Here is a 72,089-nt window from a genome sequence, read left to right on the forward strand (position 1 = left end):
CCCTCTGGTAACCACCAATCCAATCTCTGTCCCTATGTATTTGTTTATTGTTGTTATTATCTACTACTTAATGAAGGAAATCATACGGTATTTGACCTTCTCCCTCTGACTTATTTCACTTTGCATTATACCCTCAATGGCCATACATGATGTCACAAATGGCTGGATTTCATCATTTCTTATGGCTGAGTATTATTCCATTGTGTACATATACCACAGCTTCTTTATCCATTCGTCCCTTGATGGGCACTTAGGTTGCTTCCAAGTCTTGGCTATTGTGAATAACGCTGCAATGAACACATGGGTGCATGTACCTTTACAAATTGGTGTTTTCAAGTTCTTTGGGTAAATACCCAGCAGTGGGATGGCTGGATCATATGGTAGTTCTATCCTTGATTTTGTGAGGAATCTCCATACTGTTTTCCATAGTGGCTGCACCAGTTTGCACTCCCACCAGCAGTGTATGAGAGTTCCCTTCTCTCCACATCCTCTCCAACACATGTTGTTTGCTGTCTTGTTAATTATAGCCATTCTGACGGGCGTCAGGTGATATCTCATCGTAGTTTTGATTTGCATTTCCCTGATAGTTAATGATTCTGAACATCTTTTCATGTGTCTGTTGGCCATCTGTATATCTTCTTTGGAGAAATGTCTGTTCAGGTCTTTTGCCAATATTTTAATTGGGTTGGTAGTTTTTTTGTTGGTAAGATGCATGAGTTCTTTACATATTTTGGAGATTAAGCCCTTATCAGAAGTATGGTTTGCAAATATCTTCTCCCAATTGTTAGGTTGTCTTTTCGTTTTGTTGATGGTTTCCTTTGCTGTGCAGAAGATTTTTAGTTTGATGTAGTCCCAGTTGTTTATTTTTTCTATTGTTTCTCTTGCCCGGTCAGACGTGGTGTTTGAGAAGATGTTGCTAAGACTGATGTCGAAGAGCGTACTGCCTATGTTTTCTTCTAGAAGTTTCACAGTTTCAGGTCTTACATTCAAGTCTTTAATCCATTTGGAGTTAATTTTTGTGTATGGTGTAAGGTAAGGGTCTACTTTCATTTTTTTGCATGTGGCTATCCAGTTTTCCCAACACCATTTGTTGAAGAGACTTTCTTTTCCCCATTGTATGTGCTTGGCTCCTTTGTCAAAGATTAGCTGTCCAGAGATGTGTGGGTTTATTTCTGGGCTTTCGATTCTATTCCATTGATCTCTGTGTCTGTTTTTGTGCCAGTACCATGCTGTTTTGGTTACTACAGCTTTGTAGTATATTTTGAAATCAGGGAGTGTGATACCTCCAGCTTTGTTCTTTTTTCTTAGGATTCCTTTAGCTATTCGAGGTCTTTTGTTGTTCCATATAAATTTTAGGATTCTTTGTTCTATTTCTGTGAAAAACGTTGTTAGAACTTTGATAGGGATTGCATTGAATCTATAGATGGCTTTAGGAAGTATGGACATCTTAACTATGTTAATTCTTCCAATCCAAGAGCACGGAATATCTTTCCATTTCTTTGTGTCTTCTTCAATTTCTTTCAGAAATGTTTTATAGTTTTCAGTGTACAGATCTTTCACCTCTTTGGTTAAGTTTATTCCTAGGTATTTTATTCTTTTTGTTGCAATTGTAAATGGGATGGTATTCTTAATTTCTCTTTCTGCTACTTCGTTGTTAGTGTACAGAAATGCAACTGATTTTTGTATGTTGATTTTGTATCCTGCAACTTTACCATATTCGTTTATTACTTCTAAAAGTTTTCTGGTAGATTCTTTGGGGTTTTCTATATATAAAATCATGTCATCTGCAAATAGTGACAGTTTCACTTCTTCCTTTCCAATTTGGATCCCTTTTATTTCTTTCTCTTGCCTGATTGCTCTGGCTAGGACTTCCAGTACTATGTTAAATAGGAGTGGTGACAGTGGGCATCCTTGTCTGGTTCCTGTTCTTAGAGGGATGGCTTTCAGTTTTTCACCATTGAGGATGATATTAGCTGTGGGTTTCTCATATATGGTCTTTATTATGTTGAGGTACTTTCCTTCTATACCCATTTTATTCAGAGTTTTTATCATAAATGGATGCTGTGTCTTGTCAAATGCTTTCTCTGCATCTATTGAGATGATCATGTGATTTTTATTCTTCATTTTATTAATGTGGTGTATTACGTTGATTGATTTGCGAATGTTAAACCATCCCTGCATCCCTGGAATAAATCCCACTTGATCATGGTGTATAATCTTTTTAACGTATTGTTGTATGCGATTTGCTAGTATTTTGTTGAGGATTTTTGCATCGATGTTCATCAGTGATATTGGCCTGTAATTTTCTTTTTTTGTGTTGTCCTTGTCTGGTTTTGGTATCAGGGTAATGTCAGCTTCGTAGAATGAGTTAGGAGCTTCCCCCACTCCTCAGTTTTTTGGAAGAGTTTGAGAAGGATAGGTATTAAGTCTTCTTTGAATGTTTGGTAGAATTCACCAGGGAAGCCGTCTGGTCCTGGACTTTTATTTTTGGGGAGGTTTGTGATTACTGTTTCAATCTCCTTACTGGTGATTGGTCTATTCAAATTCTCTACTTCTTCTTGATCCAGTTTTGGAAGGTTGTATGATTCTAAGAATTTATCCATTTCTTCCAGATTGTCGAATTGGTTGGCATATAGCTTTTCATAGTATTCTCTTATAATCTTTTGTATTTCTGAGGTGTCTGTTGTAACCTCTCCTCTTTCATTTCTGATTTTACTTATTTGTGCCTTCTCTCTTTTTTTCTTGGTGAGTCTAGCTAAAGGTTTGTCAATTTTGTTGATCTTTTCAAAGAACCGGCTCTTGGTTTTATTAATTTTTTCTATTTTTTTTTGGTCTCTATTTCATTTATTTCTGCTCTGACTTTTATGATTTCCCTTCTTCTACTGATTTTGGGCTTTGTTTGTTCTTCTTTTTCCAGTTCCTTTAGGTGCCTTGTTAGATTGTTTATTTGAGATTTTTCTTGTTTGTTGAGATAGGTCTGTATCGCTATAAACTTCCCTCTTAGAACTGCTTTTGCTGTATCCCATAAATTCTGGCATGTCGTATTTTCATTTTCATTTGTCTCCAGGTATTTTTTGATTTCTTCTTTGATTTCTTTGTTAACCCACTCGTTGTTCAGTAGCATTTTGTTTAATCTCCATGTATTTGTGGCTTTTCTGATTTTCTTCCTATAGTTGATTTCTAGTTTCATACCGTTGTGGTCAGAAAAGATGCTTGGTATTATTTCAATCTTCTTAAATTTATGGAGACTTGTTTTGTGGCCTAATATGTGATCAATCCTGGAGAATGTTCCATGTGCGTTTGAAAAGAACGTGTATTCTTCGGTTTTTGGATGGAATGCTCTGTATATATCTACTAGGTCCATCTGTTCTAGTGTGTCATTTAAGGCCAATGTTTCCTTATTGATCTTCTGTTTGGATGATCTATCCGTTGGTGTAAGTGGAGTGTTAAAGTCCCCTACTATTATTGTGTTACTGTCTATTTCTGTTTTTATGTCTGTTAATAATTGCTTTATATATTTAGGTGCACCTACATTGGGTGTGTAGATATTTACAAGTGTTATATCCTCTTGTTGGATTGTTCCCTTGATCACTATGTAATGCCCTTCTTTGTCTCTTTTTACAGTTTTTGTTTTAAAGTCTATTTTGTCTGATATGAGTACTGCTACCCCAGCTTTCTTTTCATTGTCATTTGCGTGGAGTATCTTTTTCCATCCCTTCACTTTCAGTCTGTGAGTGTCTTTAGGTCTGAAGTGTGTCTCTTATATGCAGCATATATATGGGTCTTGTTTTTTTATCCCGTCAGCCACCCTATGCCTTTTAATTGGAGCATTTAGTCCATTGACGTTTAAAGTAGCTATTGATAAGTATGTACTTACTGCCATTTTTTAACTTTTTTTTTTTTCTCAGTGTTTTAGTAGTCCTTCTCTGTTCCTTTCTTCTTCTACACAGAATTGATGGTCACTTTAGCTTGACCTCTGTCTGAAAGCTGTACTCTTTAACTCCCCTCCTCCCTCATGTTTTTGATATCATATCTAACCTCTTTGTTGTGCATTTGTATCCATTACGTTCTAATCATGGAAATAGATAATTTTTCCTATTTGTGGTCTTTTCTTTTCCCCTTAAATCAGTCCCTTTAACATTTCTTGTAGCACTGGTTTCTTGGTGACAAACTCCTTTAATTTTGGCTTATCTGGGAAAATTTTGATCTCTCCTTCCATTTTGAATGATAACCTTGCTGGGTAGAGTATTCTTGGCTGTAAGTTTTTTCCTTTTAGCACTTTAAATATATCGTGCCATTCTCTTCTAGCCTGTAAGGTTTCTGCAGAGAAGTCAGCTGATAGCCTTATGGGGTTTCCTTTGTACGTAACTTGACATTCTCTTGCGGCTTTTAGAATTCTCTCTTTATCTTTAATTCTGGACATTTTGATTATGATGTGTCTTGGTGTGGGCCTCTTTGGGTTTATCTTGTTTGGGGCTCTCTGTGCTTCCTGTACCTGGATGTCTGTTTCCTTCCTTAGGTTAGGGAAGTTTTCATCTATTATTTCTTGAAATAGATTCTCTGACCCCTTGTCTCGCTCTTCTCCTTCCGGGACACCTATAACACGGATGTTAGTGCGCTTGATGTTGTCCCAGAGGTCCCTTAGACTGTCCTCAGTCTTTTTAATTCTTTTCTCTTTTACCTGTTCACCTCGGGTAATTTCTTCTAGTCTTTCGTCCAGCTCACAGATCCGTTCTTCTGTATCCTCTACTCTGCTTTTGAGTCCCTCTAATGAATTTTTCATTTCCAGTATTGTATTCTTCATTTCTGATTCGTTCTTTTTTATATCTTCCATTTCTTTGTTGACATTCTCACTGAGTTCATCTATTCTTCTCCCCAGATCAGTGAGCATCCTTAACACTCTTAGTTTGAACTCTCTGTCAAGTAGGTTGCTCATTTCTGTTTCACTTAGTTCCTTTTCTGGGGTTTTGTCCTGTTCCCTTACTTGTAATGTATTCTTTTGCCTCTTCATTTTGCCTCTTTCCCTGTGCTTGTGTCTATGTATTAGGTAGGTCAGCTACGTCTCCTGCTCTTGGATAGGTGACTTTATGTAACTGATGGCTTAGGAGGCTTCCAGTGTGCTTCCCTCAGTTCTCAAATTTCCAGGGGTGACCCCTATGTGGGCTACGTGTATCCTTCTGTTGTGGCCTGTTTGCTCTCCCTGTAGGCGCCCAGGGAGGCTGAGTTATGCTCCTGGCCAGCTGTTGTAATGCTCAGCTGCTTGTAGTTGTTGTGGGCCCTTCAGTCTCTTTATCAGGTGTGGGGAGCCCCAGCACAGTTGGCTGCAAGTTCTAATACCACATTTGTGTTGCAGTATTTCTTTTAAGTGAGTAGGCCCCCACCGTGGCAGGTTGTTAGGCTCAGGGCCTTACAATTGCTGTAAGCCTCTACCTATTAGGTCTCTTGTCAGCTCTCTGAGGATTGCAGCTGTGTGGGGCTGGCCTCAGGCACAGGAGCACCCAATTGTTTCAGGTTTTGGAAGGTGGAGCAAACCTCCTATGTGGGTCTTTGAGAAGTACAAGTCTTCTGCGGCTGAGAGGCCCTGCCGCCCACAGGTCCACACACACAGTCAACACAGTCCTGCCCAGTGTGAGTGCCCCGACCTCCTCAAGCAGACCCAGTCTCTCCACGGCGGGAGCCCCACACACTCTGCCACCACCCCACACTCTCCACCCGCTCCTTGTGCCCACCCTGCCCTGCTCAAGTCGGCTCAGTTGCCAGGCTGCAGAGAATCCAGTCACCAATCTATGCAGGCCCACAAGTTGCCTGAGGGCTTGTTGTTGGGTGGGGCCAGTCTCTAGGGTGGGCTGCCTGCCCTGGCTGAGCTGGATTAAATCGGTGCTCTAGCGGGTGGGGCAGACCCTGGGCTAGCAGGCCTCAGGGAGAACTCCAATGGTGTCTGTGTCAGCATGCCCACACCAGGCCACAACAATGGCCGCTGCCAATGTCCCAGTCCCTGGAGAGGTCTCACCCCTCACCGAGATGCACTCAGGGCCTATTAGGTGAGTCTCTTGTCACCGAAGCACTGTGCACCTTTCTTTCTGGTGATTTTAGGGTGCTTCCTGAAACGGGTGAGTTTGCGCGCGGGCCCTTTAAGAGCCAGTTTTAGTTTCTTTGTGAACCGGGTTTTCTGGGGGTGCTCCCTAGTGTTTTAGTAGCAGGCACAGTCAGATATTATGCCGCTGGTCTTGATTGTGCTGGGTCCACAATATGCCCACAGCGGGGGCGCTCCCCGGCTCAGGGCCCCGCGCCTCCAGGGAGGCTGCGTACCTGTGAGCTGCTCCCGGCGGCCGTGAAGCTGGCGGCTTGTGAAGGCGGCGTTTTCCTGTCCAGAAGGGACTCTCTGCCTCTTCCACCTCAGTTAGGATTGTCTGTTGTTGCAGGAGTTCCTCTCATCCAGTTTTCAGTTCTGTCAAAAATATGGAACGCTTCACGAATTTGCGTGTCATCCTTGCGCAGGGGCCATGCTAATCTTCTCTGTATCGTTCCAATTTTAGTATATGTGCTGCCAAAGCGAGCACAAGACTGTCCATTTTCAATAGCAGCTTATCCTGAAGTGAGCATGATAATTACAGTTATGACTGAGTACATTCTGAGAGGAAATGACCAAATGGAACCAGACAGTAAAATGACTGGAGGCGTTGTTGCAGGAAGGTCATCTGCTGACGATAGGCTTTTTGAACCCATAAATTCTGAGCAATGTTCCTGGTATCTGGCTCCAGCCTAGTTAAAAGGGGCCCCACAAAGAACAGGATGAGATGCCCCTGAACAACCTGTGAATTCTTCTGTCAGATCAAAACAGGTGACTTCTCTGTGGGAATGAGCAGAGTTCCCGAACTCCTCAGGGACTGGGTGGAACAAATGCTTGGAGTGACTTGTTTATGGTCAGCCTCGCATTCTGTTAAGGAAGCTTGGGGGAAATGGATGGTGTTTCCTCTGTGAAGCTTAATTTGCCTCTATATCCTGATGACTACTATGTTTATTTTTTATTCCTTGTCCTCTATTGAGTGTTTTACACAAAAATATTTTTGTGTTTTGAATCTCAAGCAGAAATTACCTAAAACTAATTATCTCCTGTCACCCCAAACTTGCTTCTCTCTGATGTTCTGTATCCCAATGAGGCACCATCATTCAATCAATTTGTTGATTCAGAAACCTGAGAGAATTTGTTTGTTTCCCCCCCTCCATATGCCTACATTCAATCACAAAGTCTTGTACATTCTGAGTCCAATATTTATCTCCTATTTCTCTTCATTTTCATTGTCAGTACTTCTGTTTCAAGCTACTAACTCATACATTTATTTTACAATAGTACTCCTGTGATAGCTAATTTTGTGTGTCATCTTGGCAAGGGAATGGTGATCAGTTGTTTGGTCAAACAGCAGTCTAGATGTTTCTGTAAAGGTATTTTTTAGATGTGATTAACATTTAAATTAGTAGACTTTGAGCAAAGTAGATTACCCTCCATAATGTGTGTGGCCCTTGTTCAATTTCATAAGTTGAAAACCTTAAGAGAAAAAAATGAGGTCTCCTGAAAAAGAGACATTCTTTCTCCAGGATGCCTTTGGATCAAGACGGTGACATCAAGTCTAATCTTCCACTCACATGCATATAAATTACCTTTGAGTCTTTTGTTCCAACTATGGCAGGCTTGGTAATTTTAATCAATCCCATGGTGAGCACAACTAAAATAAGTGATAAAATGGAATTTCCAGTCTGTTGGAGTGCCCTGTGGAGTTTGGAAATGCCACCACCCACTATTGTGTGAGCCAATTCCATAAAATAAAAGAAAAAATATATACTGTATTTCCTAATGGTTCTGTTTCTCTGGAGAATCTTGACTAATACAACCCTAATCAGCTTTCCTCTTCCCTCTTTTACTCTCTTCTAATTCTTTCTCTATCCGCCAACCATTGCCATAAATCTAAATAGTCTAGTCCTTCATTAATGTGCCCCAAGGATCTTAGAGCAAAGGCAACAATTCTTAATATGGCTTACAAATTCCTGAATATGACTTCTCTTTTATTTCTCTCTCTGACCATTCTTCCATCAGTCCTCAATAACCAAACTCTTGGAATCAATCATGGGTCTTCTTTTAAATCCTTAAACATGTCCATATTCTTTGCCACCTCAGGATCCTCTCACACGCAGTACCTCAACTGAATACATTTTGCCCTCACCTGGGTTACACTTCTTGTGCTATAGGTGCCAACCTAAATGTTGTTTCCAATCCTCTTGGAAGCCTTCTTGATGCTCTAGACCAAATTAAGGACAGCTGTTATCTCCCCATAGAATCCTGCGTATTTTCTTTGGAATATTCAGTGCATTTGTAGTTACAGAATCAGTATTTGTTTTCTCCACAATGTTGAAAGCTTCGTAGAGACTACAATATCTTTTGTCTTTCCCCATGCATCTAATTTTCACACAGTTTCTGGAACATAGTAAGCATAAACACATATTTGGAATGAATGATTGAGAAATTAATAAATTAATGGATGGCTGAATGAAGTTTTTGCTCTGGCACGAACCACTGACTGTGCTGTCTTTGAATCTGTTGAGTGTCAGCCTGATTCAAGTGATTGAAAGTTTGTGTCAGACCCTGCTACAACTGTGACAGGCTTTTACACAAACCCATGCTCTCCACAATTAAGCCACTGCCTCGACACTGTTTAACTCATATTGTCAACTAGAATCCCAGCCTAATTCAGTAAGTTTTGTGATCATCTTCTTCTGAATAATGTCTCCCTTATATATTTGGGTGGTTGGAAAGTTAGAAGAGCTAGAAGCCAAATGTTAGAAACAGTAGTAGTAAGAGCATTAGCAATAGGAGATATAATATGAGATTGCTCACTACATTCCTGGTACTGTTCCCAGTAATTTACAAGTATTGACCCAATGAATCCTCAGCATAACCCTATAAAGTTTGTTTTTAATCCATATTTTTAGAGGATGTAATTGAGGCACATACACATTAAACAAAAGCTTAAGGTCACAAATATCCTCTTCATACTTTGACATCTTTTAGGAGATATACTCTCTGTGAAGGGGCGGAGTGAGGAGCTTTTTGAGAATACTTCACCATTAGAGGACTTTAATTTGTCTCTGACACATTCCATCCTAACCAACCCTTTCTTTTCAAAGTAAACATGGAGACTTCTACAACTGGATATGTCAGGCTAATTTGTATTAGACTAAGTTTCTGGCACAAAATAAGTTGGAAGCTGGATAAATATCTTTAAATGTTTGAAGACGTAGACTTCTGGTTCCATTGAAGATGAAATAGCTCCGTTCCTCTAGGTCCTCCCTCTTATTACTAAAATAGCCGCTAGATGTGACAAAACAAAGAAGCATAGGAAGACTCTGAAAGGAGGAAGAAGGAGGCAGACTCCTAGAGACTTCAGGACCTGAGGAACCACAGAGTGGTGGGTCCTTGTGTTTCCCTGTTGCTTCCATATATCCTGGACAGGGTGATGCAGAAACCTCCAACCCAGAACCTCCAAGAGACACAGACAAAAAGAACTCTAAGAAAAGCCTGTTCCTTCTAGCCAAAGAACTGAGAAAAGGTTGGCCTTAACAGAACAGACAACCTTTTGACCACACCTGCCCTACTCTAGACAAACATCAATGGAAAAATCGTACCTGCTTCTTACCCCCAGGTTTCAGTGGGGCCAAGCAGGGAGCTGATCTTCACCCCACCCACTCTCCAATTCCCCAGCCAGGGTAGTGTCAGTGGGTTCCAGAAGGAAAACGAGCCTCCACTGTCATCTGGCAGCAATGAGACTTAATGAGGGAGTGTGAGGTGGGGCTAATGGTACTCTGCTCCCCTGAAATCCCCCTCCCTCTACTGAGTGGGGGCCCAGTGGGAGGCTGAGCTTCCACCTCCACCTGCAACAGCACAGCACTGTGAAACAGTTCTCCACTTCCCCCTTCCCTAGTGGCATTGGGGCCCACCCAACAAGGAGCTGAGCTTTATTAGAGGCAAGGAGGCATGCAAGTCATGGTCAGGCTGTTGCTGGGAAGAAGACAACAGGGCAGGGAGGGAGCTGATCTTCCATCTCACTCATCTGCAAGGAGGCAGTGTGAGTCAGCACTCCCTTTTCGCAGAGTTGTGTCAATAGTGCTGAGCAGGAAGCTGAACACGCACACTCACTGGTGGGTGCAATGACACCTCAACAGGGGGACTTCCTTCTAAAAAAAAATGATTGAATATGATCCAGAGTCTCATAATATAATATCCTAAATGTCTATGATACAATCACAAATCACTGTCATACCAAGAACCAGAAAAATCACAATTTCAATGAGAAAAGACAACATATGCCAACACCGAGATGAATACGATGTTGAAATTTCTGAAAAAGATATTAAAGCAACCATCAATCAAATGTTTCAACAAGGAATCAATTTTCTTGACACGAATGAACAAATAGAAAATTTCAGCAAATAAATAGAAGTTATAAAAAATAACCACATGAAAATCATAGAACTGAAAAATACAATAACTGAAGTTAAATAATAAAACAACATGTGAGTGGGCTCAATAGAGTGGAGATGACAGAGGATAGAATCAGTGAAGTTGAATAAAGATGAATAGCAATACTTGATATAAACAGCAACAAAAAAATAGATTGGAAAAAATGGAACAGAGCTATAGGGATCTCTGGAACAGTAAACAATGAGTTAATATTCACATTTTGGAAGTTGCAGAATGAGAAGATAAAGAAAGGGAGCCTGAATAAATACTAAAACTTCCCAAATTTTGTGAAAGACATAGAACTACAGATTCAGGAGGCCGAGCAAACATCAAACAAGATAAACCCAAAGAAATCCATACCAAGACACATATAATTAAAGTTCTGACAATTAAAAACAAAGAAAAATATTGAAAGTACTCAGAAAGAAAGGACTCATTGTTTATTCAAAAAAGCAATATGAAAGATAAGTTTCTCATCTGAAACCATGAAGGACAGAAGGAAGTGGCAATATTTTTCAAGTACTAAAAGAAAAAAAATTTTAAATGTAAATTCTGTATCCGGCAAAAGAGACTTCAAGTATGAAAGAGAAGGAAATTTCAGATATAGGAAAGCTAAAAGAATTTGTTTTCAGCAAATCTATCTTTAAGTAATGGCAAAAGGAAGTTCTCTAAACAGAAAGTAAATGATAAAAAGAATACTTGCAACTTCAATATTTAAAAAATACTTAGAATAGAATGAAAATTTTAAAAGACAGCACAAGAAAACATGTGATATGCAGGTAAAGCAGTGCTGAGAGGAGAATTTACAGCACTAACTGCTTACACTACTAAAGAGGGAAGGTCCTAGAATATATAAAAGACTCCTGGAAGAGAAGAATGATGTGGGAGGAATCACTCTACCTGATTTCAAGGCTTACTATATAGCTACAGTCAGCAGGACAGTGTGGTGCTTGTGGAAGACAGACACACAGATCAATGAAGCTCACTGGAGAACCCAGAGAAAGACCTACACTAGTATGCCCAACAGATTTTTCCAAAAGGTACAAAAACAATCGACTGAAAGAAGGAAGGCTTTTCAACTAACAGTGCTGGAGCAATTGGACATCCATGGAGGGCAGATGGTTAAGTTGGTTAAGATGGTTAACTCAACCTTAACCTCACACCTCATATAAGAATTAACTCAAAATAGATCATAGACCTAAATGTAAAATGTGGAACTAAAGACTATAAATTTTTAGAAAAATATAGGATAAAATTGTTAAGATATAGGGTCAGTCAAAAGTTCTTAGAATTGACACTAAAAATACAATCCATAAAGAGAAAGATTGATCCAACTACTATCATGAAAATGCTGTGTTCCAAAACGTGTTTTGATTCATTTACTGCATGCATATATGTAGATATAAATGCATATATGCATGCACACATACATACACACACATACTAAAAGTATTTTAAAACTGTGTCCTGTTTGTACTAGAAAAATAGTGATGCCAGGACATAGCAGGTAATTATATAATACTTTAATTACTTTGTACTCAAAGTGATGATTTTTATTGAAAATACTCCATGTAAATTTTTTAGATGTTCAGAGTTCTTTTATTTACCATCTGATGGATAAATCTATTTACATTGTCTAGTACCTTCCTTAAGGCTATCTGCATTTCTTTGTTTCTTAGACTGTAAACGATGGGATTAAGCAGAGGTGTCAGCACTGTATATGTCACAGCCATCAGCATATCTTCACGGAATGAGTCACTGTCCTTGGGCCTCAAATAAACAAAGCAAGCAAATCCATAGTGGATGCACACTACAGTGAGGTGAGAGGAGCAAGTTGAGAAGGCCTTATGCTTCCCCTTTGCAGAAGGCATCTTCATAAGTATGGACCCAATGAAGACATAGGAAATCATAATTAAAATAAAGCTGCCCACCAACACAAAGGCAGAGAGCACAAAAATAGCCATCTGATGATACAAAGTGTAATCACAAGCAAGGGAGACCACAGGCGAGATGTCACAGAAGAAGTGCTGGATGGTGTTGGAGTCACAGAAAGACAAGTTGAATACAATGATAACAATACACAGGGAAACCAGGAACCCAACCATCCAAGATGCCATCATGAGCTGAAAGCAGATCTTGTGGGTCATCTGGATGGCATAATGTAGTGGGTTGCAAATGGCAGTGTAGCGGTCATAGGACATGGCAGCCATGGTGAAGCAGTTATTGCCTCCTAAGCCAAAGAAGATAAACATCTGTGTGGCACACTCAGGAAGAGAAATACTCTTGCTGTCTGATAGCAAGTCCACTAACATGCGAGGGAGGATTATTATAGTGGTACAAGTTTCTGAAAAGGACAGGCCACAGAGGAAAAAATACATGGGGGTGTGAAGGTTGTGACTGAGTTTGATGGCCACCATTATGGACACATTTGCAGCTAGGATGGTCACGTGGGAGAAGAAAATCACCACAAAGAGGGGACTCTGCAGGTCTGGGAAACTGCAAAATCCCCACAGAAGGAATGTGCTCACTGTGGTATGATTGCCCATCCTCCTAGTGGGCACAGCAACTTTGCAGCAAAGGTGCAGAGGTTCTTGAGGTTAATACTGGATGATTGTAAAAAGATCCTTATGCACTGATGTCACCTAGGCTTAAATCAAGGACACCAAGGCAAGTTTCAGGCAACTCTAATGGGCCTGAGAAAGGGACGTTTAATGCAGCCACTGAAGTCACGTTCAGGAGTCAGAGCAATGAGAATGATCCTAGTATGAGAATCTGCATAAATGACACAGAGTGGGCCCAAATATCTTCTTGAATTCTACTCACAAATGCACTCTTTATCTCACTCTTTTCCAAGCAGGATCTGCATGTAAGAGGAAAAATATGAATAAAATTGCTTTATTCTGACCCACTGGATTTTGTGATGCCACATTTTTCAAATACATTTTATGATCTAATGGTACCTTGGTACTCTGGAGTGTTTAATAAGCTACTGTTTGAATGAATAAAATAATTCAATCAGTTTAATCATTTAAAATGAATATGCATTTTAAAAAATTTAGGTAGATCAGTGAAACTTTCCAAATGAACTTTGACTTTTCTTTCAATGTAATCCTCTTTTCATCAGTGAACCACCATGAAGCGGATCCAAATGTGATAATTGTGACAATGACTAGACCACATAAATGAATTTAATATGTTGCAACTTCTGCTGTGTTGCCATCCATGGTAGTATTTGAAGCTTGAGATACATAATATCATCAGTTATTAATACATATCAATAATTTTTAAGTTTTTAAGAGCTTCTCATTGAAGTTCTTTTCCAGATGCCTGATATAATATAATAGACTTACTTGGAGTCAAAATGATTTTGGAGGTACTGTCTCATTCTGGAATGACATATTCTGGTCAACTATGTTCTAATCAACTTTTTAGCTTTTAGCTAAACCTCCAGGACATTTTCGAGCAGGTATACGTGTTATGTGGTTTGCTTTGAAGTACAGAGGTGAATAGAATCAAGCCACATTCCTCAGATAAATTTGGCAAATCATATTTCCATTTTGATTGTTCATAAAACATCTAATCTTGTAGGAGGTGAGGGAAGAAAAGTAATATGAAGACACTTCATAGAATTTTTATTTCAATTTCAGTCTGTTAAAGGAAAGAGAAAAAATAGCAAGGAATCAGCAGTGGAAAATGAAGGAGTGTGCAAGAGAAAGAGAAAATAAACATTGTAAATTATTCTGTAGTATTCACAAATATTAAAAACAAAAGAAGACAAAAACAAAATAAATATATTGTTAGTGAAGAGTTGGTATTTTCTATTTGCATTCTACTTATGGGCAAAGAATACCAGAGGAGTCAGGCCAGATAACCAGCACCTACATAATACCCGTAATGTGCCAGATCATATGCTGGGGTTAGACAGAGCTGTCTCATGTATTCCTCACAAGTCTGTGTGGCAGGAATTTTCATTCTGATTTTATAAAAGATAAAGCGAGGTACAGAGTGGTCAAGTGACTATCAAAGTTGTGAGATTATTCAACACATATTGACTAAACGCATGTGATGTGCCAGGCTTTTTCTACATGGGAAACACAACACAGAGCCAGACACGTAGGATCTCTGTGATGTGGGAGAGTGACCACTTTTGTTTGTGGAGTCGGGGAGGCCCTCTCTGAGGAGGTGACATACTTAAGTGGAGAATAGAATGGCAATGAGCAACCAACAGGTAAAGATCAGGAGAGAGAACATCACAGGCACAGTTCACAGTGAATACAAAGGCCCTAAGGTGGGAAACTCATCTACTCAAGAAATTCAACCAAGACCCATATGGCTTGTATTGGAGACCCCTCCACTCTCTTTCCTCTGAAGCTATCCCAGTCTATTTACCTCTAAAGGAAATGTTTTTCCATTCTTATTGCTTCAGCTACCACTTACCTTGTGTGACTCTCCAATTCCTCCTCTACCAAAAAGGAACCTCCAATTTCCTTTGGCACATCTCCACTGCTGGAATGACCTCCAATAATTGGATGTAATATTTTCAGAATAGAACTGGCCATGTTTCCCCACATGTCAGAATTTCCTCCTGTTCTTCCTATTTGAGTTAGTTAAAGTCATCAGAGAGCCATCTCTCCATTTTTTACTCTTCCCTCATCTTTTTATGCAATAGTCACTTCCAAAATTCCAGATGTCTGTTTGACAACATCCTTGTCCTTTTTTGGTATTCCCTCTGCTATTGTCATCAACCTATCCCACAGGGTAAATATGGTGCCTCCTTCATAGTTGTCTCCTGTATTTTTATTTTATTCACCACATTGTGACCAGGTGTTAGATTTCTAAAAACAGCATGTATTCAGTCACTGATAGTGTCAGAAATAGTGAATGACTACCCACCGCTTATAGGAGGAAACCCAAACACCCCAGCGTGATATTCGGTGCTCATCACAAACTGATCCCTAGACACTGCTCCTGGCTCAGTCTCCACCACATCTCTCTCCCTACCCTACACTCAAACAATAGTACCCTCTGTTTTCCAAGCACATCATGATCCTTCATGCTGCTGTGCCTTTGCATGTGATATTCCCTCTGCCTCAGTTTCCTCTCCTACATTTTTTTCTTTCTTTTTTTTTTACTTCTTTTCTTTTTTACTTGTTTTTGAGACCCTCACTTGGATTTGACTCTTCATCCTCTGTTTGTCCACATTTTACAGATTCCAGGATCCTAACAAAAAATGTCTCCTGCATTCTTCTCTATTGCTTATCCGGAGATTGCAACAGCCTTGTCTTTCCCTCTTGCTGTCCTATCCTTCACCTACTACCAGCTTTTCTATGTTTAATCTACAATCATGCTACACGTCTTCATTATAGATTTTTAGATACCCTTTGCTTACACACTAGATAATTCTAAAATTTATTGCATGCTTCAGTTATATTATCTCACATATTGTCATAGCTATCCTCAGAGATAAGTGCTATTATTATGACCATGCTTGTAGTGAGGAAACTATGGCTTAGAGAGTTACTTAATTTGCCAAATGTGATACAGCTGCTCAGTGTACATGCACAGTATATCTACAGCAAGGCAATGAGAGTCTGGAGACCTGCTTGCTTGCCTGGTTGATTATAAGGCCTCCCTCGGTGCAAGTGCCCTAGCATGGCATTCAAGGTCTTACCTGTCTAGCCTCATCTCCTGCTGTCAATTTCCTGTATATGGGGAACATCCCACTGTTTCCAAAAAAATGGTATATCCTTCATGACTCCTTTATTTTGCACATGTTGTTTTCTATAACCTGTAGTGTTCTTCTTGCCTTTCTCTGCTTGATAAAAACTTAGCTCTCTTGAATGGACAATTCACATTTCACTTCCCTCAGAAGCCTCCTCAAACCTCCCTGGTCGTGTGAATCATTTCTTCTTCTAGATTCATCTCCCATTTTATTGTGTTGAGATGTGGGTTTTTAAAAATTTGTTTAGCTTGACTCACGTACTAGACAGACCAGAGATTTGTTTTAAAATTTTGTATCCCCCAACTAGCAGCCTGAGCCTAATGAATGTACCATTTTTACTAAGACTAGTTCAAAGTCTGTAGGAAAAAATGGAATCCCATAGTCTCCAGAAAGCCTCCATGGTTATTACTTCAGTATATTTATTAATTACTCTTCAATACATTACTTGCTCGATTTAGTATTTATTTTATTTAGACACGTACTGAAGATAGTTGGTTGCTCTCTAAGTAGATTTTAAGAGTAATGTCACCTAGCAATGTGAAAGCATGGATAGATTCTTTCTACATTCTTGCCTAATTTAATTTACAAAAGATGAACAAACAAATAAAAAATTTTTCAAAACTCCAGCAGTGGTTGCTTAGAGCCTAGGAGAAAGAAATTATCATTTCTGAATTCTAGACATGATCCCTATTTACTGTTGTATTCAGTCACATTTACTAAATATTAGTGGTTGAAAGGGGGAGGAAGAGTATCCTCTACTCACTCTGTGTCCTTTCTGGATGGGCTACAAATTAAATTGACATGAGACTGAATACCAGGAGAAAAATCAAACAAAATTTAATAACGTGTATACATGAGAGAAACTCATAAAACAGAAACTGAGCAACTCATCATTCTGACTAAGCTGCTTGCTTAAGTATTTTAAACTAAAGGCGAGAAGGGTGTTGGGGGCGGTTAGTGATTTGGGATTTTAGAGGGGAAGAAGACAATTCACATGGAGATGGAATGCAAATGTTTGTCTGTCAGCTCTTTACAGGGCCACCTAGAGAATGTGGCCCGGGAGAGACAGAATTTTTGATAAGATGGGCTTGTTGGTGCCTTTCCTATTGCAACATCTATTTTACATTATACCACAGCCATCATTTGGTGGTGGCTCTTTCCTGTAACAGGCCTTCTACGTTAAATTCTTTAGGCAGTTTGGGAGGGGAAGCTCAAATGTTATTCAGAGAAAATAATCAAGATAAAGAGCCATGTTTTGGGGTGGCCAATTTTGATCTCCCACACAGTCCTCTACTAAGGGACATATCACGATGTTCAGGCAAACTTTTTATGAAAATAATACATCTTCACACATATTTACCACAAGTTCTTGGCAAGCCTCTCCAAGAAGAGAAATATCCAGGATATGAGGGTATGTGTACTTTGAGGGTATGTACAAACTTTCTCACTAATTTTTGTTGAGAACTTTTGACTTTTATGATCCTTTTCTTTTCATATATTTGATGGTAAACTCTGTTTTTTTCATACTATTCTAGTGCAGTAGTGATAGAAGATTATGTCAGTATGGCATTCTTTCCACTCCTCTCAATGACCATGGCAGGCACTGGAGAACAAGATGCCTATAAGATTTTTTCAGCCCTCTGTTTGTTTTCCCCAGGCCTTCCCCTCTTTATTCACCTCACTTTTGCCTTGAATTTGCCATCCTATTCTCTTTTTGCAGTTCTTCAAAGCTTCACCCCTATTTTTTTTCTGGACTCCATCACTATCGGGAGTAGGGAATTGACAACATTTCTTAATTTCCAGCTTATGTGTGTCCATAGTTTCTTTAATACCTAATAACAAACTATTAACACCTACAATACTTGATTATTAGAAGATATAGAATAGTGTTCATTGTAAAGAGTAAAACTACTCTAAAATTGCCACCTTCCACAGAAGAAAAATCAACGTCAAGTTGCTTAAAATCATAAAGTAATTAAGCTGGAGGAGGAACTTACAATCTCACATCTCAGGTGTGGCTTTCTCCAGTTCTTCCTGTGATTTCATGGATCTCATAATTCAGGGACAAGTTTTAAGGCAATTTTTCCCTTTAAATGCCTGTGATGAGTCCCCTCTGACATTAGAGTCTCCCTTAATATAAAAGGTTGTGTCTTCTCCATTCCTTAGGATGGAGATCAGTAATATGAAGATTTTAATGAGAGTCCCTGGGCCACTGGAGACTATTATCTTGAGACTACCGCTTTAGAAACCGGCACTCTTGTGCTCTGTGCGTCTATCGCCCAATGTGATGTCCACAAAAATGTTTTAAAACCCTGATACGCCACAGAGACTTTTTAGTGATATTTGCACTTATTCTCTGAATAACAACTGAAATAATGGAAATTCAACTTGTTAAAAATATCTTGGGATATAGATGATTCCCTCAGGGGTATATTACTTCCTGTACAATATCATTTATTTTATAGTTCTGAAAATTTCAAGTCCCTCAAGATTTCTCTTCCCTATACACAAGGCAAAGGAATGACGTGTCATGAGAATCTATTGCCTGGGGAAACTCTCAGAAGAATGTGAGTAGGAAGAAGATTAACACACAGTATGAGCACTGTGATTTCTTTCTCATGAGACACCTCTGCTGTGGAGGGCCTTACTGAAAAAGAAAATCCTCAATTACTGCACTGCCATTCATGATATCCACAAATGGCTCCTAATTGCCTCTCTCATCAGCTTGGCCTTCAAAGTCTTCCACCATCTGTACTGTCTTCCACCTAATGTGCTATCAAGTCTCATCTCCAATATCTGCTTTCAAAATCTCAATACTTGTGGCAAACCAGTCAATACACTGTCTCCTGATTACATTTTGCACTTTCTCCTTCTGTAGTCTGTTCTGTCTGTCTGAAAATCCCTTTTCTTGAGCTTACCCATCCAAACTCTTGCTGATTCTTCAATTTTTGGGACAAATGCCACCTATCCAAGAAAACCCTTTCTTGAATAATGTATAAAAACCAAAGGAGAAATTACAGTCATTAAGAAGGGATTCTATAAGGAGAGGCATTTACTTTGGATAGCCTCAGCTGGATTCCAGAACCTCTATGCTAACAGGTGTAGTGTCACAATCTAGGTAGCTGTACATGACAGTAAATTGAGACTTTGAAAGCTAGGTAAATATTTTTGTGCCTTTCCTAGATCTCTCTTACCAGGCATTGAACACATCGTCAAGCATCTTTGAGAGCTGGCTGCTAATGTTCACAGCCGTACGTTTTTGAGAATTACTCTTCGCTGAAAGGAACATAATTGACTGGAAATATCTGGGCATGCATGCTGTCACTCCCAGGGTGGCCCATGGCCAAAAACTGAATGAAACAGTGGTTTAGAGACAACAATGACCAAAACACCCTATTGCTGCAAGGTGGGACAACATCATGCTCTAGTGCTCCCTGTGGGACCAGACTAAAGTTACACTTCAGCAGAGCCCACATCTTTATCTAACTTTTCCCCATGCTTTATCCTGCTTCTCTCTCATCCTTACAGTTTGCCCTGAGATCACTTCTTACTAAAGCACTTGCTAAATAATTGCTGTCTAAGGCTCTGCTTTTGGAGAATTTGTCATAAGACGGAGTCTCAGTGCATACACGAGAATGAGAGCTACATAAACTTTATTATGCACAATCAAAATTAAAAAAAGCAATGGAGTATAAACATCAGGTTCTGATTTCTTGGCCAGATTCCTTCGCCCTGAGGGACTAGTTATAATCCTTAACCATCATTACCAGTCATATAGTCAAATAGACTGAATATCTGTCTGAGAGTCTTATTGCATTTGTTCCTTATGGCACTAGGTTTTCTGCTTCCTGCTAACTGGCCTTAATTACTAGATATTGGTATTTTCTTCTTAGGCATCTATTCAGAGGACAGGTAGTGAATACTGAGTTCATATCATTGATTTTCTATGGATGCCTGTGATACGATCTGCAAAGACAGACGGGGCGTATGGTGCTGCTGCTCTGTGTCTCTCTACCCTAAATCATCAGTCTATCTTTGCTATTATCTTCATCCACTGCTCTTCCAAATGCAATGTTAAGTCAGTTACAGGGAGGGTAATGGAAATAACAGTTTCATTTCCTGCTATAAAGTGGAGCTTCAGACACTACCACCCCTCCCCTCAATTATGAAGAAATTTATGCACGTTACATCTTCTTCATAATACTGTTAACCATCTTCCTGGAAATGCCAACATCCAACATTAATCAATTCATTCATTCAAAAAATTATACTGACTGTCTCTTATATCCAGACACTCTCCTAGGCTATGGGAAATATGGGTAACAGCCAAAGATGTCTGCCCTCATGGAATTTATCTTCTAGCATCTCCAAAACAGAATGAGAAGAAACTATGGTCTAGCATTAACTTAATGTGTCTAAAAATTAAAAGAGGAAAGAGTATTTCAATACTCTTTTTCTTAATATGTCTAAAAATTAAAAGAGGAAAGAGTATTTCAAGCAGAGTAGTCACCAATTAACCTCTAATCATTTAAACTTCCTCTACTAGCTTTTAGAGAGGGACAGAGAGAGGAAGATGAAAAATAGAGATGTGGAAAACAAGTACAGAGACAAAACATAAGTAAATATGGTAGGAGTAGGAATTATTTGTTTGATTTTAAGGCCCATTTTCTTGAATGAAATAATAATTCATATGATTGATGAAGTTGTTCTGGAAGATAAAAAAATAATCTTAACTGACAGTAATGGTCCTTGTTATTCATTTAGACAACTTAAAAAAAAATTTCCATCACCATTTAAAGATTCCTCATGTCTATTTTCAGTCAATACTTCCCTATGCCTCTGGCCCAGGTAACTGTATTTCTACTTTTTGACAATGTAGACTAATTTGCTTTTTCTACAGTTTTATAATTTACAAACACATAAAATGTACTCCATTATATGTGGTATTTTTATATGAACATAATTATTTTGAGATTCATTCATGTTCTGTGTATCACTGATTTGTTTATTTTTATTGCTGAGTAGTAGTATTCTATTATATGGATATACCACTTTTTCATCCATTCACTTATTAGTGGGTTTCGAGGTTACTTCCAGTTTGAGGCTTTTGTGAATAACGCTGTCATCTATGAACGTTCAAGTAGTCTGGGCATGGATGTATGTTTTTACTTGTCTTAGGTAAATACAAAAAAGTGGAGCACGCTGGGTCGTATGGTAGGTGCATGTTTACATTTTTAAGAAACTGCGGATACTTTCCCAAAATGGTTGTATGGTTTTATATTCCCATGTGTGATGTTGAGAATTCCACTTGCTCCAAAACCTTGCTAACATTTGGTATTGTTTTTTAATTTTAGCTATTCTAATGGTTGTATAATGGCATTTTTGGTCATTTTAATTTGTGTTTCTCCAGTGACTCATTGTGTCAAGCATCTTGTCGTGTGTTTATTCATCATTTGTATATCTCTTTTTTTAGTGAAGTATAATTGACATATAATATCCTGTTAGTTTCAGGTGTACATCATAGTGATTCAATATTTATATACATTGTGAAATGATCACCACAGTAAGTCTAGTTACTAGCTGTCACCCTACAAAGTTATTACAATATTGACACATTCCCTATGCTGTACGTTACATCCCCATCACTTATTTGTTTTATTACTGAAAGTTTGTACCTCTTGATCCCCTTCATCTATTTTGCTGGCCCCCTCACCACTCTTCCCGCTGGTAACCACTAGTTTCCTGTATCTATGAGTCTGTTTTCTTTTTGTTTTGTTTGTTTGTTTTGTCTTTTAGATTCTACATATAAGTGAAATCATACAGTGTTTTTCTTTCTCTGTTTGACTGATTTCACTTAGCATAATACCCTCTAGGTCCATTCATGTTGTTCCAAATGACAAAATTTCATTCTTTTTTATGGCTGGGTAACATTCCATTGTATATGTATATATGCAACATCTTCTTTATCCATTCCTCTATTGATGGATACTTAGGTTATTTCCATATCTTGGCTATTGTAAATAATGCCACAATGAAAATAAAGGTGTATATATCTCCCTAAATTAATGGGTTACTTTTTCAGATAAATATCCAGAAGTGAAATTGCTAGATTGTATCATAGTTCTATTTTTAATTTTTTGAGGAACCTCCATACTATTGTCCATAGTGGCTGCGTCAATTTACATTCCCAACAACAGTGTATGAGGGTTCCCTTTTCTCCACATCCTCAACAACACTTGTTATTTTTTGTCTTTTTGATAATGGCTCTTCTAACAGGTGTAAGGTGATATTTCACTGTGGTTTTGATTTCCATTTACCTGATGGTTAGTGATGATGAACATCTTTTCATGTGCCTGTTGACCATCCGTATGTCTTCTTTGAAAAAATGTCTATCCAAGTCCTCTGCCCAGTTTTTAATTGGGTTGTTTGTTCGATATCTCCTTTTTGAAGTACGTGTTCAAAACTTTTCCTCATTTAACAAATTAGGCTTGTTGTCTTCTTCTTATTCAATTCTAAGAGTTCTTTATGTATTCTATGTACTAGCCCTTTGTCATGTATTTCTGCTGCAAATATTTTCTCCTTTTTAGTCTTCTAGATTTTTTGTTTGAAGAGCAAACATTTTAAATTTTAATGAAGTCCAATATGTCATTTTTATTTGTTATTGTTTGTGTTTATGTGCCCTATTTAAAAAAATGTTTGACTACTCTAAAGTTACAAAGATTTTATCATACATTTAGCTCTAGAAATGTTATAATTTTGTCTTTTGCATTTATATTTATCATAGGTTTTGAGTTAATTTTTGTGTAGGGTATGAAATAAAAGTTATTGCTCATTTTCTTCATAGAATGTGAAGTTTTTCAAGTAATATATGCTGAGAACTCTTTTCCCATTGAATCGCATTTAACATTAGTCCAAAATAAATTGACCAGTATATATGTGGATGTATTGAATACAATAGTGGATCTATTTTTGGTCTATATTTTCTCTTCCTTTGATAGATATGTCTATGATTTTACCACTGCCAAACTGCCTTAATTACTTTAGTTTTATGATAATTCTTGAAGTCATTTACTGTTAATTCTACAAATTTTTTGTTTTTGTTTTTTTAAAAAACTTTGACTATTTTGTCTAGTTTGCAAATCCACATATAAATCAGCTTGTCTATTTATATAAAAGTCCTTTTAGAATTTTTATCCATATTGCTTTGAATCTATAGATCACTTTTTGGAGAACTGGTCCTTTAATGATGATGGGTCTTCCAACTCATGTACATGGTATATCTCACTTCATTTATTTATGTCTTTATTTCTCTCAGCAGTGTTCTATAATTTTTAATGAAGTATTACATAAATTTCCATAACTTTACTCCTAAATATTTATATTTTTTGGCATATTATAAGTGCTTTTTTCTGTTTTACTCTTTCCATTGTTTGCTGCTATATTTATATGTAAATATAAAACTGTTTTGTATATTATCTTTTTATCCTGCAATCTTACTAAATAAGTTATAGTATATGTTTTGTAGATTTCTTAGAATTTTCTACATGAATACACTTATCTATGGGTGGAGACAGTTTTACTTCTTCTTGTTTCAACTTCATTATTTTTATTACTTTTGCTTGCCTTATTTCAATACCTGGAACATCCAATATAATGTAACTTCCATAGAAGTGGTGATGATGGCCCACTTTGCCTTTTTAAGATCTTTAGATGAAAGTCATTTAATATTTTACCATTAAGAATGATGTTAGCTAAAAGTTTTTCATTGATGATCTCCATCAGTTTCTGTTGTTTGTGTTGTTCCTCTCTTCCTCTTTTCTGCTACTTTTAGATGATTTGAATTTTAAAAATCCCATTAAAATTTTTCCATTGGCGGAATACTACTCAGCCATAAGAAACGACGAAATCCAGCTATTTGTGACAACATGGATGGACATTGAGGGTATAATGCAAAGTGAAATAAGTCAGAGGGAGAAGGTCAAATACCGTATGATTTCCTTCATTAAGTAGTAGATAATAACAACAATAAACAAATACATAGGGACAGAGATTGGATTGGTGGTTACCAGAGGGGAAGGGGGGAGGGAGGAGGGTGAAAGGGATAATTTGGTACATGTGTGTGGTGATGGGTTGTAATTAGTATTTTGGTGGTGAACATGATGTAGTCCATGCAGAAATAGAAGTACAATGATGTACACCTGAAATTTTTACAATGTTATAAACCAATGTTACTGCAATAAACAAAAAATTAAAAAAAAAAAAATTTTTCCATTGGCATTTTAGGCATACCTCTTTGCATTACTTTTTTTACTGATTGTTCTCATGAAAGGAATATATCTTCCTAAATTTTCAGTTTACTTAGAGTTAATAATGTAGTAATTTAAAGATAATATAGAGACCCTGAGACCTTAAATGTTTATTTTTCTCCTTCCATCTTTATTTTATAGTTGTCATATGTCTTACATACCTATCTATAAAGATTCCAGAAGACAATATTATAATTTTTATTTGGAGAGTTTTATGCTTTAAAGGAATCGCAAGAAATACTATTTTTTTAATTAAACCAGGTATTTACCATTTTAGATTCTTTTCATTCATTCCTGTAAATCAGAGATTTCCATTTTCCCCACTGATGTCCTTCTTCTTGGTTGTATGACCAAGGTCACTGTTATAGTAACAGTGGCTTGATTCTACTAAGACATGCGAGAAGCCCAGAGATTGCCTTCTAGAATTGTCCAACTGAAGGATAGGGGAAGAATGTTTAAGCACTGAATTCCAGTCTCCACTGGTTGGGGTTGCTCCTGCGGACTAAATTGCTTCTGCCTTAGGATGTATTTGCCTGTGGACTGAGCAGGCTGCTCATGGCTTCCCAAAAGGTCTTAGGTTTCAGGGAGGGAATGGAGTGTTGAAGTGGAGATGTTATGGCAACACTGGAAGTGGGAAACTGACAATGTGGGTCAGAATCACCCAGCACAAGTGACTTAATTCCTCAGTCTCAGTTCTCCCATCTGATCAATGAGGATAATACAAGTGCTTACATCATGAAATTTTTGTGAGGATTAAATATGTATAAACTGTTAAGTACAGTTCTTGGCAAAAGGTAAGCCCTGAATGAATGTTGGTTCATATCATTTTGTTGATGGCAAACCCCAGTTCCTCAAAAGTGGGGCTTCAGGGGTTGGGATAGGTGATAATAAAGTTAAGATTAGCAAGAGAATTAGGGTAAGATTGAATCTTAGGGTTGAAGATACCGGTATTCCACCACCATCCACCTACACCAGAGAGCAGTTACTCAGGAGGCAACACTTTGAGGTTATCGACATGGGAGACTGTTTCTTGTCTGGAAGTCATACAAACCTCTTTTTTCTCTGTAGTTCTCTATACAACTTTCAAGCCTTTTATTTTCTTACTTTTGATATTATAGTTAATGTATGTCTTAAAAATTTTATTTAAAATTCAACTTTACATCAACTTCCATCTCATATTCCCCCAAAGTAATTAATGACATGTCTTATAGATATCCATATGAAATACTTATCAATAAACACATATTGAATGGATAAAACTAGGGTTACCTTTTTATACCTGAAGTTTGGTACCAAGTATTTCTTAATCAGAAATAGTAAAGTAAACTCGGGACCAATATTTACCTATAAGACAATTTATTATATTATATTCTCTAATAATTATTAAATGAAGGTTATATAACTATGCACGAACACCTAGAGAGAAGCAAAAGAATAAATTGACCACTTGAGAATTGACAGAATTTGGAAAGATTGGTTGTTTTTGTGTGTGTGAATTGAACTGCTCAATATCTACTACAGAACATAATGATGTTCCATAATGCTTTTGAACTCACACTTAAATCTCTAGAATCTTCAGAGATTTATCCCCAAAGGCATACAAAAATAAAAAATAGCTATATAACCACAATGACTTTAACTACTATTGAAAGATGAATGAGTTCTTGTTCCAAGAGGTAAGATTTTGGCTTTTGTTAATGACTCTGATGTATTGATTTTCATTTACCATTTGAGGACACTTTACTCCCTAAAATTATATCTGTACTCAGAAGTCATGGCTGGGAGACAGGACAAACGTAAGCTAGTAAGCAAGAATTGCTGTCTCCATCATCAGTTCATGTGACTATACAGGCATAATCTAAGTTACCAGGATTCCTTATTTGTCTACCCAAAAGCTGGAAACTCATATGGTCTTTCAACACTATCCAAACTCAGCACTCCCCAATAATGCTAATAAATTCACTATTTTTGAGATACTCTGGGCATTTAATGGTATGTAAAGATTTACAGATTTAAATTGAAGATTTAAAAATTGAAAGATACTGTAAATATCTTTGCAGAAAGACTTACTTTGTTTATGGGGCAGAATGATTTAGCTTCAAGGCACGAACACATTAGACAAAGCTCAGGATGTAAAGTCAGAATATTTGGAGATGATGGTCAACCTGGCGACAAGGTGGGTGATTCTTTTTCAGCTTTTAGGCTATACATTATTCAGCTACATCTTATGTTGAAAACAATCTTTTTTTTTTTTTTAGAATATTATTATTTATTTATTTATTTTGTGAGGAAGACCAGCCCTGAGCTAACATCCGATGCCAATCCTCCTCTTTTTTGCTGAGGAAGACTGGCCCTGGGCTAACATCCATGCCCATCTTCCTCCACCTCATATGGGAGGCCGCCACAGCATGGCTTAACAAGTGGTGCCTCGTGCAGGCCCGGGATCCGAACCGGGGAACGCCGGGCCGCCGCAGCGGAGCGTGAGCACTTAGCCGCTTGCTCCACCGGGCTGGCCCCGAAAATAGTCTTATTTCAACTGGAAACTCTAATTGGAAAACATCGTTACAGTAGGAAGTGATCTGATTTTTTCAAATAAATGTATTTTAATTTTTTGAATATCAATCATGCTTTTTGCATAGTGATTACATTGATATTTCAAATTACTTTATAAAATAATGATTATTTGAATTACACATATTTTTAAAATAGCCAATAAATTTACAATAGATGAACTCATTGAGAACCCTAATTTGAAATTCCTTTGTGGATTAGTATCGAGAATAATTTTATTTCTTCTTTTAAAAAAATGTTATTTAACTGCTTGTTGCTGTGAAATATGTAAATAACCAGGTGCCTCTTTTATACATAACTGCCAGAAGGCTTAAGGGATAATCTGTTGTCCACTTATTGCCAGATGTACTTCATGGTAAGTTTATTTAGTTTCATTTATTTCATAGTAACTAAAGCAGTGGGCAGTCAGACTTTCTGGGCTTCATATTTTGACTCCACCACTTGCTGCGTAATCTTGTGCAAGTTACGTGACCTCTTTCACGCTCAGTTAGCTCATATATAATAATAATGAGAGTAATTAATACTATTTTATGGACAATGAAATAGACTATATACATATATATGTATAAGTAAAATTCTTAGCCTGATGCTTATCCTTTAGTAGTGATAGTGCCAGCTATTATTAAAATCTGTATTACAAAATCTTATATATGTGTATATAAAGTTATATATATTTGTATGCATATTTGATATAGTCACCAGTCTTATTTATAATTTTCATCTCTTTGACCTCAAAGCCACATTAAGTGCACATGTGGAAACAATATAATATAAAAAGAAAAAGTGACATTATTTGAATGAAGTTTCTGGGTTTCTGCTAAAATTAAGTCTAAAAATACAGAGCCTCATCAGTGCATGTAAATATGCACTGATGATTCAATACCTTCATTTATAATGACTTCCCATACGTGTATGAATGAAATTGGAACCATCAAATTTACAACTCTTTAATGTAATGTTTCATCACAGGTTCATTTTGGTAGCAGCTACATTGTGTCATGGATGCCCTGGGAGATGGGAACCACACTGAAGTGATAGGGTTCATTTTATTGGGCTTGACTGACAACCCAGTCCTTCAAGTCATCCTCTTCATTATCGTCGTATGTCTCTACCTGGTGACCATATCTGGCAATCTCAGCACAATCATTCTTATCAGAATCTCTTCTCAGCTCCATCATCCTATGTATTTTTTTCTGAGCCACTTGGCTTTTGCTGACATGGGCTTATCGTCTTCTGTCACACCCAATATGCTTGTAAACTTCTTGGTGGAGACAAATACCATCTCCTATCTTGAATGTGCCGTCCAGCTTGGTTCAGTCATTTTCTATGGGACGGTCGAGTGCTTCCTGCTGGCTGCCATGGCATATGATCGCTTTGTGGCAATCTGCTGGCCACTGCTTTATTCCACCAAAATGTCCACACAAGTCTGTGTCCAATTACTCATAGTGACTTATGTAGGTGATTTTCTCAATGCTTGCTCTTTTACTACTTGCTTCTATTATTTATTCTTCTGTGGCCCAAATCGAGTCAATCATTTTTTCTGTGATTTTGCTCCTTTAGTTGAGCTCTCCTGTTCTGATATCAGTACCCCCGCAGTTGTCCCCTCATTTACTTCTGGCTCCATCATCGTGGTCACAGTGTTCGTCATAGCCGTCTCCTACATCTACATCCTCATCACCATCCTGAAGATACGCTCCACTGAGGGGTACCACAAGGCCTTCTCCACCTGTGCCTCGCACCTCACAGCGGTCACTCTGTACTATGGGACCATCACATTCATTTATGTGATGCCCAAGTCCAGCTACTCAACTGACCAGAACAAGGTGGTGTCTGTGTTCTACATGGTGGTGATCCCCCTGTTGAACCCCCTCATCTACAGCCTCAGGAACAATGAGATTAAGGGGGCTCTGAAGAGAGGGCTTTCTAGAAATCATTTTCTTAACTAATGTGTCATTTTATGGTATTTGATGTAATATCCCATATATAATAATAGAAGGACAAAGAGTGTCTGTGGTCAACATATATAGGTCCATATGTCATTAGCCAGTGTGCAGCTTTTTAGTAAAGGTAAGGGGCACATTTTCTGACAACAAATTGTAAATCAAAGGCCTATCCTGAGTTATCATTAATAAAATTAAATTTATAATTAGAAACACACATTGGTTCACAAAAAGAAAATCTAATCTGCTGAAATCTTTCAAAAATTGTATTCATACTTTTTGTTCTATAGCTGTTCTATGCCATAAGTTAAGGTTATTTTCCCTCCAGCCTTCAAGACTCAGTCCGTTTTTTTGACAGCAGTTTATCCTGTAACGAGTGTGATAATTATAATTACAACTGAGTACATTTAGAGAGGAAATGACAAAGTGGAACCAGATATAAAATTGGAGGAGATGTTTTTCTTGCACGAAGATTATCTGCTGAGGATGGGCTTTGTGAATCCATAAAGTTCTGGCCTGTGTACCTGATCTCTGGCTCCGGTCACCATATAGGGATCCTCGGAGAAGAACAGGATGGATGTCCCTGACTGACTTGTGAATTCTCTCAGGTTAAAACTTCTCTCTGGGAATGAATGGGTTCCTCAGGGACTGAGGGACTGAGTGGAAAAAACTCTTGGAGTGACTTGTTCATGGCCCACGTCCTGCTCAGGAAGCTGGAAGGAACTGGATTGTCTCTCCCCTGAATTTGTTACTGCCCCTTGGAGAGGCTTAACCAACCTCTATATGCTGATGACAACCATATTTATTTACCTTTCCTGTCCCCTCTGAGGTGTTTCAGATACAAATTCTGTCTTTTTGCTAACAGACTCATACACCATTAATCATTTTATTCATTCATTTGTTCTTTCACACATTCAAAAATTATACTGAATTATTCTTATATTCCAGAGATTGTCCTAGGCCATTGGAAATATAAGTGATAAGAATCTAATATATCTGCCCTCACGGAATTTATCTCATAGCATAGGAGATACAACTAAAACTAACAAGTTAGTGATTCAAACTATTCCAAAGGGATACCTGCTATGGAGAAAGAAAAAGCAGAGAAGAGTAATGGAGATTATCATACCGGGGCAGGGAGTGTCAGTGCTGGCCTCACTGGGAAGATAACATCTGGGCAAGGATATAGGAGGGGAGGACACTCCCTGTCAGATATGGTGTTACCTGTGTACATTTGTGCAAGTCTAATCTACCACTCACATGCATATAATTTACCTTTGAGGCTTTTGTTCCAACTATGGCAGTCTTGGTAATTTTTAGTCAATCCCATGGTGAGCACAAGTAAAACAAATGATAAAATATTAAATATACCTTAAATATCACATTAGTGCTTACAGGAGAATAAGAAATTGCCTCATGAGAAACTCTGAGAACCCAGAGAAGTAGACCCAACACTCAGAAATGCTTTTGCCGTGAGAGAATTTGACAAGCCAGATGGAAGAGTTCCCAACTAGGGCAGTTGATTTATTGTTCGTTGGGACGAGAAGAGCCTATGTCAAAACCTAGAACATGTCCAGGTGAGAATTCTGACTGATACCCCTCACATATATCCTCAGGATAAGGGGAAACCTTAAGGGACCAAGTCTTGCCCGGGTGTGCAGCCCTGGAGATCTAGAGAGTTTCAAGACTTGAACTTGAGTATAAGATGGTCAAATCGGGTGGTGCCTCAGGGTCAACTTTATAAGCAAATAAACAACTCAAGCCTCAATTATTCCTACCAACAATTATTCAAATACAATAACCAGCACTCAGTGAGAAATAATGACTAGCACACAAGGAAACAAATATCAAACATGGGAGCCAATGGAAACAACAGAAACAGAACCACTATGATTTAAGATATGGGAATTAATAGACACAGACTATAATATTACTTCGTTTAAAAAGATAAAGGACAATTTCTGAAAATATATCCAATCACAGAAGACCAAAAATAACAACCAACGTGTGCAGAACAGTCATATAGAGCTTCATAACTGAAAAATGCACCGTGCCAGCAGTTATATCACGCATTTTTCTGTGGCAAGCGTAATCCTCACAGGTTTTCACACTGGATCCCAAGAGACAGCAGAAGCATATGCTGGCTTAGAAGCCTCCTGACCATAATTGGAACTAATATATCTTAAAATACTGTCGGGTATAGTTCCAAGGTCTCTACAAGCATTGTTTCCAGTTATCAGAATCACTGCCCTCAAGGAAGCATAAAGCATAAGACAGAATATATTTCGTATATAACCCTCCCAGTCTAGATGCATTTTATAGTTAAAGAATTGTTTTTGTTATAAGCAGTGTTGCATATAACATAGCTGACGTCCCATTTTTGTCAGGATATAGGCAAAATAGAAAGTTCATTAAGGTCAAATTTCTCCTTAGAGAAATCAAAGGATTTTGTTAACCCTTTACCATAAAGAAGATGACACATGTCATCTGGGATTTTAACTGCCATGTTGTCTCCATATAGAATTCTGAACAAATGCACTGTTTAGGTTTCTGTACTGGATCATAGGCAGAACAGAAGGACCCTGTGTGGTGGTATCTGAGAAATGGGCCACATACCCTGCATGACACATACAGAGTTCTCAGAGAAATTATGAAACACCTTTGGATTTTATAAAGAGGCACTACTACGTAAAAACTTTGACAATCTTCTAGTGTTTCTTTGGCAAAGTTGTCAAGTCCTTTGCCAAAACTACATACCTATTTAAGGTGAGCCTACGCGGAAAATATAAGTTTAACAAAATAATATTCTCTTGGTTGGTCTTGGTGGTTTTTATAACAGTTATTGGAGATGTCTACACAAATGTAATTGGTGTATGTTAACCTTTTTTGTTAAGGAAAAAACAATTAATGGCTGTGGAAAAGTCTAAAACTCAGCTCTTAGCTAAACCTAATGAAAAAGTAAAAACCTGATTTTTCACAATGGATTTTAACACCACCTTCTTAAGTAGTGTGATGTGCAAAATCTGAAGCACAAGGTTGACAACATTGAACACATATAGAACATACATGAACACAACAACCAGCTGCATAAAATACAACATTTTTCAGTAAACAGTATATTTTTTAAAATTGAGCACATATTAGAAAATAAATCTTCCTCTACCTATTTTCAGTAGTTTTCATTTTCATAAAATATCTTCTCTAAATATAATGCAATAAACCTAGAAATCAATAACAAAAATATTACTAGAAAACACATATATTTGGAAATGAATTGATACACTATTAAATAACCCATGAGTCAAAGAAAAAAATCAAATAGAAATTAGAAAACAACTGGATGATATATATAAAAATTTGTGCTACAGGCATATCAGTTCTTGGAAGGAAATTTATACTAGAAATACTAGAAAATGAAAAAGGCTAAAAATAATAACATTTCCATTAATTTCAATAGGTAGAAAAGAACAGTAATATAAAACCCAGGGTTGCAGAAGGGAAAGAATTACAAAGTTAATAGCAAATATTGATCAGATAAAAAAATCAACACATAATAGGTCCAAAAATGACAAATGTTTGTATTTTATAGTGATTTTTATTGGACGTATCATAAAATTTTTAAAAAAGAAAGTCCAAATAACGTGAACAAAGTAAAGATGGATATGATAACAGATTTGTGGATATAGATAAAAATATAACAGTAATTATGAATCCCAGAGCAATTAGGCAAGAAAAAGAAATAAAGGCATCCAAATCAGAAAGGAAGAAGTAAAACTCACTCTTTGCAGATGACATGATAGTATATAGAGAAAACCCTTAAGACTCCAACAAAAAATAGTTACAACTAATAAAAAAATTCAGTAAAACTGCAGATATAAAATCAATATACAAAGTTCAGTTTCGTTTCATTTCACTAATAATGAACCATTGAAAAGAGAAATTAAGAAAACAATGCCATTTACAATTGCATCAAAAAGAATAAAATACGTGGGAGTAAATTTAACCAAGGAAGTGAGAGACCTGTACATTGAAAACTATAAGACATTAATGAGAGAAACTGAAGAAGAATAAATGGAAAGATATTCTATGAGCATGGATTAGAAGAATTAATATTGTTAAAGTGTCCATACACCCAAAGCAATATACAGAGTCAATGCAATTTCTGTCAAAATTTCAATGGTATTTCTCACAGAAATAGAACAAACTATCCTAAAATTTTGTGGTATGGAACCACAAAAGACCCTGAATAGCCAAAGTGATCTTGAGAAAGAAGAACAAAGCTGGTGCATCATGTTTCCTGATTTGAAACTACATTACAAATTATAGGAATCAAAACAGTATGATATTGGCATAAAAACAGACACATAGATCAATGGAACAGAACAGAGAGTTCAGATATAAACCCACATATTTATGGCTAGTTAATTTATGACAAAGGAGCTAAGAATATACAATAGGGAAAAGACAGTTTCTTCAATAAATAGTGTTGGGAAAATCGGACAGCCCCATGCAAAAGAATGAAACTGGACCCCTAGCTTACACCGTATACAAAAGTTAACTCAAAATGGACTAAAGACTTAAACATAAGACCTGGAACCATAAAACTCCTAAAATAAAACAAAGGTGGTAAGCTCTTTGACTTTGGCCTAGGCAATGACTTTTCGGATTTAACACCCAAGGTGAGGCAACAAAAGCAAGGATCAACGAGTGGAACTACATTGAACTAAAAAGCTTCTGTATAAGCGAAACCATCACCAAAATGCAAAGACAACCTACTGAATGGAGAAAATATTTGCAAACCATCTATCTGATAAAGGGTTAATATACAAAATATATGAAGAACTCATACAACTTAGCAAAAAACAAACAATCTGATTGAAAAATGTGCAGAATTTCAAGTGTGAACAAGGCCTAGATGTCAGAGAATTTAGAAAATGGGCAGAGTATCTGAATAGACATTTTTTTGAAAGAACACATACAGATGGCCAACAGATACATGAAAAGGAGCTCAGCATCACTAATCATCAGGCAAATGCAAATCAAAATAACAATGATATATCATCTCACATCTGTTAGAATGGTTATTATCAAAAACACAAGATATAACAAGTGTTGGTAAGGATGTGAATAAAAGGGAACACTTGTGCACCGTTGGTGGGAATGTAAATTGGTACAGCCTCTGTGGAAGACAGTAGGGAGGGTCCTCAAAAAATGAAAAATAGAGCTACCATATGATCCAGCAGTTCTACTTCTGGGTATTTATTTGAAGGAAATGAAAACACTAACTTAAAAATATGTCTGCACTCCCTTGTTCATTGACACATTATTTACAATAACTAAGACATGGAAACAACCTAAGTGTCCCCCAATGGATGAATGGAATGTTATTCAGCCATAAAAAAGAAGGAAATCTTGCCATTTGTGACAACATGGATGGACCTTGAGGAAATTATGATGAATGAAATAAGTCAGGCAGAAAAGACAAATACTATATATTTCCCTTATATGTGGAATCTAAAAAAAATGAGCTCATAGATACAGAAAACAGACTCATGGTTACCAGAGGTGGGGAGTGGGAGATAGATGAAATGGATGAAGAAGGTCAAAAGGTGCAAACTTCCAGTTACAAGAAATAAGTCATGAGGATGTAATGTACAGCATGGTGACTATAGTTAATAATACTATATTGCATATTTGAAAGTTGCTAAGAGATTAGATCTTAAAAGTTCCATCATAAGAAAAGAAATTATAACTATGTATAGTGATATATGTTAACTAGACTGTGCTGATCATTTCACAATATATTCAAATATCAAATCATTATGTTGTACACTTGAAACTAATATCATGTTATATGTAAATTCTACCTCAATTAAAAAGAAAACCCCCCAAAAAATTCCAAAACATAGACATTTCACAGACAGGATATACTGATGGCAAATAAGCTCAGGGAAAAATGTTCAAAATCCTTAACCATTATGGAAATGCAAATTGAAATCACAATGAGAGATCACTAAACAGCAAACCAAATTGTTGGCTGAAATAAAAAAGAATGAAAACACCAGATCCTGGCAAGGATGTAGAGAAACCGAATCACTCATACATTGCTGGTAGGAATGTAAAATAGTGCAGCCATCCTGAAAAACAGTTTGGTATGTTCTTATATAAAAACTAAGCATGTAATGGTTATATGATCCAGCAAATGCATTCTGACATTTCTCCCAGAAAAATAAAAACTTATGTTCACCAAATACCTGTACATGAATTGTTGTAGCAGCTTTATTTGTAATAGCCAAAACCTGGACACCACACCGACGCCCTTCAACGAGTGTGTGATGAGACAAACTGTGTTCTATCTATACCACGGAAGGCCATTCACTAATACAAAGAAATGCAATATTGATACGCACAACAACCTTGATGAATCATCAGGGAATTATATTGAGTGGAAAAAGTCAATCTCACAAGGTTACATACTGTATGATTCCATTTATGTAACATTTTTAAAAAGACAAAATTTTAGAACTGAAGGAGAGATTGGTAGTTGCTAGGGGTGAATGACTGGGCCAGAGGCATGGGGTGGCAGGGAAGGGGAGGGAGGAGGATATGGTTATGAAAGGGCAACGTAAGGGAACCTTGTGGTGATGGAGGTGTTCCCTATCTTTACTGTGGTGGCTGTTACATCAACATACACATGTGATAAAATTGTTTAGAATTAAATACACTCACAGACAAATGACTAATATTACAATGGGAGATCTGAATGAGATCATTGATTATATCGATGTCAATACCCTAGTTGTAATATTGTGCTATAGTTTCACAAGATGTTCCCATTAGGAGACATTGATACATAAGAACTCGGTATTTTTTCCTACAACTGCATGTGAATTGACAATTATTTTGAAATAAAAAGTGTACTTCAAAAAGAGGAGCCAGGTGAGGAAGACACAGGCACCAGGCCGTTCTGAGAAGCCATTCCTGCTTATATCTACTACAGCAGTTGCCAGTGGTCCTTGGGGTAGGGGTAGATTTTAGTCACAAGGAATCTATCTATCCATAGAGTTTAGCACATTCATTGCTTAATAAATGCTTGTAAATAAGGATTACAGGGAGAAGGCAATTCTAACCAAAGGAAGTCATTGCTAAAAGTTGAATAGGTATGAGTTGGAAGAAATGTCTTTGGGGGAGGAGACATGGACAGTATCCTCATTAAAAGTGTTGAAGGCATAGAAGAGCTACAAAGGCAAAGATGACTTGAGGTTCCAGAATCCTGGAGAGCAAAAAAAGCCCATATTGGGAGCCCACCATTTTGTATCACTTTTTGTCTTGAGGAATTTGCTAAATGAAAAGCAATGTCTGAGAGGCTAAAAAGCAGATAACCCAGATTCTTTGCTGATAAACCAAACAGAGATTTTTGAAGCAGTATGAGGCTGGGAAACAAAAATTTTAGTTCAGGGTCAAGCAAGGAGAGAAGGCCCTAGTAAAAAATCCTATGCTTTCAGTTGGAACACCTGAAGAGAAACACACTCAGAGAGCAAGGGCAAATAGGAAGTAGTCCAGTCATCACAAAGACTAAAACTCAACATCCAACAATTTCAATATCATTTTAGATAAAGGTGTTCTCCTCCATCCTGAATACCTGCCAGAAGCAAAAATAATCTCTGGATGAAATTTAAATCATCCATATTCTCAAGTTTCCTCTATGATTTTTTTCAACTTTATTCAGGTATAATTAACAAATAGGAATTGTATATAGTTAAAGTTTACAACTTCATGTTTTGATATACATATACATTGTGAAATGATCACCACAATCAAGTTAATTAACATATCCATCACCTCCCATAGTAAATCACACATGATTCATTTCTTTCTCTTCACATTTATCTTCTCTCTTTCCATGGTTCCATCTCTCATCCCTCCTTCCTTCTTTCCTCCATCCCTCTTTCATTGTACTATTAGAGTCAACTGATATAAAACTACTGTTAAATTGTTATTAATTTTTATAAATACCAATTCTCACAATTCTCTGTACAAAAACCAGGACTCTTTATAGGACAGTCATCCTCTCAGCTAGAAGTCATAAAGATAATTGGGGGAAAATCATCGTGGGAAGTGGGCCCTGGATTGGAATGTTCTGTACAGAGGCTAGGGTGTGGAGTATCTAGGTTTATGGCTCTTCCAGTTATTAGCTGTTCTAAACTGGGCAAATTGTTTGACCTCCTGAGCCTTAATTTCCTTATATGTAAAGCAAGAATAATAAAAATAATTCCTGACCCTGGTGCCTGCCCCAGGAAGGGAAGAGGCATGGTTACCCTGGGCCTATCACTTCTGCCCAGGTGAGGGAGGGTGGATGCTTGGGGTGGAGGGTGGGGTAGTAATAATTCCTATAGGTTCAATGTAAGGATTAAATTGGGTAATTATAATCATGAGAACTTAGCCTGTGGTCTGGAAAGTGACAAACAAAAAGCCAAATATCCTGGATGTGGGGTCAAAAGCGCTGCGAAAGTTAAGGCGTCAACAATGGATTTCTCTCTTTTCTTAACCTCCACATTTATTTTTGGATATTTCCTGGCTTCTTTCCTCCCTCCCACTTCCTTCTTTCCTCCATCCCTCTTTTCTTATTTTCTCCCAACTTCATTGCCGCCTAACTTTCTGCTTTCCTGTTTTACTACCCTGAGAATATTACAGTCTTGTGGGGACACAGACATGTAAACAAACATCATGCCATGAGAGGAGACGAATTGAGATGCAGGGAAAGGAGATACAGAAAGAGGATATCAATGGCAGTGAACTATGAATTGTGGCTACCGTTTAGTCCTTGGAACAACAGAAAATTTGGTTTTGTGCATGAAAATACATAACAATGGCTACTGATTGTCCCTACCTACTGAGCATTGGAACTTCATTGCCCTCCAAGCCAAACAAGAAATTCTTAAATTTCATTTATTCTTTTTGTGAGTCCTCTGATCTCCAGAGCCTGCTGTGCTCCAGTTCTGTTCAGACATCTCCCTCACCTGTCATTGTAAGTCACCATATATTTTGAAACTGCTAAAAATAAAATTTATAGTTTTTCAAGATACATCTTGGACTCAAAATTTGGGGGATGAGGGGTATAGGAATATATTTCTGTGATTCTAAAAATGCAGTGTTGTGACTTGAAAAGAATGGCTGAGTATAACTTAATACCCATTTCAATATACATCTTTTCCCCTTAATTAAATACGCTTAATTAGTTGTAACACAAATCAAAGATTTACTGGAAATTAGTACAAATCTATAACATAAATCTTTTATTTTAGTGTAAAAGATATTTTAATAAAATGATTCTAAAATTTTTCTTTCAAAACAGTATGATCTTCTTTATATATAAAATTAACAAATGAAGCACCAGAACACTACCAAGAGATTCATTTTCTTCATGGCTCTGGTTTTTAGCCTTTAGAGAATTGGACCTTGATGCAGATGTAAAAATCTTAGATATGGTTCAAAATGAGCCTTGAAACAATTAATGAAATGAAAAAGTTAAAAAAATTATATGAGGAGGTTGAGGACTTAATGCTTAGCAGGGAATATTTATGAAAATGGAATGATGAAGCTTATGAAATGGGTAGTCAGAGAACCTCTAGCCAAATTATAATGCAACATTAAATAAAGAGAGACCTGGAGACCCCAAAGGCTCTGACACCATCCATAATCAATGTAGCTGTGATTTGAATCCCAGCTGCATGCTGTTTGGGAGCTCTCTTCAGCTGCATTCACTCCAGCACAACTCTATGCATCCTCTCTTGGGATTCTTCTTTCTTTACGGGGGTTTCTCCTAAGTTGTTTTTACTTCATTCTGGAATCTTCTCTGCACTCCGTGCATCAGCTTTTCACAGAGTACATTCTCTACCTCTTCATCTAACTAACACTGGTTGACTGAGAAGGGCACATCTGCTTGTCAGCTCTATTGAAGAGAAGTTGCTCACTGCCCTATTCTACAGACACCAGCACACAATGTTGACATTCTCCTAACTTCTTACCATATTTCTAAATCATTTATTTGCATGTTTAGGACAAAACATTTCAGTAATTGATGCCAATATTATCCAGCTATGAAACAATATACTATCGTCCTCAGAGTCCCTTACTGACTACCCACTTTCTTCTCATTTATTAAAGACTACGTTGTATTTTCATTTTCTTTTGTCTCCAGGTATTTTTTTATTTCTTCAATGTTCCAATGGGTGTTCAGTAGCGCGTTGTTTAGTCTCCACATATTTGTGACTTTTACAGCTTTTTTCTTGTAGTTGATTTCTAGTTTCATAGCATTGTGGTAAGAAAAGATGCTTGATATGATTTCAATCTTCTTAAATTTTTTGAGGCTTGTCTTGTGTCCCAACGTAATGTCTATCTTTAAGAATGTTCCATGTGCACTTGAGAATAATGTGTATTTAGCTGTTTTTGGATGGAATCTTCTATATATATTTGTTAAGTCATTCTGGTCTAGTGTTTCATTAAGGCCACTGTTTCCTTATTCACTTTCTGTTTGGATGATCTATCCATTGATGTAAGTGGGGTGTTGAGGTCCCCTACTATTATTGTGTTGCTGTCAATTTCTCCCCTTAGGTCTGTTAATAGTTGCTTTATATAATTTGGTGTTCCTGTGTTATGTGCTTATATTTTCACAAGCTCTATGCCTTTGTGGTGGAATGTCCCTTTTATCATTATATACTGCTCCTCTTTGTTTCCCATTGTCTTTTTTATCTTGAAGTCTGTTTTGTCTGATATAAGTATGGCAACACTTGCTTTATTTTGCTTACCATTTGCTTGGAGATCATATTCCATCCCTTCACTCTGTGTTTGTCTTTAGAGCTGAGATGTGTTTCCTGGAGGCAGCATATTTTTGGGTCTTGTTTTTTAATCCATCCAGCCGCTCTGTGTCTTTTGATTGGAGAATTCAATCCATTTACATTTAGAGTGATTATTGATATACAAGGGCTTAATACTGCCATTTTATCTCTTGTTTTCTGGTTGTTCTATATTTCCATTGTTTCTTCTCCCTTGTATTTCTGACTGCCATTTTGGTTTAGTGGTTTACTGTGATGGTTTTCTATGTTTACTCTTTATTTATGATTTGTGACTCTGCTCTGATTTTTCATTTAGTGGTTACCATGAGGTTTGTATAAAAGATCTCATAGACGAGATAGTCCATTTTTGATAGCTTCTTATCTCCATTGGCCTAAGCATGTTCCATCCTTTTCCTCTTCCCTTCTTGTATTATTATAGTCACAAATTATTCTTTTCTGTGTTGTGAGTTTGTGACTAAATCAAAGTGTTTCCAGTTGTTTGTGATGCTTTCTTTCCTTTTGTCTTTTCTGTGTTAATTGTTTGCTAACCTATTCTGATAGAGAGCTGCAATTTTCTGATTTTTGTCTATTTACTTCCTTCCTCAAAGCTTTGTAAACCTTTGCCCTTTTATTTCAGGTAGGAGGACTCCCGTCATCATTTCTTCTAGGGCAGATCTAGTGGCAACAACTCCCTCAGCTTTTGTTTATCTGGGAAAGCTTTTATTTCTCCATTATATCTGAAGGATAATTTCGTTAGGTAAGGTATTCTTGGCTGATAGTTTTTATCTTTCAGTATTTTGAATATATCATTCCATTCTGTCCTAGCATGTAAGGTTTCTGCTGAGAAATTCACCAAAAGCCTAATAGGGGTTCCTTTGTAGGTTATTTTCTTCTCCCTTGCTGCCCTTAATATTTTTTCTTTGTCATTAACTTTTGACAGTTTTAATATTATATGACTTGGAGACGGTCTTTTTGCATTGATGTAATTAGGAGTTCTATTGGCTTCATGGACTTGTATGTTCAGTTGCTTGCCCAGGTTTTGGAAGTTCTCAGCTATTATTTCTTTGAACAAGATCTCTGCTCCTTTTTCACTCTCTTCTCCCTCTGGAATATTTATAATCCTTATGTTACTTTTCCTAATTGAGTCATATCTTTCTTCTAATTGACTCAGAGCTTTCTTGAAGAATTTCTTCATTTTTCTTTAAATCTTAGTTCTCTCTCTTCATCCACATGAAGCATTTCTAGATTTCTATCTTCCAGGTCACTAATTCTCTCCTCCAAAAGGTCTGCTTTATTTTTTATGTTTTCTACATTATTTTTTATCTCATTAATTGTGTTTTTCATATCTGGAATTTCTGTATGGTTTCTTTTTAGGGCTTCAATATCTTTGGTGAAGTGTTCCTTCTATTCATTAATTTTATTCCTGAGCTCATTGAACTGTCTTTCCGTGTTTTCTTGTAACTCATTGAGTTTCTTTATGACAGCTATTTTGAATTCTCTGTCATTTAGACTGTGGTCTTCTGTTACTTCAAGTTTGGTTTCTGGAGAGTTGTCATTTTCTTTGTTTTGCAGTATTACTGTAGTTCTTCATGGTGTTTGGTGAATTGATCCTCTGCTGGCACATTTGTGGTGGTAATCACCTTTTCTTATTTGGATGCAGCTTTGATTACTTTGGTTCTGGTCACCTGTGTCTCGTGCTCCTCCACTGGGTCTCTGCAGGCTCAGGTGCTGCTGTCCCATGCACCACCTACACTGCTGTTCCTGGGTTGACTTTAGGTGCTGATTGCACTGCTGTCAGGGGTGCTGGGTTCACAGGTGTCACTGTAGCTGGCAGGGGTCTGGTGACTTTATATAGTCCCTGTTGCTGGTGGAGGTGGTGTCAGGGTTGCTGCCACTGGGGGCTGGGTCACAAGTTCTGCTGCGGTTCCTGTTGCTTCTGGTCACAGATTCCACCTGCCACCACTGGGGCTGAGGGAGGAAGGGGCAGTGTTTTCTGTTCCCATCCGTTTTTTCATAGTTGTGCTGGTTGGGCTACTCTGTGTTCATATAGGCTGCCCACAGGCATTTGATGGTTAACTCTTACTTGTGCGGTTGCCTTTGCACAGGCCAGGTCACTGTATTCGGTGGGTAGGTCCAGCTGGGCTGCTGCGATTGGCAGGAAGTGTGCCTTCATGTGGGCTGAGTCACCACCACTTGGTGGGGAGTGTTTGTGCAGGTGGGGCTACCACGGTAGGAAGGTGCTCCCATGGGCCAGGCTACCACTCCAAAAGCATTCACCTGTGGGCCAGGCTGTCCCCGTCTCCACTCACCTTCACACCAGCTGCTGTGTGAGGATCCACAACCTGGATCTCTGCTGCCAGAGAGGGGAAGAGGTCCGTTCTATTAGTTCCACTGGTTCCCAGGGGTCCAGTCCACCCACCTCAGATGTATAGCTGCATCGATCTCTCAGGTATCCTGTTGTGTTGTGTAGGTAATCCTCCGTTGGTTAATGGATGTCCATTTATTTGTAACTTAGAGGGGAGAGACAAAGGGAACAACTCACCCTGCCATGATGCTGACATCACTCTCTAGAATAGTTTGTTGTGCAGCATAGAACACCGGAACAGAATTTGACACCTGAAAGTGAGGTTTTGCTGTATGAGAAACCAAATCCATGTGACATTGGCTTTGGGACTGGACATTGGATAGAAGCAGAAAGAGCCTTGGGGATATTTTTAGTGACATTTGGAAGGTTCTTAGCGAGGGCTTGAAGGATAGTGAGGAAAATATTTTTAAGAGCTAAAGAAAAGAAGTAGTGCTGGAAAATTTGCTAAGTAGTGGTGAAAAGTTTAAAAGATAAAATGGAAAATAGGAAGAGTATGTAATATGTTCTTGGATTTGGCTGAGAAGATTTTTAGGAAAAATTTTAAAAGTACTATGTCTAGTCTTATAGCTGCCTCTGCTAAAATATAAGAAGGGAGATGTAAACTATGGAAAAATTTACTTGGTTTTTGTGAAAAACTGAAAAAATGTAGGGAAGCCAGATCTTGCTGGGTTTGAAAATAAGGCTATTTCTCATTCTCAGTATTTTCCACAAAAGATTCTCAAGGTAAGAAATGGCTTCAGATCAAATTCAGACTTAGGCGGTAAGATCTTTTGTTAAGACTTTAGAAAGATCTAAGACCTCATTGACCCTTTCATCTAGACAAAAGTCATTCTAAGAATGTTAATGGCATGTTTCTTAGAACCTCTCTTTTTAAAACACAACGCTTTGAAAAATCTTAAGGGAATTTTCTCACAGCAGCTTCACAATGCTCCAGAGAAAGAGTTATCTGGAAGAGCTTTATGGATGTGGAATTTGTCTAATTGCGTAGATTATAATGTGATACACAGGAGGCCCACAAAGTTGTTTTAAATTGCTTTATTGAGATATAATTCACATACTATACAATTCACCCAATTAAGTTGTACAATTCAATAGTCTTTCGAATATTTACAGATATGTGCAACTATAACCACTGTCAATTTTAGAACATTTTCATCACCTCAGAAAGAAATTCTGTATTCTTTAGTATCACCCGACATGGCCCACATTCCCCCCAGCCACAATCAACCACTAATATACTTCCTGTCTCTACAGATTTCCCTATTATGAACATGTCAAATAAATGGAATCATATAATGTGGTCTTTATGACTAGTTTCATCACTTAGCATAATGTTTTCAAGCTTTATCCATGTTGTAGCATGCATCAGTACTTCATTCCTCTTTTAATGGCTTAAAAATGTTTCATTGTATGGATAGACTCCATTTTATTTATTCACTCTTAAGTTGATGGACATTTGAGTTGTTTCCACCTTTTAGTTGTTATGAATAATGCTGCCATAAACATTCGTGTACAAGCTTTTGTGTGAACATATGTTTTCATTTTCTTGGATATATAATCTAGGAGTAGACTTTCTGGGTCATATGGTAGCTCTACTTTTAAAAGTTTGAGCTACTGCCAGACTGTTCTCAAAAGTGGCTGCACTGTTGTACATTCTGACCAGCAATGTATGAGAGTTGCACTTTCTTTACATCTTCAGCAACAATTGTTATTATCTGACTTTTTTATTTTAGCAATTCCAGTGGGTATAAAAATGGCATCTCATTGAGGTTTTATTTCCATTTCCCTTGTGACTCCTCCAAAGTTTTTGAGAAAATTATATAAGCTTGGACAGCAAGGGACTGTGTAAAGTGAAGAGGTCTTTGGACTCTCAACCTACAAGGAAGCAGGAAATAGGCCAAGAGAACATTTCAGGTATAACGTGGGCTATTTTTTTGTCTGTAACAAAAGGATTATTCAGAGGATGGAACCAAAAGCCCAGAAGACAGAGCCAAGAGCCACAGAGATTTATTAGTAGGGAGCAGGACTAGACCTTGATCAAAAAAATGGTAACATGTCTGGTTGGATTTTGGAATTTCTATAGACCAGTGTTGCTATTTGACTCCTGTATTTCCCCTTTATAAACAGGACTGTTTACTGTAGTTTTTCTACTTCTGTATCAACAGTGTCTAATAGGTGTGTAGGGATCATATGACTTATCTCTTTAGTTCCCAGGTCTTCAAACAGAGAGGGACTGTATTTGAAAAGTTGTGCCCACAGAACCTCCCTCTTGCCTGAAACTGATTTAGATCTCATGATAATAGACTTAATGCTGATGCTGTAATGGCGTGGTCTTTGGGGGAAACATGAGGGGATGTGAGTGCATTTTGGCATGTGGTAAATATATAAATAATTGTAGTCATAAGGATTGTGGAAGATTGGAGATGGTTGCAAAGTCATTGCTACTTCTCTCATTGAAAGGTGCAATCTAATTTCCCTCCCCTAGTATATGGTCTGGCTTTAGTTACTTGTTTTACCAATAGGAGACAGTGGAAATGATCTTCTGATCTCCTGATGCTAAGTCATAGGAAACACTGCCGCTTCCATTTTAATCTCTTGGGACACTTGTTATTGGAGTCCTGAGCCACCATGTGAGAACTTGAACTATTCTGTTGGTGAGACCATATCGGAGACTTTAAGACAACATGGAGAAGGAGAGGTAGCCATCGCTAAGGTGCCAGGCAACCAAGTGAAGCCATCTTGCACTCTCTAGATCTTCCCAGATGCCATCTGAATATCACTAAGTCACTCCTGTTAATGCCATGTGGAGCAGAAAAAATACTGAGCCAGATAGAACCTGAATTCCTGACTCACAAAATAATGTAATATAATAAAATAGTTTTATTTTAAGGCACTAAGTTTTAAGTGATTTGTTATGTAGCAATAGATAACCTGAACATCACTTTCCTTCAGCTAATAAAGGACATCCCATTCACATTCACTGAATAATCTAAGCCAAAATTTTCTGAGGTTTCCTCACTTCATTTTTTTAAATTTTTAACCTCCTACATTAATCCATTGGCAAGTCCTTTGTGGTCCTTCACCTAAACTTTATCTTGAATAGCTTTATTTCTCTCTAACTACACTGCAGTTGCCTAGCCCAATACACGAGCATCTCAGTTCTTGACTACTAACCTCACTGGTCCCCTGTTCCCACTCTTACATTATAATCAATTTTCTGTAAAACAACCAGAATGATCTTTAAATGCATACTCACATTAGATTAGACCTATTGTAAAAAACCACTTAATGGCTTCCCATTGCTTTTAGAATAAAATCAAACACTTTTCCATGGCCTTTGAAGCTTCCCGTGATCTAACCCTTTTTGAGTACCTCTCTCCTCCTGGTTTACGTGGCCTCTTTATGTATTAACGTGATCAGGATCTTTGCACTTGTTTTTTTCCATGTGGCAGCTTTCTCCAACTCTCCACCTCAGTGGGTCTTTCTCATCTTTCAAGTTTCCACTCAACTATCACCTCCTCCAGTGGCTCTCCTTGTCACTCTCTCTAAGGTAGCACCACCCACACCACCATAGTTACCCTTTATACATCATATCAACCCAATTGACTCGTCTCTTCCACTCCACTTATCATGTTCTGTATTTGCAATGTTTATTTATTCCCTAGTGTCTCCTCCACTAAAATCTAAATACATGGGAACTCTGTACTATTCATCAACATATCTTCAGTGTTTGCTTAGTTCCTAGAATATAATAAAAAAATCAACAAATATATTTGAAATGAATGGATGAATAACTATTCCATATATACCGGTAAAATGATTTCAAGGCCTTGATCAAATATTCCTCATAGACTTTGAGATGACAATGTCAGTTTATCAATGTTTGAGGACCCTTCCCCCACCTTCTCCCTGAATTACTCATAAACATGCCAAGAGGTATACAAAAATCTTAAAAGATCTGGAAATTAATGCTTGTTTCTGGTCTTTGACTCAAATTAATTCCCAATTAGCAAAGCTCAAATGATGCCTGAGGTAAAATACAGAAGACCTATGAAGACTCTGACCTCTGATATATGGGTTCAAATTGTCCAGAAGGAAGATAGTCTTTATATTCAGGACTTTAGAGTTCACATAACTGAAGCTCTGAGATGTCATGGGAGTTAGAAAGTGCCTGGAATTGTTACCGGACACTTGGAAATGCTGTTTATCAAAAATTCAATATTACATTAACACCTCAAAAGATGCTCAGAGCAAGAGATGATATTGTCTTTTAGCTCAATTATACCAGATGTTTAAATGAATGAAGGCATATACTGCTGAGACCACTCCTGCTTTTAGAACCCTTAAAGGTCAAATGGAAGCTTGAAAACCTGAATAGCCTTGCCTTTGGAGACATTTTCATGTGATATGATGATGGACTGAATAATCATTAATGACCAAATGGGATTCTAGTAATATGCCAGTATCATTGGACTTTGACCCCAGCTCCTGGCACACAGCTCCGAATCCCTTGGAATATCCTGGGTAATAGGAGCATCTTTTTTTGTGATGAGGTGACTCTTAGTGGGGTTCTGGATAGCTTCAGGTGGGAAGCTGGTCACCAGAAAGACCAAAACATGATTGGAACCCTGGAAATTTCTAGCCCACCCTCTATCCTGAGGGGGACAGAGAAGGGCTGGAGATTGAGTTAATATCGGTCATGTAGCATACTTAAAAATCCTAAACTATGAGGTGGAGAGCTTCTGGATTGGTGAACATCCATGTACTAGGAGGGTGGTACACTCCAACTTTGTGGTGATAGAAGCTCCTGCCTTGGGGACCCTTCCAGACCTCCTACTGTGTATCTCTGCATTTGGCTGTTTATCTGTATCCTTTATAATAAACTGGTAAATATTTCCATGAGTTTTGTGAGTTATTCCAGCAAATTATCAAACCTGGGAGAGGGTTGTGGGAACCCCTGACTTTGCAGCCAAATTGGACAGAAGTGTGGGTACAATGGGGACCCATTACGTGTAATTGGTGTCTGAAGTGAGGGCAGTCTTATGGGACTGCATCCTTAAACTTGTGAAGTCTGATTCTACCTCCAGGTAGTTAGTGTCACAATTGAGTTAAAGACTAGGGTGTCAAACTGACGTTCAGATATTTAGAAAATATTAGTTTTCCAATTGGTTGGTATGTGGGAAAACACCACACATTTGGTGTCAGAAGTGTTGTAAGTAGAGAAACAGTTTACCTTTATCCATTATTTAATCACTTCATGTGTTTTAATTTATCCATGTTATCTTTTAGTCTTTGTTAGGTATTTTCCACTTAAAATTTACAATAATTTTATAGATATTCTATGTTTTTAGTTAGCAGTATATTATAAATATTTTCCATTTTGTTAGATTATTTTCTTGTATCTACCAATCCACACTTCTCTCACCCCATTACACTGAGACAAGGACTTTTATGATCTTAGTCTTGCTTTCAGAAACTCTAAACAGTTGTCTCAGTATTTGCCTCGAGTCAGTAGTTCCTGTACCCCCCAAAATCTCTCCTCACCTTCTCCAGTCTCGTGGTAATGACATAAATGAAGGTAGATCATTACCCATTAGATATATTTAGTGAAATCTTTGAGAACATTTCTAGTTTTTGTTTTATGGGTTCTAATCTCTTTACAAATCCAGACTATGGAGCTGTGATTACTATTAACACAATAATTGCAATGTTGCAATGTTCCTACATATAAAGAAAACTATATTATGCCAAATGGGGGTATTTGTTTTCAACATGTGTTTAATTATGAACAGACTTCCAGTCAAATCATGTGATTGTGGTGTCCAGACCTAATTTCCTAAAAGATGGCATTCAGTACAGTTTTTGCATACTCATCCTTTTTTGGAATCTTTACAACCTAGACATCTGAAGGGTAGAGTTTGTTTAAAAGACTGATACAAAGTAACAGCTTAGGCTAGATTACTCTGTTCAAATCCTTTAGATAAGTAATAGTGCTGAAGTCAGACTGATTGTGTCATTATAGTATAGTTTAAGTACACGGAATCGGAGGACTTGATTTCTCTAGAATCAGAGTACTTGAGTCCACATCTCCCCAGGCAAACTATTGGATCTCTCTAAGACTCTGTATTCTAATCTGTAAATTGAGGTAAATTTATAACATCAACATCATGGGATTGCTGTGGAAGGCATAGTGGTTTGGACCCAGACTTTCCAGATTCAAACACTGCTCCCAGCACTTCCTAGTGCCTGATTTAGGGAAGTCTACTTAATGTCTCTGTGCCTCAGATGATTTATTTGTGAAAGGAAATAGTAGTACTACTTCATAGGGTTTTTGTTAGGAACAAACCAGTTAACCCATGTAATACACTTCAGGCCTGGCACATAGTAAGTGCAAATTATTGTTTGCTCAGTAAATTAAATTTTAAGAAGTGCTTGGCACCTACAGTTGTTCAGTAATAGTGATAATTATTACTACCATTATTACTGATTTCAAAGTCTCGCTCAATTAGTCTACAAGTGTATAAAAGTGAGATTTAGAAGAAGTTGATTTTAATTTAAGCAATCAGTTAGCAGCATTTGGTAGGTCCTAAGTGAGATTCTGGTAAACCAAAACTTTATAGGTCATCTGAAATGCTTCAAATGGATTCTAAGAATATATTCTGACAGTTGCCTTTCTCAGGGCCTCCTTTACATCTCTGTTCCTCAGACTGTAGATGAGGGGGTTCAACATGGGGATCAGCATTGTATAAAACAGAGATACCACCTTATTCTGGTCAGTTGAGTAGCTGGACTTGGGCATGACATAAACGAAGGTAATACTTCCATAGTAGAGAGTAACTGCAGTGAGGTGGGACGTGCAGGTGGAGAAGGCCTTGTGTCGCCCTTCAGTGGAGTGCATCTTCAGGATGGTGGTGAGGATGTAGATGTAAGAGAGAGCTACGACAAACACTGTAACCATGATGACGGATCCAGAAGAGATGGAAGGGATAATTTGAATAGTGGAGATATCTGAGCAGGAAAGTTTCAACAAAGGGGAGAAATCACAGAAAAAGTGATCTATTTGATTTGGTCCACAGAAAGATAGACTCAATAAACAACTAGCAAATGTCCAAGCATTCACACATCCACCTAGGTAGGAAGCCCCCACCAAGAGAACGCAGATTCTGGGGGACATGTGTGTGGAGTAGAGCAGGGGAGAGCAGATGGCCACATAGCGATCATAGGCCATGGCAGCCAGTAGGAAAGAGTCAGCTGTCCCAAATGCGACCACAGAACAGAGCTGAGCCTCACAGCCAAAAACTGGGAGGGCAATTCCATGTCCAAGGAATCCTACAAGCATTACAGGTGTGACTGATGTGGAATGCCCAATGTCCACCAAAGCCAAATGGCTGAGGAAGAGGTACATGGGAGTATGAAGGTGGGAACAGGTTCTTATTAGAGTGATTATGCTGATATTGCCTACTAAGGTGGCAACATAGACTCCTAGAAATATCACAAAGAAGATGACACAAAGTGTAGGGTCCTTTGTTAAGCCCAAAACGAGGAACTCTGTCACACTGGTGTGGTTTCCAACCATCTCCTTTGTGAAATGTTCCTGTTGAGGAAAATGGGAATACACATTTGTTTTGTGCTTTCCTCCACATAATCCCAGTTTTCTTTGATTATTTCTCAGATTCATTCACAGTGATTTCTACCTCTGCCCAGTCTGTGAATACGGTGCTCTACAGGATTTTCTTTTTTTGTTGTTGTTGTTGTCTCTTTCCTCTTTGCCTAAAGGAGAGTGATTCAAACTCACTCTCTGGGATCTCAGTTATATTTGTTTATTTATCTAATACTTACTTAAAACACCTCTCCAACCTTGACTCCTAGACAGATCTCACAACTTCAAACTCAGCCTCCTCCATACTAAACTTATCCTTTTTTTGGACCACTTTTCCTGTATTCTATATCTGTGGAATGACACCACCATCTACCCAAACTCTCATGTCTGAACCGTGGAGTCATCCCAGGCTTCTTCTTCTCATTGTACCACACCAAATAAAATCCAACTGATTCTATCTACAATTTAGCTCCCAATTTTATTTCTTCATCTCCTCAATTTCATTCCTAGAGTACCTTACTTTAGTCAGGGCCCTGGTCATTTTTCCTCTTTATTTATCTATTTACCTCCCCAGCTTCATTCTTATCCCCTTATAATTCACAGTACATCTGCCAAAGTGATCCCTTGCAGAAGTAAAAAGCAGGTGATGCCAAGGACATTCTTTTAAGTCTTTCAGTGCTTTCTCAAGCCTTCATGATGAAACCTAACCTGTACAGCACAACACAGTGCACACTTTATGATATATCCCTGCATATGACTCTTGGCTTGTCTCTCAGTATATTTCCAGCCAACAAACACTCATCCAACCTTCTCGAACTATTTAGGGTCCCCTTAATGCACTCCACTCATTTTAGCCTTTGCTCCTTTTTCTCCTGCTTGAATGGCTCCCAACCTCCCACCATCATAACTCTGAGTGACTTCTACTCATCCTTCAGATTCAGTTCTCTCCAAAGCCTTCTCTGACTTCCAAGGGTTAATCATGTAACTGTCCTTTGTGTTGAAATCACACTTTGAAGATGTCTAGATTGTCATCGTTTATACTGGGTTATGGTTTTTGTTGTTTTTTGCTTATTTACATTTGATTCTTCCCAATTATTGATTACATATTCTCCTCAATAACTGTGTTTTATCCCTGTATCACAAATAACTAGTGCTTGGGAGTAAAAGGTGCCAAAGAAAAACTTGTTAAATGAATGAATGCATGATTACTGTAATGAATAGGCTGTGGGGAACCAGAGAAGAGTATAATTTCAGTTCCCTGTCCAGAGAAACCAGGCCTTGTAGAGAAGAAAGATACTGAAGATATTATAAGTGTGTAGCAAGTCTGTCATAGCAGTATAAGTAAAGTAATGGCTTATTTTGTTTCTAAATAAAAATTATATAGCCATTTTGATGAAAATTTGAAAATTCCTCTCAATTCTGGGTACTATCACACAAGTCAACCATTATAAATTTGGTAATTTATTTCCAAGAATTTTTCGCTTTTTTATATTTTTTTAGCTATATTTTAATATAGGTTTAATAGCATTGTAGATAAATTTTTAACACTGCTATTTTTACTTTACATTTTAATATAAGAATTTTATCACATGAGAATTCCTCACAAACTTAATTTTGGGGATCTACATGATAATTCATTGAGTGACTGGACCTTAATTTAATTAATCATCCACTAATTTTGCACGTTTAACTGTTCACAACATTTTGCTATCAGGACTAGTAATGCCACAAATTGGATGAAGCAACAGGAGGAAAACAAAACAAAATATAATAAAATTCTGATGTAATCTCATATATTTTTCTCAAGACATAGCTCAAAAGAAGTATGTTCTGTGCTCGAAGGTACGTGTTTCCCCACGATTTGAAATCATGAAAATATTAAATCAAAGTGCTCTACATTCAATGTTTTGTTGAGCCTCGGCTGCATTTTCATTAAAAAGCTTGGTACCTTCTCCATGTTTTGCCATTGTGTTGAGACAAAGGCAAAGTTCTTGTGTTTTGAGACAGTCCTGAGAAAGCAGAATTAATGATAAATAATAAGGGAAGACACAGAGAAATTACTGCAGTTCAATCCGAAAATTTCCGGGCATACTAAAGATTCAGTGAAAATTAGAAAAGAAAGTTATATTTATCAGAATGAGAAAGTAGAAGTATAAAAATAATTTTAAAATATTTCTTTCAAATATTATAAAATAAAAAAATTGGGATTTATTTTAGTTATCTGAAAATTTCACTCACACACATCTTTTCTTTCCATTAAATTCAGCTAAATAATATCCCTGTAGGTAAGTTCTACAGATTGACAAACCCTTTGTGCATAAATTTTCTTTTCATTTTTTACATATAATTAACAACCGAAGAAAGACTCACCGAAAATCTTTAAGAATGTCTCATAAACTATTTTGATTTATTTTAATTTGGGGGCATCTATAAGTAGCATTTACATATTTGTGATCATATTACATATTACATTTTGTAATGTACATTTTCACTTAATATTATCAGTAAAATATTTCCCAATCTCCTGAGTAATCTTCATAACTGAAATGCTGGATGGAATGTATGTCAGACTCCTTAGTATGGTATTCTTGGAGCTTCATAATCTGTCCCTGATTACTTTTCTAAGCGTACCTCCTTATATATGCTTCCTTGCAAATTCTGTACTTTTAAAAGTCATGTTAACATGACACTGAAATTTTCTACTCAGTGTTATTAGATCTAATTTTCATAGAAAGATAATTTTCTTCTAACAACATTATTTCAGTTCTTAAGGTTTTAAACACTTACCATAAATGATAAATATCAGTACCAAATATATTCATAATGTTGTAATTTTCTGAAAATTTAAAATTTTTTTACTTTAGAAGAAGAAATCACTTAGTATTTCCAAAGATGGGACTTAGTTCTTTGACTGAATGAATTGTGAGGTATAATGTACCAAATAGTTGAGAACCTTCAGCTCATTAAAGACTGTGTTCTATCTCTTCTCTGACTGACCTTCATTAAGTTAAATTACTCTAGTGACTGGCAGCTTTCTGACATTGGTGTTAGCTCTATCATTAAAAATCTGTTTTTAATCTTTATCAATTGATCCCCCATGAGTTTAATGGTACAAACCATCTCCTTTCTATAAAAAAAAAACTTTGAAATATTTCAATACAGCTATCACGCCTCCACTGCCTTCCCTTTTCTAAAATTAAGTATCCATAACTACTTTGGCCCTTCCACCTGTGGCATACCTTTCAGATCCCTCACAATTCTCCTTGTCATCCTCTGAACATACTCTGGTCTGAGGAACGGGGCCAAGCACTGAGCAGCATTTGTACTGTTTGCCTTCTGATTCAGGTAGAGTTCAGGCGGGCCAACCCTGCTTTCATTACGCACACCGTGTGAGCTTCAGTCTGTGCTGACAGCAGAGTCACGGAGACTAGAGACAGAAACAGATCCTGGGCCCCCATTGGCCGGCAGTTTTATCTTGCACATGACATTTGATCTCTCTGACTCTCAATTTTTTCTTTGTAAAATGGGAATAATTCCCATAGTGCAGCTTTGTTGTGAGATGAAAATAAATGATATCTGTAAACTACTCAAAGGTGTTTGGTCATACATAGGAGCTAAGTAACTACTTTCCATTTTCAATCATTTAATTTTTGATGGGAAGTATAACATAATTTTCTTTCAACATATGTCAGGGGATTTTCACCACAAATCCAAAAAAGTCAGGAAGTACAGTATATGAGGCTTTAGCTCTGGACTATGCCATTCAGGTGCATAATATGACAGCTGTTTCTTGCCCTTCCCTTCCTCTCCAATGGCCACCTAGGGTTCTTTCTAAAGCTCTTCAATTTGGCATCCCATGCATGCTTGTCCACGTGGGTCAGGCACTCTGACTCTCAACTATTCTTTCGCTCAATGCATGGGTCACTTTTGGTGATGAATAGAGGGCATTGGTGAGGCTCATCCAACCTGAATATCAGGTGGTTTCTTCCTGGTTTCCTTTTCCGAGTTTCATTGACACAAGCTGAGCAGTGGCTTTGGCTGCTGCAGACCATCCACACTGCTCTGGGGACTCCTGGGCAGCCTGGTTTGGGTGCCCAGAATGACCATTCTGCAGTGCAGAATCTCTAGCTGAGGCCACAGTTTCCACAAGGGTCAAGAGCTTAAGTTGGTGAGAGAGTTTCTTTTATTTTTAATTTCTCATTGAACAAATAAAACTTTAAATTATTTAAACAAAACCCATGACTATTGCACTCACCTTTCAGAACCAGAATTGTTGATGCTGCTTTCTATTCCAAAGTTCTCTTGAACTTTATAAAGCAGATGTTTTCCACTGAGTTTTGTAAGTACTTGTGTACTGAATATGCAACAACGTAAACCATTAAACGCTCCCCTTGATGAAGGAATATAGTTACATACACACTGTGAGGATGATGGTGGGTGTCTTTGTGTGTGTGATGGGATGGAAAGGAAAGCTTTAATAGAATATCACAAATCCCCTAGGGCTGTTATTGCTTGCCCCTTTGAGAAAAAGTTCTCGATTTTGTTGTACAGAAATGACTTGTGGAGCCAGGTGACTCATTAAGGCCGGGATACCCCCTCCCCAAAGGGGCACTTTTATATGCCATGGTGTCCTTTGAAATTTCTTCTCCTTGTTTAATGAAAGTGAAGGAGATAGTTCTTGGTTTCCCAGAAGCATTTCCAACATTCAGAACCATTAACTTATCTGCTTGATTGGTGTCAGTAGGATGATGTCCAGGCACTTTCCAATTAAAATAATTTTTAAGCAGAATTGAAAAGGAGCATTAGAGTTGAAAGAGGAAATAGTAAGGAAGGAAATTATTACTTTGACTTAGTGACTCTTTAGCTGTAGAAAAAAATTAAGATGATTTTTTTCTGGAATTCAATATGCACTGGACGGTCCCCTATTTAAGTGCCTGGGAACTCTTTTCTTCCCATCCCTTAATAGAACAATTCATGAAGCTTTTCTGAGTCATCTAAGTACCCACATTCCATTGAGGCAACAGTCAACAGCCAAGTACATTAGATACCTCACCTCCCTTTACATGTCTCTAAGGGATACTATTGGGATTCATCATTCCTACAGCTCTTTTGACAAGTTCTGGCAAGCAGAGGTATCTCCAAGTGATTTATTTTACTATATGCAACCATCATTTTCCACCCTCAAGTTCTACTCAGAGCTGAACTCCTTTACTTCTTGCACCATTAATTTGTCCCATGCCCCTTCTAGGATTGTCTGACCTCACATGGGAATATGTTCATCCACCTAAAACCATCAAAATGTTTTTCTGCAGTATATAACTTTCCTTATTTCATCAGTCCTATTCAGAAGCACTTAAATCATTATCGAGAAGCAGAGTGGATTGCAACACCAGAATAAGAAGAAACAGATCCCAAATCTTCAGAACTCTGTTTGTCAGTAGATCTGCATCCTGCTGAATTCTTCAGCAACATTAAATTGAATTACTGGTTTTTGAACAGTGACAGTGGCCAGTACTGCATATGCCCTGAGAACTTCAGAGTAAATCCATCATTCATTTAATCATTTATTTATTCAGCCCATTAACCAAATAAATTGAGTAACTGCTCTCCAAAGCACAAAACAAAACAAAACAAAAAACTCCAATGCAGATGGAATATATCACACATTATCATCAGTAGTACAATGAGGGCAGGTAGAAGCTGCTTCAGAAATTATTAAGAGAAAGAATGACTAACTTTGCCTCTAAGAGTCTGATGATGGAAAGTGGCATCAACAGAAGGTTCAGGTGTTAACAAAAGGTATATTTCCAAGAATTTTTTTTGAAACTTCCTCCAGAAACTTGGACAAAGCACTATGGGAATAGAAAGTTGGCTTGAGATGGGGACCAAAGTCGGTGCCACCAGAGCTCTAACTCCATCTCTGTAGACAAAACAGTTGCTTTAACTGAGGACATCAGGTAGTGGGGAGAAAGCCATGGAGTAATATGAGTAAGTAAGCAGAAACAAATTTGTTTCTCAAAATGTAGTCCATGGACTGGTGCTAGTTGGCAAACAGTTTATTATCAGTCCATGACACAATAAGGACAGAAGTTGAGGGTAACCACTTTATACCTTTAGAACAATTTGAGAGAGTAATTTAAATTGGTTGAATCAAATAATAAAAGGGAAGGTTTATATTTCCATATTTTAGTTTTTATTATTTAATATTTAAAGTAATTCTAGTTTTATTATCTTTCTAAAAAATTATCAATCCTTGGAGGCTTGGGAAAAAATGGTGCTTCATTTAAATAGTTTAAAAAACATATGTGGCCTTTATAACCAGAAGACCTGGGTTCAGTTTGAGGTGTATGAGATCAGGAAAATTGTTTAACCTCTTTGAGACTCACATTGATGATCTGTAAAATGGGATTAATAATTCCTATCTCATAGGTTGGTCATAAGATTTAAATGGGATAGCGTGTAATTATTTGATGTATCTCAAACATGTGACAAATAGAGCCCAGTACCTCAGTGTGTAGACTCGGATAGGTCACATTCATCAAGTTGGGAATAGTCCCTTACTTTTTGCAGATTATTCTATTTCATCCTAAGTCCCAAAAATTTCCTCCTTTCAGATTCATGACATTCCAACTATGGCACCTCCTGTCTGCCCCATTGTCGTCCCTGCCTCTCCTCATCCCTGAGGACTTTAGCACCTGCATCACAATTTTCCTCTCCGTCTCTGTCTTTGTCATCAGCAAGTGCAACTTCTAACCACTTGAATGTCTCAACTGATAACCTAACCTCAAATTTCCTCTACTTTCTTGACTCCAATAACTTTCTTTCATCCATACTCTACTAATGAATCCCTCTATCATATTCACACCCTAAATCTCAATAATTTTCAGTTCTGTTCTACCACTTAAATATAAATACGTAAAACTAAAAATATGATGTTAAAGCCTTATCAGCCAAAGGCCACCAGAAGCAAACATATAGTCCAACAAAATCAAGTTTATTGGCTCAGTGCATTGAGGGAGGGCTCTCCAAAGGACCATCACATGTCTCGCATCAGCGGAGAGAAGGCACATGCCTTCTGAAAGGTTTGGATTCTCACCGAAGGATTCTGAGGAGGGACGAGGGGATGCAGGGATCAGTTCTGGACTGGTTGCTGTTTCTGAGGTGAGATTAGGAGAGATTAGTAATCCGCCATGAGATGATGACAATTTAGCAATTGAGTATCTCCAGCATTAGGTGGAAATAACACATCAGACCTGGGTGCATTATTGGTAAGAAAGCACCAGTCACTAAAAAATTAGATCATTTTGGTATTTTTACAGCTGCTGCATAAACTTGGAAGAAACAACGTTTTCTATTAACTCTATAGTTAGATTATTCTGTCTCTATCTTTCCTCCCAGCTGCATAAATGACAGGGATGTTTTTGCTTTTCAGTCCCAATAAGTGATGTTTTTCTGGAAAACATTCATTTATTATTTACTAAGTTTATTGAAATAAAATTGTTCATAATATCCATTTTTAACTGTCTTAATATCTGGAGAATGTGTAGTTATGCCCCCCTTTTCATGTCTTATTTGTATAATTAATGGTTTTACCTTTTTCTTTATTTATATTCCTACAGATTTTTCAATGTATTAATCTTTTCAAAGAATGAAATTACAGACTTCTTTATTTTCTCTACAGGATATATTTTCTACTTCTTTGATTTATGTTCTTTCATTCCTTATACTTTTTTTCTAATTTACTTATTTTTCCTTTTCAAGTTTGTGAGATGGAAGCTTGTAGTTTTGTTTTCAATCTTCCCTTGAGGTTGGTTTCCAACTCTTTATCTTGAGTATGGGCCATATTGCCCTTTTTTCATATGCTAGTAATTTTGGATGACGTCATGGATATTGTGAAAGATAGGTTATAGAGAGTCTGGATTGTGTTATAGTTCTCTCAAACATATCTATTGCATGAATGTACCACGATTTCTTTACCTTTTCATTCAATGATGAACGTTTGAGGATTTTCTAGCTTTGGGCAATTATGATAAAGTTTGTGTAAATATCTCCATACAGGTCTTTGTGTGGACAAGTGTTTTCATTTCTCTTACATAAAAACCTAGGATTGGAATTGCTGGGTGTTATGGTTAGTGTACTTTTAACCTTACAGGAAACTACAAACTTTTTTCAAAATGGCTGTATAATTTTGCATTCCCACCAGCATTGTATTTAGGTTCTGTTTGCTCTCTGTTGACACTTTCTGGCACTTGGTATTGTCAATTAAAATAAGAAAAAAAAGCCATTCTGATATGTTTGTAGCATTAATTCTTTTATTTTAATTTGCATTTCCCTGGTGACTGATTGTGTTCAACATCATTTGAAGTGCTTATTTGCCATCCGCATCTCTTCTTTGGTGAAGTGTCTGTTCAAATCTTTTACCTATTTTCTAAATTGGGTTGCTTGTTCCCTTTCATTGAGTTATGAGAGCTCTTTATATATTTTGGATACAAATCCCCTAATAGATACATGTTTTGTAAATCTTTTTTTTTTTAATATGAAATAGAACTTTATTTTATTTTTTTTTAAATTTTTTGTTTATTGTAGTAACATTGGTTTATAACATTGTATAAATTTCAGGTGTACATCATTATACTTCAGAGATTGGATTGGTGGTTACCAGAGGAGAAGGGGGGAGAGAGGAGAGCAAAAGGGATAATTCGGCACAAGTGTCTGGTGATGGGTTGTAATTAGTATTTGGGTGGTGAACATGATGTAATCTATGTTTTGTAAATCTTTTATTCCAATTTGTGTCTCGTCATTTCATTTGTTAACAATCTCTTTTGAAGTTATGAAAGCTTTACTTTTTATGAAGTCCAGTTCATCTATTATTTTTGTGGTTCATGCATTTGGTGTCATATTTAAGAAAATTTTGCCTCTCTCCAGGTCAATAAAATTTTCTCTATGCTTTTTTTTATTGATGTTTTATAGTGTTGGCTTACATTTCATTCTAAGATCTATTTTGACTTAATTTTTGTTTTATGTGTGAGGTAAGTATTGGGGTGGGATTTTTTTTAATGGATATTCACTTATTCCAGCACCCTTTGTTGAAAAGATGATCTTTCCTCCATTAAATTTCATTGTCTTCTCCTTAAAAAAGTCAATGGACCATATACGCCTATATCTAGTTTGGAGGATTCTCTATTCTGTTCCATTGATCTATATATTTATCCTTTCAACAGTATTGCAATCTCTTGATTACTGCAGCTTTACTATAAGTCTTGTAATCAGGTAATGTGAGTTCTCCAAATTTGTTTTCCTTCTCCAAAATTCTTTTGACCACTCTAGGTCCTTTCTTTTCCATATAAATTTTAGAATTTTTTGCAATTTCTATGAAAAATTGCCTAAACTTTTGTTGCTATTTCATTGAATCTACAGATCATTTTAGGGGACAAGTGACATCTTAACATTTGGTGCTACTGTAAATGGTGCTGTTTTTAAAATTTAATTGTTTTTACTTTTCAACTGTTTATTGCTACTATACAGCTGATGTTTTATTTTTGTATATTGACTTTGTATGTTGTGACTTTGTTAAACTAAATTATTCTAGTCACTTTTAAAAAATTGATTTTTAAAAATTTGCTGCAGTCATTCGCAAATGAAGACTGTCTTTTCTTCCCTCAAAATTTTAGGTCTTTTGTTTCATTTTATTTTTTATTGTACTAGCCAGTACCTATAACACAATGCTTAAAAAGGAGGGGTTGGGGGTGGGAGTGCCCGTCCTAATCTTGTTCCTGATCTTTGGAGCAAAGCATTCAACTAACACTGTACTTAATAGTGAAAGACTGTATACTGAAGACTATAAAATACTAATGAAAGAAATCAAAGAAGATCTTAGTAAGTAGAGAGGAATATCATGTCCATGGATTTGATGATTCAATGTAGTAAAGATACCAATTCTTCCTCAAACTGATCTATAGATTTAATGCAGTTCCTGGCAAAATCCAAGCATGATTCTTTATAATTATACACAATCTGATTCTAAAATTTATATGGAAAGCAAAGGAATAGCTAAAAATATTTTTTTTTAAAAAAGAATCACACAGCCTGAATTTAAGACTCACTACATATCAACAGTAATCAAGACAGTGTGATATTAGTGGGGCGATAAACACGCAGATTAATGGAACAGGATAGAGAATTCAGAAAGAGGCCTACACAAGTACTGCCAACTGATTTTATTTTATTTTTTATTTATTTATTTTTTTTGTGAGGAAGATCAGCCCTGAGCTAACATCCATGCTAATCCTCCTGTTTTTTTTTGCTGAGGAAGACCGGCTCTGAGCTAACATCTATTGCCAATCCTCCTACTTTTATTTTTTCCCCAAAGCCCCAGTAGATAGTTGTATGTCATAGTTGCACATCCTTCTAGTTGCTGTATGTGGGACCAGCGTCAACATGGCCGGCAAGCGGCGCGTCAGTGCGCGCCCGGGATCCGAAACTGGGCCGCCAGCAGCAGAGCGGGTGCGCTCAACCGCCAAGCCACGGGGCCGGCCCCTGCCAACTGATTTTAAACAAAGGTGCAGAAGCAATTTAATGGAGAAAGAATAGTCTTTCCAACAAATGGTGTTGGAGTAATTGGACTTTCATAGGTACAAAAAAACAAATAAACAAACTTCAATCTCATACCTTATACAAAAATTAACTTAAAACGGATCATAGACTAAAATGTTAAATGTAAGACTTTCAGAAGAAAACAGAGAAGAATTACTCATGTTTAGGATTAGGAAAGAGTTCTTAGACAACACCAAAGCACAATTCATTTTATTTCCCCTAAATCCTGACAAAAATGGAATGTCAGTTGTGTTACATGCAACATTGATTGTAGCAAAAATGATTCTTTAATTGCACCTGGACTGCAAGGACAATATATGAAATATATTCTGTTTTATGCTTTATGTATTATGCAAATTAAAGCACAAATAAATACCTACTACACACCCATTAAGTGGCTACATTTAAAGACTATCAATACAAAATGTTGACAAGATTTTGAATCAATTGGAACTCTCGACATAGCAAATGGGAATGTAAAACAATACAATCACTTTGGAAAATGATTCAGAAATTTAAAAATAAACACCATAACTCCCAGCAATTCCATTCCTAAGTATTTACCCAAAAACAAATGAAAAATACATCGACATGGAAATCACTCAAATGTTCATAGCAGCTTCATTCTCAATAACCCAAAACTGGAAAGAACTCTCACCAACTGGTGAGATGGAAACAAGCGGTCCTTGTGTAGAATGATACACTACTTGCCAATAAAAAGAAATAAACTGCTGATGCATACAATTTTAATTAATCTTAAAATAATTATGGTGAGAGAAAGAAATCAACTGCAATAGTATACATACTGTGCAATTCTCATTTTACAAATTTACCGAAAAAAGAAACTAATCTATATTGTCAAAAAGCAAATCCGTAGTTGCCTGTGACTAGGGGCAGAGAGAAAAATGGATTGCAGAGGGGCAAAAGGAATGACTAAGAGGTACTTGAAACGCTTTTTTGCTTGCTTGTGATTTTGGTTTCGTGGTTGTATAAAATAAACAAGAAAGATCAAATTCTACACTTTAAATGGATGTGTTTATTATACTTCAGAAAAGTTTTTTTAAAACCCCAAAACCTGCAATTTGAATATATAGGATCTTCTTGTGTGATGGCATTGTTCTTCATCTTGATTAATGTGTTGGTTACTTGAGTATACATTTGTCAAAATCCTCAAACTGTATACCTAAGATTTATGCATTTTACTATATGCAAGTATATTTCAATAAATAAAATAAAATAAAATTTTAAAAGTCCTCTTTCTGGCATTTTGTGAGGTTTTGGGAGGGAATAAAATTGGATGCTCTTATTTAATTTATCACCTTTATCTACATGGCCCTGATTATATATGAATTTTAGAATTAATTTGCACAAGTAATTTCTACTCTTATGTTATTTACTTATATTTTGTCTCTCCATTTTCCCTTTTCTACATCTCCACTATTGATCTTCTCTCTCTGTTCCTTACTAGAACCTAGTAGGGGAAGTTTAAATGGTTTGAGCTTAATTGATTGCCTGGCAGGATTATCAAATTTTTCTTCCGTATTTTAATTTTTTGGCATATTTAGTTAATGCTCGGCCATAGCTTCTTCTCTCTCTGCTTTGCAGATGTTGGATGATAAATTCCATGCAGGCAGACATCTTTGGCTGTTTCTTACTTATATGTCCCATAGCCTAAGACAGTGCCTGCAGTATAAGAGCACACAATATAATTTTTTGAATGAAAAAATGAATGAAATGATTAATGCTCTATGTTAGCATTTGCAGGAAGATGGTTAATAGTGTTATGAAGAAAATGCAAGATGCACATACTTCTTCAAAATTGAGGGGCAGGGTGGTGCTATCTGTAGCTCTATTTTCTAGCAGGAAATGACACTGTTATTTCCATTACTCTCCCTGTAGCTGACTTAACATTGCATGTGGAAGAGCAGTGGATGAAGATAATAGCAAAGATAGACCAATGATTTAGGGTAGAGAGACACAGAGCAGCAGCGTCATGCACCCCATCTGTCTTTGCAGATCATAGCACAGGCATCAATAGAAAATCAATGATATGAACTCAGTGTTCACTAACTGTCCTCTGAATAGATACATAAGGAAAAAAAAATACCAATCTCTAGTAATCAGGGCCATTTACAGGAAGCAGAAATTCTAGCCCCGCTGGGGCAAGAGCAGTAAGACCCACAAAAATTCAGTCTGTATGAGCGTATGACTGGCAATGATGGTTAGGGGTTATAAGAAGTCCCTCTGGGAGAAGGAATCTGAGCCTGTAACCAGAACCTGATGTTTACACCTTATTTTTCTTTTAATTTTGAGTGTGCATAATAAAGTATATACAGTCTTCATTCCTGTGTATGCATTGAAACTCTGCCTTATCACAAGTTCTCCAAAGGCAGAGCCTTAGACAGCAATTCTTATGCATGTGATTTAGTGAGGAATGATCTCAGGGAAAACAGTAAGGGTGAGAGGGAAGAAGGAAAAGGCCTGGAGAGAAGCCAGATAAAGATATGGGCTCTGCTGAAGTGTAGCGTTAGTCTGATCCTACAGGGAGCACTGGAGCGTGAATGACACCTTGCAGTTGTCCTACTTTGCAACAACATGGTGTTTTTGTCATTGTTGTTTCTAAATCACTGTTTCATTCAGTTGTTGGCCATGGGCCACCCTGGGAGTGAGGGCATGCACTCCCAGATATTTCCAGCCAACTATTTTCCTTTCAGCCAAGAGCAATGCTGAAAAGAATAGATTAGCAGCTGGCTCTCAACGATGTTTGGTGAATGTTCACTGACCTGACAAGAGAGATCTAGGAAAAGCACAAAATTGTCTGCCTAGCTTCAAAAAGTCCCCATTTATTATTATCTACAGCTATAGAATGTTACACCACACCTGTTAGCATTGAGGTTCTAGTGTCCAGTGGAGGCTATCCAGAGTAAGTGTCTCTTCTTACAGAATTCATTCTTAATGATTGCAATTTCTCTCTTGGTTTTTATACATTATTCAGACAGGGGCTTCTTGGATGAGGTGTGATTTGTGCTGACCTTAAAGAATGGGTAAGAGTTTGGGTTAGTGAAGTTAGGAGAAGGGATTTTCAGACAGGTAGAACAGAGTACAGAACCAGGAAACTGAAGAATTTAATCAGGAGGTAGTGTATGGACTAGTTTGCCTCGAGTGTTGAGGTTAGGAGAGCAGATATTGGAGATAAGAGTTGGTAGCACATTAGGTATGAGAGAGCACAGACAGTGGAAGACTTTAAAGGCCAAGCTGATGAGAGAGGCAATTAGGTACCATATGTGGATATCACGAATGGCAGTGCAGTAACTGGGATTTGGATGAAAAGTGATTTTCCTTTGCAGCAAGGTCTTCTACAGCAGAGTTGCCTCTGAGAAGGAAATCACAGTGCTCATTTATGTGTTAATCCTCTTCCTACTCACCTTCTGAATGTTTCACAGGTAATAGCTTCTCATGACACACCATTCCCTTGCCCTGTGTATAGGGAAGGGAAGTCTTGAGGGACTTGGCAAATTTTCAGAATTATAAAATGTTGATACTGTGCAGGAAGTAAAATGTCCCTGAGAATATACCTATATCCCAAAATATATTTTTAACAACTTGAATTTCCATTATTTCAGTTGTTTTTCAGAGAATAAGTGCAAATATCACTAAAAAGTCTCTGTGGTATATCAGGATTTTAAAACATTTTTGTGGACATCACATTGGGTGATAGACCCACAGAGCACAAGAGTGCTTGTTTCTAAAGCACTAGTCTCAAGATAATGGTCTCCAGTGACCCAAGGACTCTAATTAAAATCTTCATGATACTGAGCCCCAGCCTTAAGGAGTGGAGAAGACACAACCTTTTATGTTATCAGAGACTCTAATGTCAGAGGGGACCCATCACAGGCATCCAAAGGGAAAAAGAGCGTTAAAACTTATCCCTGAGTTATGAGATACATGAAATCACAGGAAGAACTGCAGAAAGCCATGCCTTGGTTGTGAGATTGCAAATTCTTCTTCCAACTTAATACCTCAGAGTTTAAGAGACTGGCAGGCGATTTTCATTCTGTAAAAGGTAGTAATTTTAGATTTTTTTTCTTTTTACAATGAATATTATTCTTTATCTTCTAAGAGTCAAGTACCTGTAGATGTTAATAGTCTGTTGGAAAATATTAAAGAAACTATTGGCAAAGATATGTTGGGAATTAAGAATGTCGTCAGGTCCCTACTTTGTTAGAGATGGAATCCTGAAAATGGCATGGGTGAAGCTTTGAAGGACTGAAAATAGAGAACAGGATGGAAAACTCAAGGCAAAAGCCAGGTGAATAAAGAGGGGAAGGCCTGGGAAAAACAAACAGAGGGTTAAAAAATTCTTATAGGCATCTTGTTTGCCAGTGCCTGCCAGGTTCATTGGGAAGAATGGAAATAATGTCATACCTACATAATCTTCTATGATTACTGCACTAGAATAGTATGAAAAAACAGAGTTTACCATCAAATATATGAAAAGAAATGTATCATAAAAGCCAAAAGTTATCAACCAAAATTGATGAGAAAGATTGTGCATTTATGTATAATCTAAATCCTGGAGATTTCTACTTGGAGAGGCTTGCCAAGAACTTGTAAATATGGGTGGAATCCCCCGGGCATTCTGATATGCCCCTTAATAGATAACCACTTGTTTAAGTCAAGTGTGATTTGATTCTACAGTAAATTGGGGTAGTAGTTAAAATGAGAAAATTATAGTCTCTTTCTCTTCGACTCTAGGCAACTACTGCTGGCATGTTCAGAAGTTTGTTTGTTCACAATTCATAAATTCAGTTAGTGAGCACGTAGAAATCTTCTATACATGCATTCACATTGCAGGTGACGAGATTCTTAAAACCTATTTAGAGAACAGCCATCTATCTTTAGTACATGTCCAAACAAATAAATCCTAAATAGAGCAAAAAAAAAAAAGGATTGTGGAGGAATTAGTAAATACACCAAAATAATTATCGTGAGATGCTTTCTGGAGAAGATGGAACTCCATTTTTTCCTATGGTCATTGAAAGAACTTTACTCAAAAACCTATATTCACTTGACTTAGGCTGAAAGATAGAGGATACGAAATTTTAAAACTGCTCCCTGCCTATCTAGAATGTGAGTCAAGCTTTAAAAAAACGAAAAAGAGAACCTCATCTCAAAAAAAATGTGATGTGAATCTAGAAGAAATGACTAACACAGCCAGGGAAGTTTAGGTAGGCTTTTGAGGGGAAATGACATTTGAATGGTCTTTTTAAGAATGCTAAGCTTTTAGTTCCCAGGTCTGCAAAGCGAGAGAGACTGTATTTGAGGAGTTGTACCCAGGGAACCTCACTCTTGCCTGAACCTGATTTAGATCTCATGATGATAGACTCAATGTTGATGCTGTAATGACATGATATTTGTGGGAAATGTGAGAGGATATGAATGTATTTTGGCATGTGGTAAATATATAAATAGTTGTGGTCATAAGGATTATGGAAGATTGGAGATGGTTGCAAAGTCTTTCTACTTCTCTCATTCAAAGGTGAAATCTATTTTCCTTCCCGTAGAATACGGTCTGGCTTTAGTGAGTTGTTTTAGCAAAAGGACACAGTGGAAATGATGGTCTGGGTCTCCTGAGGCTGGTCATAGAAAACACTGCAGCTTCCTTTTTAGTCTCTTGGGACGCTTGCTATTGGAATCCTGAGCCACTGTGTGAGAAATTCAACTACTCTGTTGGTAAGACCATATGGAGAGACTCTAAGACTACGTAGAGAAGGACAGGCTTTCAAGCCATCCCTGCCAAGGTGCCAGGCATCCAAGTGAAGCCATCTTTAGACGTGCCCAGATGCCATTTGAATATCACAAAGTCACTCCTGTTAATGCCATGTGGAGCAGAAGAAATGCTGAGCCAAACACAACTTGAATTCCTGACTCACAAAATAGTGTAATATAGTAAAATGGTTTTGTTTTAAGGCACTAAGTTTTAAGTGATTTATTATGTAGCAATAGATAACCTGAACATTGCTTTTCCTCAGCTAATAAATGACATCTCATTCACATTCACTGAATAATCTAAGTCAAAATTTTCTGAGGTTTCCTCAATTCATTTTTTTATTTAACCTCCCACACTAATGCCTGGAATTTTTACAGGACAATGGCAAATGCTGTTTATAAAAAATTCAATGTTGGGGGGCCATCCCTGTGGCACAGCGGTTAAGTTCGTGCGTTCCGTTTTGCTGGCCCAGGGTTTGCAGGTTCAGATCCCGGATGCAGACAGACGCATCGCTTGTCAAGCCATTCTGTGGCAGCATCCCATATAAAGTAGAGGAGGAGGTGTTAGCCCAGGGCCAACCTTCCTCGGCAGAAAGAGGAGGGTTGACATCGGATGTTAGCACAGGGCTAATCTTCCTCACAAAAAAAAAAAAAATTCAATGTTACATTAACACCTCAAAAGAGGCTCAGAGCAAGAGATGATATTGTCTCTTAGCTCAATTATACTAGATGTTTAAACCAGTGAAGGCTTGTATTACTGAGACCGCTCCTGATTTTAAAACTCAACAAGATCAAATGGAAGCCTGCAAACCTGAATAGCCTTGCCCTGGGAGACATTTTCCTATGATATGATAATGGAGTGAATAATCATTAAGGACTCAGTGGGATTCTAATAATGTGCCAGTATCCTTAGACTTTTATGATCAATTTTGCAGTGGTCACACACCAAGAGGTAGACTATGACATAATAGTAATATATCTTTGGTCTCTGCCTCCAATTCTGGAGACAGAGCTCCTAAAACCCTTGTGATTTCTTGAGTGATAGGGGTGCTAGGAGCATCATTTCTTCTAGTATTTGGTCTTTAACCCCAGTTCCTGAAACAAAGCTCCTAAATCCCTTGGAATATCCTGGATGATGGGAGCACCTTTTGTTCTAATGAGGTGACTCTTGGTCATCTGTGGGATAGCCTCAGGATACAGGCTGGTCACCAGAAAGAGCAAACCATGATTAGAAGCTTGGAATTATTTTCCCCACCTCATATTCTGAGGAAAGGAGAGAAAGGTAGGAGATTGAGTTAATATTGATCATGTAGCCTCCATAAAAATCCTAAACTCTGAAGTGGAGGGCTTCTGGGTTGGTGAACACATCCACGTGCCAGGAGGGAGCTGCACTCCAACTTCACGGTGACAGAAACTCCTGCCCTGGGGACATTTCCAGACCTTGTGCTATGTATCTCTGCATCTGGCTACTAATTTGTATCCTTTATAATATCTTTTATAATAAGCTGGTAAATGTAAGTAAATGTTTCCATGAGTTTTGTGAGCCGTGACAGCAAATTATCAAATGTGGGAGAGGGTTGCAGGAACCCTTGACTTTGTAGCCAGATGGACACAAAAGTGTGGGTATCCTGGGGACCCCTTGCTTGCAATTGGTGTATGAAATGCGGGGAGACTTGGGGGCTGAGTCCTTAAACCTGTAAAGTCTGACACTACCTTCAGGTAGTTACACCCAATTGATTTAAAGACTAGGGCATCAAATTGATGTTCGCATATTTAGAAAACACTGGTTTTCCGAAAGGTTGGTATGGGGAAAAAACACCACACATTTGGTGTTGGAAGTGTTGTGAGTAGAAAAACAGTTTTCTTTTACCCATTATTTAATCATTACACATGTTTTAATGTATCCATTCGAAATTTTAGTCTCTGTTATGTATTTTTCACTTAAAATTTGTAATAATATGATAGACACTCTACATTTTTACTTAGCAATATATTATAAATATTTTCGTTTTGGTTAGATTTTTTTCTTATATCTCCCAATCCTCACTTATCTCACCCCATGACAATGAGACAAAGACTTTTGTGATCTAAATGTTGCTTTCCATATATCTAAACAGTTGTCTCAGTATATGCTTTGAGTAGGGAGTTCCTGTACTCCAGAAAAATCTCTCCTTGCCCTTTCCAGTCTCACACTGGTGAAGTAAATGAGTGTAGATCACTACCCAAGAAATACATTTAGTGCCATCTTTGACAACATTTCTATTTTTTTCATGGATTCTAATTTCTTTATAAATCCACACTATAGAACTATGATTTTTGTTAACATCTTAATTGCAATGTTTAGAATTAAAAGATACCCTTTTTAATTCCTACAAATAAAGAAGACTGCCTTATGCCAAATGGGACTGTTTATTTTTGAAGTGTGTTTAATTATAGATAGACTTGCAATCAAAACATGTTACTGTGGAGTTCAGATTTCCTAAAAGATGGGATTCAGTCTGGTTTTACCATCCTCATCTTTTTTTGAAGTCTTCACAACCTAGACATTCTTGGAGGTAGAGTTTGTTCAAAAGAATGATACAGGGGCCGGCCCCATGGCTTGGCGGTTAAGTGCGCACGCTCCGGTACTGGTGGCCCAGGCTCGGATCCGGGCGCGCACTGCCGCACCGCTTGTCCAGCCATGCTGAGGCGGCGTCTCACATACAGCAACTAGAAGAATGTGCAACTATGACATACAGCTATCTACTGGGGCCTTGGGGAGAGAAAGGGAAAAAAAAAGGAGGAGGATTGGCAATAGAAGTTAGCTCAGGGCCAGTCTTCCTCAGCAAAAAGAGGACGATCGGCATGGATGTTAGCTCAGGGCTGATCTTCCTCACAAAAAAAAAAAAAGAATGATACAAAGTAACAGCTTACGCTGTACCACCCTGCTCAAAGCCTCTAGATCAGTAATAGTGCTGAAGTCATTAGACCAACCATGTGTGATGTTATAGTACAGATTAAGTGCATAGAATCAGAGGACTTGAGTCCACATTTTTCCAGACAAACTATTGGATCTCTCTAAGATTCAATAGCTTAATCTCATAAATTGAGGTAAATTAAAATACCAGCATCATGGGATTGCTGTGAAAATTAAATGGAGAAACATAGAGGTCTTGGACTCAGACTTTTGGATTCAAATACTGGTCCCACAACTTTCTAGCTACATGATTTTGGGCAATATTCTTAATGTCTCTGTGCCCCAGATGATTTATTTGTAAAAATAAATAATAGTACTACTTAATAGGGTTTTGGTAAGGAATAAACCAGTTAATATATGTAATACCATTAGAACAAGGCCTGGCACTTTTAAGTACAAATTATTGTGTGCTAAACAAATTAAATTATAAAAAGTGCTTGGCATCTACAAGCGTTCAATAATAGTGATAATTACTACTCTTATACTTATTTCAAGGTCTCTCTCAATTAGTTTACTAGTATATAAAAGTGAGAGTTTGAAGAAGTGTGATTTTAATTTAAGAAATCAGTTACCATCATTTGCTAAGTCCTAAGTGTGATGCTGGTGAGCAAAAATTTTATAGGTCATCTGAAGTGATAAGAATGGATCCTAAGAATATATTCTGACAGTTACCTTTCTCAGGGCCTCCTTTACATCTCTGTTCCTCAGACTGTAGATGAGGGGGTTCAACATGGGGATCAGCACTGTGTAAAACAGAGATACCACCTTATTCTGGTCAGTTGAGTAGCTGGACTTGGGCATGACATAAATGAAGGTAATAGTTCCATAGTAGAGAGTAACTGCAGTGAGGTGGGATGTGCAGGTGGAGAAGGCCTTGTGTCGCCCTTCAGTGGAGTGCATTTTCAGGATGGTGGTGAGGATGTAGATGTAAGAGAGAGCTATGACAAACACTGTAACCACGATGATGGATCCAGAAGAGATGGAAGGGATAATCTGAATAGTGGAGATATCTGAGCAGGAAAGTTTCAACAAAGGGGAGAAATCACAGAAAAAGTGATCTATTTGATTTGGTCCGCAGAAAGATAGACTCAATAAACAACTAGCAAATGTCCAAGCATTCACACATCCACCCAGATAGGAAGCCACCACCAAGAGAACGCAGATTCTGGGGGACATGTGCGTGGAGTAGAGCAGGGGAGAGCAGATGGCCACATAGCGATCATAGGCCATGGCAGCCAGCAGGAAGCACTCGGCTGTCCCAAATGTGACCACAAAACAGAGCTGGGCTTCACAGCCAGTGACTGGGATGGCCATTCCATGTCCAAGAAATCCTACAAGCATCACAGGTGTGACTGATGTGGAATACCCGATGTCCACAAAAGCCAAATGACTGAGGAAGAGGTACATGGGAGTATGAAGCTGGGAACAGCTTCTTATTAGAGTGATTATGCTGATATTTCCTACTAAGGTGGCAACATAGACTCCTAGAAATGTCACAAAGAAGATGACACAAAGTGTAGGGTCCCTTGTTAAGCCCAAAATGACGAATTCTGTCACACTGGTGTGGTTTCCAACCATCTCCTTTGTGAAATGTTCCTGTTGAGGAAAATGGGAATACTCATTTGTTTTGTGCTTTCATCCACACAATCCTGGTTTTCTTTGATTATTCAACTCATTCACAGTGATTTCATTCTGCCCAGCCTGTAAATATGGTGCCTACAGGATTTTTTTTCTTTGCATAGAAGGAAAACGATATGACCTCACTCTCTGGGATCTCAGTTATATTCTTTTATTTATCTAACATTTATTTTAAAACACCTCTCCAACCTTGACCTCTAGACAGATCTCTGTCCCAAGGTCCAGATCTATAGTTTCAACTATCTATTGGAAGTCTCCAGCTGGAAATTCCACAGATACCCCAAATTCAGCCTCCTCCATACTGAACTCATCCTTTTCTTGGACCACTTTTCCTATATTCTATATCTGTGGAATAACAACACCCTCCACCCAATATCTCCTGTCTGAAACATGGAGTCATCCTAGCCTTCTTCCTCTCATTGTACCACATCTAATAAAATCCTATTGATTCTATCTACGATTTAGCTCTCAATTTTATTTCTTCATCTGCTTACTTCCATTCCTAGAGTGCCTACTTAAGTCAAGGCCCTGGTCATTTTCCTCTTTATTTTATTTTTCTGTTTACCTCCCTGCCTTCGTTCTTCTGCCCTTATAAGTCACAATACATCTGGCGAAGTGAGCTCTTGCAGAAGTAAAAATTAGATGATGCCAAGGGGATTCTTTTAAGTCTTTCAGTGCTTTTTCATGCCTTCAAGATGAAGCTTAACCTGTATAGCACAGCAGAGTGCACACTTTCTGATATATCCCTGCATATCACTCTTTGCTTGTCTCTCAGGATATTTCCATCCAACACACACTCATCCAACCTTCTTGAACCATTCAGAATCCCCTCAGTGCACTCCACTCATTTTAGCCTTTGCTCTTTTTCCTCCTGTTTGGGTGGTCCCCATCTACCACCGTCATAACTCTGAGTGACTTCTATTCATCCTTCAGATTCACTTCTCTCCAAAGCCTTCTCTGACTTCCAAGGTTTAATCAGGTAACTGTCCTTTGTGTTGAAATCATGCTTTGAAGATGTTTAGATTGCCATTGTTTATACTGGGTTATGCTTTTTGTTGTTGTTTGCTCATTAACATTTCACTATTCCCAATTATTAATTACATATTCTCCTCAACAACTGTGTGTTTTATCCCTGTATCACAAATAACTAGTGCTTGGGAATAAAATGTTCTAAACAAAAACTTGTTAAATGAGTGAATGCATGATTACTGTAATGAACAGGCTGTGGGGAACCACAGAGGATATAATCGGTTCCCTGTACAGAGAAACCAGACCTTGTAG

At 37.5% G+C, this 72,089-nt stretch overlaps 4 protein-coding genes and 1 non-coding gene across 5 annotated transcripts; 1 reads left to right on the plus strand and 4 right to left on the minus strand.

Moving 5' to 3' along the window:
• Positions 1 to 6,453: 6,453 nt before the first annotated feature.
• On the minus strand, positions 6,454 to 6,560 carry LOC147916574 (U6 spliceosomal RNA). Its single transcript, XR_015552821.1, has one exon. It is a non-coding gene; the product is annotated as a U6 spliceosomal RNA (small nuclear RNA).
• A 5,533-nt stretch (positions 6,561 to 12,093) lies between these two features.
• Positions 12,094 to 13,059, minus strand: LOC101395277 (olfactory receptor 10T2-like). Its single transcript, XM_004418643.3, has one exon. It carries the CDS (start codon positions 13,057 to 13,059, stop codon positions 12,094 to 12,096), a length of 966 nt encoding a protein of 321 aa, XP_004418700.3.
• A 15,008-nt stretch (positions 13,060 to 28,067) lies between these two features.
• LOC101395018 (olfactory receptor 5P76-like) lies at positions 28,068 to 29,058 on the plus strand. The gene has a single exon (XM_004418642.2). The coding sequence runs from the start codon at positions 28,111 to 28,113 to the stop codon at positions 29,056 to 29,058; it is 948 nt and encodes a 315-aa protein (XP_004418699.2). The 5' UTR covers positions 28,068 to 28,110.
• A 19,840-nt stretch (positions 29,059 to 48,898) lies between these two features.
• Positions 48,899 to 49,828, minus strand: LOC101394762 (olfactory receptor 5P1-like). The gene has a single exon (XM_087433989.1). The coding sequence runs from the start codon at positions 49,826 to 49,828 to the stop codon at positions 48,899 to 48,901; it is 930 nt and encodes a 309-aa protein (XP_087290115.1).
• Positions 49,829 to 69,818: 19,990 nt separating this feature from the next.
• LOC101394505 (olfactory receptor 5P1) lies at positions 69,819 to 70,784 on the minus strand. The gene has a single exon (XM_004418641.3). The coding sequence runs from the start codon at positions 70,746 to 70,748 to the stop codon at positions 69,819 to 69,821; it is 930 nt and encodes a 309-aa protein (XP_004418698.2). The 5' UTR covers positions 70,749 to 70,784.
• Between the last annotated feature and the right edge of the window lie 1,305 nt (positions 70,785 to 72,089).

The sequence above is a fragment of the Ceratotherium simum genome, chromosome 7 (genome assembly GCF_057802395.1).
Source record: "Ceratotherium simum simum isolate JZ-2026a chromosome 7, ASM5780239v1, whole genome shotgun sequence".
Taxonomy (NCBI): domain Eukaryota; kingdom Metazoa; phylum Chordata; class Mammalia; order Perissodactyla; family Rhinocerotidae; genus Ceratotherium; species Ceratotherium simum.

Coding starts and splice junctions, on each gene's coding strand:
- LOC101395277 (XM_004418643.3), bottom strand. CDS start 13,059: ATGGGCAATCATACCACAGTGAGCACATTCCTTCTGTGGGGATTTTGC.
- LOC101395018 (XM_004418642.2), top strand. CDS start 28,111: ATGGATGCCCTGGGAGATGGGAACCACACTGAAGTGATAGGGTTCATT.
- LOC101394762 (XM_087433989.1), bottom strand. CDS start 49,828: ATGGTTGGAAACCACACCAGTGTGACAGAGTTCCTCGTTTTGGGCTTA.
- LOC101394505 (XM_004418641.3), bottom strand. CDS start 70,748: ATGGTTGGAAACCACACCAGTGTGACAGAATTCGTCATTTTGGGCTTA.